General features: G+C 46.1%; 2 protein-coding genes across 2 annotated transcripts; one reads left to right on the top strand and one right to left on the bottom strand.

Annotated features, from left to right (window-relative positions):
- Positions 1 to 45,829: 45,829 nt before the first annotated feature.
- Positions 45,830 to 49,061, top strand: LOC124686533 (putative clathrin assembly protein At5g57200). The gene is made up of 15 exons (XM_047220466.1): positions 45,830 to 45,913; positions 46,033 to 46,102; positions 46,195 to 46,292; positions 46,414 to 46,552; positions 46,628 to 46,755; positions 46,850 to 46,942; positions 47,028 to 47,078; positions 47,174 to 47,239; positions 47,332 to 47,397; positions 47,476 to 47,556; positions 47,687 to 47,758; positions 47,851 to 48,018; positions 48,104 to 48,185; positions 48,391 to 48,509; positions 48,627 to 49,061. Exons 1-15 carry the CDS (start codon positions 45,833 to 45,835, stop codon positions 49,059 to 49,061), a joined length of 1,749 nt encoding a protein of 582 aa, XP_047076422.1. The 5' UTR covers positions 45,830 to 45,832.
- A 647-nt stretch (positions 49,062 to 49,708) lies between these two features.
- LOC124691792 (glycosyltransferase BC10-like) lies at positions 49,709 to 55,477 on the bottom strand. Its single transcript, XM_047225063.1, has 10 exons — positions 54,971 to 55,477; positions 54,761 to 54,859; positions 52,968 to 53,068; positions 52,814 to 52,885; positions 52,374 to 52,464; positions 51,246 to 51,326; positions 50,684 to 50,740; positions 50,477 to 50,599; positions 50,343 to 50,381; positions 49,709 to 50,068 (listed from the first exon to the last, which is right to left on the bottom strand). Exons 1-10 carry the CDS (start codon positions 55,352 to 55,354, stop codon positions 49,940 to 49,942), a joined length of 1,176 nt encoding a protein of 391 aa, XP_047081019.1. The 5' UTR covers positions 55,355 to 55,477; the 3' UTR covers positions 49,709 to 49,939.
- Between the last annotated feature and the right edge of the window lie 16,612 nt (positions 55,478 to 72,089).

The raw sequence follows: 72,089 nt of genomic DNA, 5'->3' as shown, positions 1-72,089 counted from the left end.
GGGATGCCCCGGTGGTTCACCCCTGCATATTTTAAGAAGACTCAAGCGTCTAAGCTTGGGGATGCCCAAGGCATCCCCTTCTTCATCGACAACATTATCAAGTTCCTCCCTTGAAACTATATTTTTATTCGGTCACATCTTATGTACTTTACTTGGAGCGTCTGTGTGCTTTTATTTTTGTTTTGTTATTTTCATTCTCTGAATAAATACATGCTTGTGTGGGAGAGAGACACGCTCCGCTGGTTCGTATGAACACATGTGTTCTTAGCTCATAATATTCATGGCGAAGGTTGAAACTGCTTCGTTAATTGTTATATGGTTGGAAACGGAAAATGCTACATGTAGTAATTGATAAAATGTCTTGGATAATTTGATACTTGGCAATTTTTGTGCTCATGTTTAAGCTCTTGCATCATATACTTTGCACCCATTAATGAAGAAATACATAGAGCTTGCTAAAATTTGGTTTGCATAATTGGTCTCTCTAAGGTCTAGATAACTTCTAGTAAAGAGTTTGAACAACAAGGAAGACGGTGTAGAGTTTTATAATGTTTACAATATGTCTTTTATGTGAGTTTTGCTGCACCGGTTCATCCTTGTGTTTGTTTCAAATAACCTTGCTAGCCTAAACCTTGTATCGAGAGGGAATACTTCTCATGCATCCAAAATCCTTGAGCCAACCACTATGCCATTTGTGTCCACCATACCTACCTACTACATGGTATTTCTCCGCCATTCCAAAGTAAATTTCTTGAGTGCTACCTTTAAATAATTCAAAATTTATCACCTCTTATTTGTGTCAATGTTTTATAGCTCATGAGGAAGTATGTGGTGTTTTATCTTTCGATCTTGTCATTTACTTTTGACAGACTTTCACAATGGACTAGTGGCACATACGCTTATCCAATAATTTTGCAAAAAGAGCTGGCAATGGGGTTCCCAGCCCCAATTAATTAACTTTCATTAATAATTCTCTTCACATGTTTTGCTTTGATTCATCAGTAAGCAACTTAGTTTTGCAAATAGACACTCCTCCATGGTATGTGAATGTCGGAAGGCACCCGAGGATTCGGTTAGCCATGGCTTGTGTAAGCAAAAGGTTGGGAGGAGTGTCATCCATAAATAAAGAAAAACTAAACTAAAGTACATGTGTAAACAAAAGAGAAGAGGGATGATCTACCTTGCCGGTAGAGATAACGTCCTTCATGGGAGCCGCTCTTGAAAGTCCGGTTGATGAGGTAGTTAGAGTGCCCACTACCATTCGTTGACAACAACAAACACCTCTCAAAATTTTACTTTTATGCTCTCTTTATGTTTTCAAAACCAAAGCTCTAGCACAAATATAGCAATCAATGCTTCCCTCTGCGAAGGGCCTTTATTTTACTTTTATGTTGAGTCAGTTCACCTATCTCTCTCCATCTCAAGAAGCAAACACTTGTGTGAACTGTGCATTGATTCCTACATACTTGCATATTGCACTTGTTATATTACTTTACATTGACACTATCCATGAGATATACATGTTATAAGTTGAAAGCAACCGCTGAAACTTAATCTTCCTTTGTGTTGCTTCAATACCTTTACTTTAAATTATTGCTTTATGAGTTAACTCTTATGCAAGACTTATTGATGCTTGTCTTGAAGTGCTATTCATGAAAAGTCTTTGCTTTATGATTCATTTGTTTACTCATGTCATTACCATTGTTTTGATCGCTGCATTCATTACATGTGTTTACAATAGTATGATCAAGGTTATGATGGCATGTCACTCCAGAAATTATCTTTGTTATCGTTTACCTGCTCGGGACGAGCAGAACTAAGCTTGGGGATGCTGATACGTCTCCGACGTATCGATAATTTCTTATGTTCCATGCCACATTATTGATGATATCTACATGTTTTATACATACTTTATGTCATATTTATGCGTTTTCCGGAACTAACCTATTGACGAGATGCCGAAGGGCCAGTTCTTGTTTTCTGCTGTTTTTGGTTTCGAAATCCTAGTAAGGAAATATTCTCGGAATCGGACGAAATCAAGGCCCAGCATCCTATTTTTCCACGAAGCTTCCAGAACACCCGAGAGTCGCCAGAGGGGGGCCCTGTGGGCCCCAGACGATAGCCGGGCGCGGCCTGGGGGTGGCCCGCGCCCCCTAGCGTGTCGTCGCCTCGTTGACCTTCTGACGCCGCCTCTTCGCCTATTTAAAGGTCCCTGACCTAAAACCTCGATACGGAAAAGCCACGGTACGAGAAACCTTCCAGAGCCGCTGCCATCGCAAAGCCAAGATCCGGGGACGGAGTCTCTGTTCCGGCACGTCGCCGGACGGGGAAGTGCCCCCGGAAGGCTCCTCCATCGACACCACCGCCATCTCCATCAACGCTGCTTGTCTCCCATGAGGAGGGAGTAGTTCTCCATCGAGGCTCGGGGCTGTACCGGTAGCTATGTGGTTAATCTCTCTCCTATGTGCTTCAATACAATAATCTCATGAGCTGCCTTACATGATTAAGATTCATATGATGATGCTTGTAATCTAGATGTCATTATGCTAGTCAAGTGGGTTTTACTTATGTGATCTCCGGAGACTCCTTGTCCCACGTGTGTAAAGGTGACAAGTGTGTGCACCGTGTGGGTCTCTTAGGCTATATTTCACGAATACTTATTCGTTGTTATGAATGGCATAGTGAAGTGCTTATTTATATCCCTTTATGATTGCAATGTGTTTTGTATCACAATTTATCCATGTGCTACTCTAGTGATGTTATTAAAGTAGTTTATTCCTCCTGCACGGTGTAATGGTGACAGTGTGTGCATCCGTGTTAGTACTTGGCGTAGGCTATGATTATGATCTCTTGTAGATTATGAAGTTAACTATTGCTATGATGGTATTGATGTGATCTATTCCTCCTACATAGTTTGAAGGTGACAGTGTGCATGCTATGTTAGTACTTGGTTTAGTTGTGTTGATCTGTCATGCACTCTAAGGTTATTTAAATATGAACATTGAATATTGTGGAGCTTGTTAACTACGGCATTGAGGGTTCGTGTAATCCTACGCAATTAGTGGTGTTCATCATCCAACAAGAGAGTGTAGAGTATGCATTTATCTATTACTGTTATGTGATCAAAGTTGAGAGTGTCCACTAGTGAAAGTCTGATCCCTAGGCCTTGTTCCTAAATATCGCTATCGCTGCTTGTTTACTTGTTTTATCGCGTTACTACTGCTGCGTTACTACTGCTGCGTTACTGTCCTGAGCAAAGCACTTTTCTGGTGTCGTTGCCACTGCTCATACTTATTTATACCACCTGTATTTCACTATCTCTTCGACGAACTAGTGCACCTATTATGTGTGATGGGGACACAAGAGACTTCTTGCTTTGTGGTTGCAGGGTTGCATGAGAGGGATATCTTTGACCTCTTCCTCCCTAAGTTCGATAAACCTTGGGTGATCCACTTAAGGGAAACTTGCTGCTGTTCTACAAACCTCTGCTCTTGGAGGCCCAACACTGTCTACAAGAATAGAAGCACCCGTAGACATCAGTGCCACATTACACATACTTGTTATGGAGGTTACCTGGACCGAAAGGACCAATTACAGTCAAAGGAAGCTTCGCGCTAGCCGATAAATGTGACAAGGATTTTCATCGACTATCAGAAACTTTCGGGATGCAAGCAGAATACATGGCGTCAAGGCTTACGACTGATTATGATGTGCTTCCAGATGTAGGGAGGCCTAATAAGGAACCAACCTTCAATAATGCAAAAGATTCCAAGGAGGTGCAGATTCACCCGACAGATCCGAAGAAAACGACGTCCATCGCGACAGACATGGACTTCGCATAGGAAAACGCGCTCGTCGAGTTCCTCCGTGAGTACTGGAAAATCTTCGCATGGTGTCCAGCTGACATGCCAGGAGTACCTAGGGAACTTGCCGAGCACCACCTAAACTTGGATCCAATAGCGAGACCAATCAAGCAACCTCTGAGGCGTTTTTCGGAGCCAAACCGCAAAGCTATGCTGTCAGAGATTGATCGACTAAGAGAAGCTGGTTTCATTAAGGAGCTGCATACAGAGGCCACATGGGTAGCAAACCCAGTGCTGGTCCCGAAGAAAAAACGTACAAGTATACATTGACGATGTCGTCATACCATCAAAAATGGGGGAAACGTTAATCGAGGACTTTAAGGAAACCTTCGACAACCTCGATAAGTTTTGTCTCAAGCTGAATCCGACAAAGTGTTCTTTCGGCGTCCCTGCAGGAGAACTTCTCGGGTTCCTAGTCTCAGCAAGAGGGATTGAAGCTAATCCCGAAAAGATCCAAGCTATCATAACAATGAGGAAGCCAACAAAGTTGAAAGAAATACAACAGTTAACTGGGCGAGTTGCAACTTTAAGCAGATTCGTCGCCAGGCTGGGAGAAAAGGCGTTACCGTTCTACGCCTTAATCAAACAAGGAGAGAAGTTCCAGTGGAACGTAGAGGCAGATAGAGCCTTCGAGGATCTTAAACGCACAATTTCAACACCACCAATCTTGGTGGCGCCAAAAGAGAAGGAACTCCTCCTGTTATACATTGCGTCTACACCCCAAGTGGTCAGCACGGCGCTAGTTGTCGAAAGAGAAGAAGAAGGAAAACTCCATGGAGTGCAGAGACCGGTATATTTCATCAGTGAAGTTTTATCGCCTTCAAAACAGCGGTACCCGCAGTACCGTAAAACCAGCATACGGAGTGTTTACAACCGCAAGAAAATTGCGGCACTATTTTTCGGCGCATCCGATAATAGTGGTCAACGAGGCGCCTCTATCCAATATACTAAACAATCCAGAAACTACAGGTCGTGTCTCCCTTTGGGGAATAGAACTTTCTCCTCAGGACATCACGTATGAAAAAAGAAAAGCAATAAAGTCGCAAATTCTGCCAGATTTCATCGCAGAGTGGATGGAGCTGCAAAATACAGGACCACCGGATTTATCGAGAACCTGGACTATGAACTTCGACGGATCCAAGAGGTTAGAGGGAGCTGGAGCAGGCGTGATACTCATATGTAATGTCCCAGGTTTGGAGACGATCGAGGGGTAGATTTTAGAAAGGGATGTGCATTGCATTGTAAATTCCGGGGAAATTTCGCGTTTTTAAAACAAAACTGCATCAAAGGGGGACAGGTTTCTCTCTCGACATCCTACAGGGTTAGGGTTTCGAGAGTGCGATGAACTTGTTCTTACTTAATTATATTCGGGTTTTGAGAAGAGAGAAGAGAAGATGCATCACAATCTTAAGTTGCATGATTGAATTCAAAATTAAGTGGTATGATTGAATTCAAACCAAATTTGAATTTGACTTTCAAATTCAAACATCAAATGGTTATCACATAATTCAAACTTGAGATGATTTATTAAACAATTATCATTAATCAAGAATATGAATAATAAAACACTTAGACAAAGCTCATTAAGGAAAACTTGAGCTTTACTGATTATCACACATAATACAATGGCATTTACAATATCCAGAATAGTAATATGAATTATTACAACACATTACACAAAATTTGGAAAAATAGAAAATGAAAATAAAAGAAAAGTACAAGTATGATTCTGTCCTAAATACTACAATGTGAATATCATCTGATCTTGGACTTGATGATCTTCATGTTCATCCTGATCAACTTCTTGATCCCTGCACACAAGCAAAACAAGAAGAGCATTAAGCCAAGTGGCAATGCCACTTGGCAGATTAGCAAAAATAATGAATCTGGAATGGATATGAACAAGTCTGCCGAGATGATCCACCAAGTCCCAAGCCCAAGTGCACAACACCAAGCTACACACACACACAGCCTGCTCACAAGGCTGTGTGCATGCAGCACACATACACAGCACCGTGAGGAGTCACCAAATTGGTGCCAGGCAAGCTGTCGACCAGAGGAGCCAACCAGGGTTCATATAAAACCTTTTCACAGCCAGAAACCCTAGCAGCTCATCGGCAGAATCTCCAAAGGGTAAGAACACCAAGAACAGCAAGAACAGGAAGAACAGCCAGAGCTGTTCAACCTGTCTAAATCCCCACAGATTCAAATCAAGCTTCACAAGCTCACCAGGAGGAGCAGGACAAGCACCAGTTCATCACTGGAGTAAATCAACCCAAACAGAAGCTATCCTCTACACCAACAACCAATTACTAGGAGTCTGGAGAGAGGTATACCACAAATCATGAGCAAGCAGGGTTTTGCTCATACACATCCATCTTTTGCATAAGTCACAGAAAGCAAAGTGGGTAGATACCCTATTTTGTGTCATCATCTGGCTACTAAGCCATATGGTGCAAGCAAAGGTAGTACAGGCCATTAGGAAATCATCTTATGGGAACACCAGCTATGAAAATTAATGCATAACTGTAGAAATCCAGCAAGAGATGAAGACACAGCTAGCCTAGCCACATACTTAGCACCTATAGCTACTGATGCCATCAGACAGATAGACACTCTGTGTCTATCCAAATTTGTCAACACCAAAGTCCACTGGGAATCCATCAAGGGATTAGCCAGTGAGCATCTATTCCCCACAGAAAGCCAATATAGGTGGGAGCTACCCTAACAGCAAAGAATTTCTCGTCGGGGCCACCTCAACCACTATACCAAATCCCACAGATAAGCTAAGCACATATATCATTACCCAGGAGGGTTCAAATGAAGCTAGGGTTCCCAATATCTTATTGGCATTCCTCTAGCTCTACTAAATCAACTCATATGATCATCACTGCAAGGCAGTTCACCTCATTTATCTATTTAAACAATCAAAACTATATAGATAAATGAAACAGAGAGGTACACCATGCACCATGTCTTGCAGATGATCCAATGGATCTTTGCAGATAAACACAGGCAATGAACAAGCATGCAAGCAACAAGCAAGTGGTGATCAATTGATCACCAGAGCTTGCTAGAGCCTACCAAAGCATGCTAGAATCAATTACTAGCATCACACAGTACTTGTATGAGTTAACAGCCACAGTTAAGCAAAAGATGCTTCACAGATAATCAATTAATAACCTTATGATTGTATCCAGAAGCACATCAAAGGCTTGATGAACCACTGGATCTTGCTAAACAAATAAAGCACATATCACTATTCACTGAATCATACAGTTAAGCCAACAGCAATGCTCAATTGAGCATGCTCATGAATTTGAGCACAAGGAACAACACACCATTGCTCTGGTACTTGCAAATTTGCAAGTAATACACACAGAACTCAAGCCAGAGCAGCATACATGAATACACTTGATATCTGGCAAGCTTATTAACAAGAACAGAGGCACAAAGATAGAGCTAGACAAGGAATGCAATCATAGCCAACACTAAAACTAGAAATCCTTGCACAGAGGCATGGCAGGGCTGCACACAGCAGTAACATAAGCTTGGCATGGTCCTGGCAGCAATGGCCAAGATCATCGGATACAGCAGCGGCTCATGAACGAGGCAAGCAAGGCACGGCAGCGAGAGCATGAGCACGGCAGGCCTCTCCACGAGGAGGAGAAGCCGTGACCAGAGCTAAGGGAGGAGGAAGAAGAACAGGCACAAGAGAGAGAGGGAAAGGTGGCGAACGTACCCGGGGTCGAGCAGGCAGACACAACCATGGCGGCCACGGCGGCACACGCCAGGGCGCGGCGGCGCCAGGCCAAGCCAAGCCATGGCGGCGCCACAGCACCACCCACACCACGGCGGCGCAGCCACGGCGGCGCCATCACGCCGGGAGCTCGGGAGCAGGCGGGATCACGCGGATCCCGTAACCCTAGCCATGGCGAAGGGGGTCGAGGACGAGCGGGAGCAGCGTCCGCTCCCGGATCGACGCGGATGGAAAGGATCGGCCGTCACATGGCGGTTCGATTGCGCCCCATGGCGAGGGCCATGGCGGCCGGAGACCGCCGAAATCGACCGGCGACGGCGAGGGTGACGCGAGGTCGCCGCAGAGAAAGGGGATTAGGGTTTCGTCGAGGCGGCGCGAGGTGGGGAGTGAGTGAGCGACCGCTCGGGTCGGTTGGACCCGAGCTGGTCTAACCCAACCCGCCGGGCCGCACCGACATGTGGGCCTGGGGGCAAATGTGCCATTTAATAATTCCTTAAAATGCTGAATCTTTGAAAATACATAATAAATGTATAATACCTCTAAAAAAATAATTAAAAATATGAAAACCACTCAGTATAAAAAACTCTATCATAATAAAATATGAAATAGAATTTTTGAAGACAAATAAGAATAAGTCTTAATTTGATGATTTAAATAATCATTTAAATCACACATATTGTTTTCAATAATGAAAATAAGTCCATAAATGTCTTTGGATTTGAAAAACACCTTGACATTATTTCAAGGTTGTATATTACCTAAATAGAGTATCTCCAAATCAATCTTAGTATTAACCTCTTACATGAAATAATAATATCATCGGAAGGGGGGAACAAACCCTAAAACTGGAACCATGCATAATTGCTTCTTTAACCATTGCCCTTATCGGACAATGATGCTATTTTTCAGAACCAGAGGACAAGGGTCAGTCCACACCATCCAACTGCAAAACTTTGCAGTGTTCAGGCAAGTTCATCACTTGCTCATGTCATTTGAGTATCTTTATCAAATTACTTGCAAAGTACTATGATTATCACTATTGCATAAAAAACCAAAACCACTATTTTCATAACTATGAATATGACTATGTGGTTGGCAATGGAACCATGGATTATGTGGATATGGTGGAGGTTCCATTGCAAGGGTTTATATCCATCTAGGATTAAACAACAAATGTCGTCCAGTGATTCTTGTGCCGTAATACCCGTGTTAACCATAAGATCCGGAGTGGGACGGAGTAGTCAAAAGTGTTTCCACCTCTCGTTCATCAACGGATGCGCTTTACCGTAGACACTTGTATCTGTCAGGGCAAGCGGTTGGCTGGGGAAGCCTTAAGTCCCCACGGCATAGTCCGTAGACACTTGTCGCTCGAAGAACAAGCGGTTGGATGGGGAAGCCTTAAGTCCCCACGGTATTGCGGTCTATGATGGGTTGCAGCTGCCGGTGAAGGAGTTTGGTTAACGAGTCCCAAACTGTTGTCGTGGTCGGGGTCCACCCGTGAGTGGGAATAATGGGACCGGCGTGGACCCAGGGTCGGGGCATGCAACAAAGGGTGGGTGTTCGAGGTAGCGGAGGAACATGATTGGCTAGACCTTATACCGGGCCTCACACCATAGGAAGTGTGAACGGGAAAGCTGCCCGGTTGGCACCAAGGTTAAGATCTCTTATGGGTAAAGCAACACACCTCTCGCGAGTGTAAAGAACCGTGACCTGTCACTCCCTGTTCCGGGATATGGAACTACGAACGCGGCCGGAAAGGAGCTCCATGAAGTTCTAGTAAACCGGTGAAGGCTGACGGACATAGCTCTTTGAAATAAAAGCAATCTCTTGAAGAAATGTTTATCAAAACCTGCATTGATACTAGACTTTACGGTCTAATATCGTAGCTAGTGCATTAAACACCTCTTATCTATAATGAGCTTGTTGAGTACGCTCGTACTCATCCCACTCTTAAATCCCTTGCTTAGATTGTCTGAATCGTCTGGAGGAGGACTACGACAACCATGAAGGAGCCGAGATCATCGGCTATGAAGAACCAGACCTCTCTAGAGGTATTGAAGGCGTAGACTACCTCATAGTCTACGGAATCGGGGAGGCTTCCGGAGGAGATCAAGCCTAGAAGCACCAAGTAGTAGTAGTAGCCGAGCAGTGTGAACTCTTAGTATTTAGCTGCTCGAGGTAATAAATGTATAACCTAGTGAAACTTCTATATTGTAAGTTAAGTTGGGTTCGCCTCGAACCCAGGAGTATCCCTCTTAGGACCCAAGAGGAGCTCGGAGACAATATGTGTTTTATGCTTGTAATAATAAATGAATGAGTTATGGACCTGCTATGTTCTGTTGTACTACTCTGAGGGATGTAATATTTGCGGAATGGTAATTCGTGAATGTTATATCAACGACTGACATACTACAACATGCAGTGGTATGCAGGGTCACCACATCATATCACCCGAAGGCGACAAATTAAAGTATGTCTTACGGATGACGTTCCCAAACGCGTCTAACAGTGAGGCAGAATACGAAGCTCTTATACACGGGATGAAGATGGCGAAGGCTTGTGGCGCAACTCGACTAAAAATCTTTGGCTACTCACAACTGGTGGCTCAACAAGTCATGAACCAATGTGATGCAGTCAATGATAGCATGGTGGCATACAAAGAAGTGTACAATGAGCTCGAGAAGTTATTTGATGGATGCGAGGTAAATCACATCAGCAGGCTGAGAAACGATGAAGCCGATGTTCTTGCAAATATCGGGTCGCAGTGTCTCGCGATTCCACCAGGTGTGTTCTGGGAAGAGATAACCGAGAGATCTACAAAGCCGAAGAAAGCACAAAAGAAGCAAAAGGATGAGAAAACCCCGGCAACTCCTAAAGAAGCACTAGAAGAAGAAGAGGAACATGAGCTAGTAATGATGGTGCAGGTTCCATGGATGGAAGCTTACATATCATACATCTTAAGGAAAGAGATACCTGACGACCCAGTTGAAGCAAGGCGAGTTATTAGACGATCCAAAGCTTTTATGGTGGTCAAAGGGGAGCTGTACAAGCGAAGTACTTCGGGTGTATTACAAAGGTGCGTTACACCCAAAGAAGGAAGGATAATCCTGAAGGACGTGCACGAAGGAATATGTGGTCATCACACAAGTAGTCGAGCTATTGCAGCCAAGGTTTTCCGAGCTGGATTTTACTGGTTGACAGCAATCGAGGACGCGAAGGAGATAGTACGAACTTGTGACGCGTGCCAGAGATTTGCCGCGAAGCCTCACTCTCTGGCGGCGGGGCTGATGCCACTACCATTGTCTTGGCCCTTTGCTCAATGGGGCCTCGATATGGTGGGAAAGTTACACAACGCCTCGCCAGGAGGATACGAGTATATGCTCGTCGCTATCGACAAATTCACCAAGTGGATAGAAGCAAAACCGATAAATTCACAAGACGCAGCATCAGCAATAAAGTTCGTGAAAAGCATTGTTTTTCGATTTGGAGTACCTCATAGCATCGTCACGGACAATGGCAGTAACTTCACATCCAAGGAATTCAAGGCATACTGTGCAGAGGTGGGCATCAAATTGCACTTCCCGTCAGTTGCGCATCCACAAACCAACGGCCAAGTCGAGAAAGCCAATGGTATCATCTGCAATGGTACCAAGAAGCGCTTGTTAGGACCATTGGAAAAAGCTCGACATACTTGGCCAGAGGAGCTGCCAAGGGTGTTGTGGAGTATCCGAACAACACCAAACACGGCGACACAGGAGACTCCGTTTTTTCTGGTCCATGGAGCTGAGGCAGTATTGCCAATAGAGATAGAGCATGATTCTCCAAGATTCATGGAGTATGATGAAGAAGCTTCTAGAAAAGCATTGGAAGACGATGTCGACGCATTGGACAAAGCCAGAGATGAAGTATTGTCACGGGTCACTAAGTACCAGCAAGACTTGAAAAATTACCACAGTCGACGTTTGCGACCAAGATCCTTTCAGGTTGGAGACTTAGTTCTGCGACTCAATCAAAATAATACCGAAAAACTCGAGTCGACATGGCTTGGCCCTTACATCGTCACAGAAGTAATCGAAGGAGGAGCGTACAGGATAAAGGACAAGAAGACGGGGGCTCCCGAGAAAAACCCCTGGAACGTGGCACAGCTAAGGCGTTTTTACGCCTAGAGTCGAAATATAGTCCTCCTTGTAAAAATACAATGTACTGAAACGCCCGCGAGTTTTCAGACGCACTCTTTTCCTTTTTCAGGGCACCGAGTGGGGCTGGAAAAAGTTTTTAATGAGGCGGGCTCGCGGTGCTGCAGTATAATAAAGATAGTGGAGATATATATCTTTTTCTTCGACAGGCTCGGGGGCTTGTGCCCAAGAGTTACAATATATATTACCGAAAATAATTCGCTTTGGTGCAAAACACCTCGCAAAATAAACAAAGATACAAAATAGCGATCAGCAAAAAAGACCCGGGGGCTTGTACCCGCAAATATAGTATACTCAATATAATTTAGTTGCCTTGGTTTAAACCTCGCATACACAATAAAAAAATTCACCACCGAAACACTCGGGGGCTTGACAAAAAATCAAGGAAAACATATCTAGTGGCTTTACAATATAGATTATGTTTACAATATACAAGGTGCAATCATTAAGAAAAATCGACAAGACAAAGGAAAATTATTAACGGCCGCCTAGTATGTTATATATGGTCAGTCGTTCACTATTGGAAGTACGAGTACTATGTTCAGCATAGCTACCCTTCACGAAGAATTCAGCATCCATCCGAAGCAATTCATCCATCATATCTTCTGCTACAGGCTTCACCACATCATCAATTTTGTCAATATTCCTTTTCCTCTTCGCCATCTTGGCTAGGCACTTGGCAACAATTCGACTCATGTCTAACTTCGGATAGCAGATTTGTATCATAATCATAGCAAATCTCGCGCCAGCAGACATTTGAGCCCGTACAAATCCATGGATTCGAGGTGCATCTCGGAACTTATCCATCGAAGCGAGCGGGGTTTCGGCATCTTGTTGCGCGGGAACAAGGCGCTGTAAACTAAGGACAATGTCCTTGCACAGAAGTCGATAAATTCATGGACCTGACCCGCACGATCTTGAAATCTGACGATTTGGCCGGTACGTTCAGGTGTAACCCAAAAGTTAGAACCATGTTCTGATGCAAGCCTGAGAAGCACACTGGATCGAGCTTCAACACGCTGATCTTCGGCAGCAGTATCCAAAAAAGAACCTGCTTTCAGCGGAGGAATAAGAGAGGAAAGAGAAACATGGGGAATAAAGATAAGTATGGTCAAGTGAACGAAGTATACCCGCCATATCCAAGCTGGAATCAGTCATTAGCTCAAGCATGTAATTCTCTCGTCGAGAAGCTTCGGCAGCTGCGGCAACTGCGTCTTCTTTTTCAGCTATAGCATCCTGGGCTTGTTGAAGCGCAATCTTTTCCTTCTCCGAGGATTTTCAAGATTGCTCCATTATTATAAGTGCCTGCTTCTTCATAGACTGGAGTTGCCGACGAAGTTCTGCCAAGTCTTGTGTTGAACCCCTACTCGAAGAATCTTCGGCAAATTCATCGTCGACAGGCGCTTTCTTCGAGTAGGATGAGGTGCGAAAAGCATTGGCAGGACGAGTTGAAGTATAGTTGTAAAAAATCAACTGAAAATAAAAATTTTGACATCAATCATCAAGCAAAATAGATTTCCATTGATATTCGAAGTATTTACATAGCTATTACAAAAGGATGGTTCCTAATGAACCAAGGGGACGGTTGTCGCCAAATCTACAACGGTGACAGCACCAAAAGAGAAAACAAAAGAGAAGGCAAAGGTGGTCTACTTGACCTCCGGCTTTGATGAACCTGGAGCGGGAGTTGGCTTGCATCCTAGGTAGGCGAGGATTTTCTTCGAATTTGGCTTGGCAGCCTTGATCAACGATTGCCATTTCTTCGTCTCCATCTCCGTCGTGTCGCCAACTCTCGTCCAGTCGACATCTTGTTGGCTATCAGCGACCAAGGCAATAGTTCCTTCGACGCCAACCTTCAAACCTTCTTGGCGAAGTTTGAGGCCAAGGTCTTCTTGAGAATTGAAGTGTTTGGCGAGAGCAACAAAAGGCGTGGGTTCTTCCTTCTTCGGGAAGAAACAAGGAAAAAGCCGTGACAGACCAGATCTGGCTTCAGTAAGACCTTCGCGCGCTTCATCCCCATGGATCTCAAGGAGAGAAAGCGCGTCGAGAAGACAATCACCTTCAGGATTATCCAGTTCATAATCCTGTTGCGTCCTCCCTAAAAGAATAACAAGAAGCGTGTCAAGAAAAAGCAAGCAAGGACAAAGATGAGGACCCGAAGACATAGCAAGGATCTAAGTACTTACTAACAAAACGTCGACTCTACGACTCCAGGCGAGTAAGGATTTCTTTCTCGCGAGCAGCCTGCTGAGCCATATTGTCGCTCAATGAAGTTTCCGCGTCATGAAGTCTTTTTCGAAGACCTTCAACAGCGGTAGCGTCTGCTTCGGCTTTCTTGCGAGCCTTTTCACTTTGCTCCAGTTTACGAGCAAGAGAATCAGCACGCTTGTTGGCCTTTACGAGATTTTCTGACAAAATAGTCGACAACAATCAAAGTCGTGATACGAAAATGATGGAAAGGGCATGCACCAGAAGAAGTAGCAAAATAGTACCTTCGGATTTTTTCGCATGATCACGGTACCCGATGAATTGGGTACCGAGATGGATGAGTTCCTTCATCAAGGGCTGACAAAGAAAAATAGAGAAAGGAAGCATCAATAAGGTAAAAAGTTCGACAGCAAAAAGTAAAAGAGACGCGAAAAACAAAAAGAGTCAACAACATTGAAATATTTGGCACGGAAGAGAAGAAGTGCACAACTTACATCATCCAAGGAAGGAGTCGTGGAGCTACCAGGTAGTAATTAAGGTAGGCTCCTTGGCTGGCTCGATCCTTGCCCTCTTTGGCGAAGGGGCACGGGGGCTTGCAGGTGGAGTAGGATGCTCGATATTTTGCCGAGGAGGCGAGGTTTCATCTCCATCAGGCTGAGCTTCAGAGACAACTAAAGTACGCGACGTACTCGTTGGAGCAGTCGCGTCAATAGGATGATCTTGATCCTCGTCATCTCTACAGCACAAGGCGACAATATAAGAATCAACAAACACAAAAACATCGAGAGCAAACAACAACGAGCAATAGAGAACTTACGAGCTGACAAGGGCATCCTCGTAAGGATTGAAAGTTGTCTTCTTTTCAGGAGCACCAACTTCTTCGGCAGGAGGTGCGCCGGCCTTGGAGGTGCCAGAATCGGCACCTTCGTCCCTTCTCCTCTTGTTCCTTGGAGAAACAGCGGAAGGAAGGGAGTGTGTCGAGGCAGTGGCCTCAGACTCGGCTTCTTTTTCAGAGGAAGCCGCAGATTTTTGAGAAACAGCAACTTCACTCTCAGGGCGAGAAGTACCTTGGTTGTCATCATCGACAACGGTACGTTCTTCGACTTCTCCACCTTCAGGAAGAGGAGGAAGAGAAGCCAGAACAAGGTGGTTCTGCGAAAAACAAAGAGTGTTGACAAAAAGTTATGCAAAAAGACGCTAGCAAAATAGTAGTCGACATATACCAAAAACTCGAGAAGACAATATAGTAGTCAAGAGGAAAAATTACCTCGGGAAGGGGATTGGCGCCACTATATGGCGTAATACGGCAAGAGGACGGAATAGTATCCTTCTTGCTGAGCGATGAGATTCTTCGGATCAGTTTCTCCAAATCCTTCACAGGAAGGTCTTTGGAGAGCCTATCGACGTCTTCTTCACCAGCGTACATCCAAAGGGGATTTTTGCGAGCCTGGAGAGGCTGCACTCTAATCCTAAGGAAATAGGCTGTGATCTGAATACCCGACAACTCCTTGCCATGGGTGTTCTGCAGCTCGTGGATGCGAGTCACCAGCGCCTCTGTCGCCAATTTCTCATCTTCCGTGGCTTCAACATCCCAGGAGCAGCGGCGAAGGATTTTGGCTTCTCCGTCGAAAGGGGCGATATTGTTCTCCACTGAATCAGAGCTCTCTTCGTGCACATAGAGCCATCTCTTGCGCCACCCTTGGACGGAGTCGGGAAATTTGACGTCGAAGTACTCGACGTCAGAACGAACACAGATAACAACGCCGCCGATGTTATAGGCGACACTGTGGGAGCCATTACGGCGGAGGCAGAAGATGCGCTTCCACAAAGCCTAATTAGGTTGGACTCTAAGGAAGCATTCACACAATGTGATAAAAATCGACACGTGCAGGATAGAATTGGGCGTCAGCTGATGCAGCTGAAGCCCATAGACAAAAAGAAGACCTCGAAGAAACTCGTGGATAGGGGGAGAAAGGCCGCGTATGAGATGGTCAACGAAACTGACCCGGTACTCGATTGGAGGCGATGGATAGCTCTCCTCCTTGGGGAAGCGCAGCGCGTTCTCCTTCTTGGTGAACCCCAGCTTCTTTAGCAGGTTCATATCCTGGTTGGAGATCTTGGATCTCTCCCACTCCAGATCTTCGGTGGCCATCTTGGATTCCGGAGTGCTATGCCTGGTGAGCCGCGCACGTGGTGGCATCAAATAGAGTGGAGGAGAAAGGTGCGAGCGTGGTTGAGCGCAAGAGGCAATGGGAGCAGTGGAGGATTTTGCAAAGGAGAAGCAGAGGTGCGGCGCAAGTGAAAGTTTGCAAGGAGGAAGACGATGACCTTAAATAGAGGTGCGGTGAATCGACGCACCGTTGGATGAAGAGATTGCGGGATAGATGGTGTACACGTGGACAAGGGGTAAAAAGTAATTTCATTCAGACGAGAAAGCACAGGAGCTACAGTACGTGCGCCAGGAAAAGTGGAGGACGTGTGTCCCCCACTTGCACGACGTGTCAACTTGATGAGAAATTTGGGCCCGCAAGGCAGAGAGAGCAGTTCTCGCATTTTCCCGATACAGCGGTCGTGGCTATCATCAGCAATGATGTCACCTTGGTAAGAGAAAAATTCGGCTAAGCAACTTCATAATAATGGCGACAGTAGAAGAATGTTGATTATTTCGAGAGCCTTTGGTCAAATACAAGTTTTTGATCAAATGCTCGGGGGCTACTTTGGAACAATAAAAAGCTTGGGAAAGACAAAATAGAAATGGCGAGAGCCTATGATCAAATACAAGCATTTGCTCATAGCCTCGGGGGCTACTCCCATCGGGAGCGCTGTTCGCGCACCCGACAGATATGAAAACTTCGAGAAAGAAGGAAAATATAGCAACGTAAGGCGTTGAGCCTACACCCAAGCACAAGTCCTTGGATGTAGCCTCGGGGGCTACTCCCATCGGGAACGCTGTTCGCGTGCCCGATGAAATTATAAAAAAGAGGATAAGAAAAAAAAAGGTGAGCATATTTCGAGTTACGTAAATAACTCTACATATACTCCCATCGGGAAAGCAATATAAGTCATCCGTTGACTCAATAAAATGTGCTATTCCATCAGCCGAAAAAGCACTCGACAATATATTCTCAGAGCGCCAAAGTTGCGAACAATCTCCGAATGCCGCGAAATTTTGCGAAGGTAAGACCCCAGATCCGTTCTGAGTGGCGTGGCGCCGTCTCTGACGTCGGTTTGCTACTTTTTTCCGTATCAATAGATACGAAGAAAAATCCTAACGGACGCGTTAGGTACCCGATAAAATATGACTGGGACTCGACAGAATGGTAAGACCTTAAGCGGCACCTGTCGAAGTTTACACCAGTATCCCAAGATCATGTCCAGGGACGTGATCTTGAAGTAGGTTTTTGCGGATTGCCACTAGAGCAGTTAACTAGTACCTGATCCGTCAGATGAACTAGCCCCAACTACCATTATCCCTGTACAATATATAATTTCGTATCCGAAGATATGTGATAAAGTTCAGAGCTATTAAACGAATATAAAGTTGGAGATTTTCTCTGACTCTGCGATTCAAGCAAAATCTCGGGGGCTACTGACATAGGCATCCCCAATGGGCCTGCCGAAGATGGTACCCGGGGTTTACTGAAGGCCCACGACCCGAAGGATAAGAAGAATCGGAAGCCCAAATTATTATTAAGGAAAGCTAGAGTTGTATTAGGAAGCAATACTTGTAATCTTGCGGGATGAGTTGGAAACCCTCCCGGACTCTGTAACTTGTGTATTACGAATCCCTCGGCTCCGCCTCCTATATAACGGGGAGTCGAGGGACAAAGAAAGCATCGAATCATTGTCTCACAAACCCTAGTTTTCATATCGTCGAGTACTTTTCGGCTGAAACCTTCGAGATCTACTTGCCCTCTACTTCCGACTAAAACCCTAGTCTACAACTCGTAGGCATTGACAAGTTAATCCCTTGTCAGTGACTCCGGCTCCTAAGCCTTGATGCTTCTTGGATCCATCGAAGTGCATAACCCATGTCTCTGGTTCCGGCTTCAGACTTGTATCCGGAGCGTCTGTCCAATCTGCAACAAAATCCGCCAAGACCTGGGATTTAACCGCAGTCCTGGCTTTGTAGTTGATGTCGAAGGCGGATAATTCAATGCCCCATTTTGCTGTGCGTCCTGTTGCGTCAGCATTGTTGAGAATCGTTGACAGCGGAGCTTTGCTCACGACTGTTACTGGATGCTCCTGGAAGTAGTGTCTCAGCTTGCTGCTACCCCGGAATACTCCATAGGCTAGCTTTTGAAAGTGGGGGTATCTTTGTTTGGATTCCGTAAGCACTTCGCTAATGTAGTAGACTGGCCTTTGGACTCCATACTTGTGACCTTCTTCCTGTCGCTCCACCACGATGACGAGGCTGATGAATCTGTTGGTAGCTGCCAGGTAAAGGAGCATAGGCTCTGACTCCCCTGGTGCTGCTAGGATAGGTGGGGAAGTAAGTATCTCCTTCAACCCTTGAAGTGCTGCATCTGCTGCCTCGTCCCAGACAAATTTGTCTGTTTTCTTCAATAGCTTGTACAGGGGTAGCGCCTTCTCGCCAAGACGGCTAACAAACCTGGCTGATTGCTGCAACACAACCAGTTAGTCGTTGCACATCTTTGAGACAAGTTGGCCTTTTGATGCACAGGATTGCCTTGATTTTCTCCGGGTTAACTTCAATGCCCCTGTTAGAGACGATGAAGCCAAGGAGTTTTTTGGCCGGAACGCCAAAGATGCACTTCAGCGGATTCAACATCATCTTGTACCGTCGGAGATTCTCAAAGGTTTCTGTGAGGTCGCTGATCAAGTCGGATCCTTTCCGGGTCATGACCGCGATGTCGTCGACGTAGGCGTGTACGTTCCGGCCGATTTGGTCCTTCAGGCACCGCTGCATCGTACGTTGGTAGGTGGCACATGCGTTTTCAAGCCAAAGGGCATAGTAACATAGCAGTAAGTGCCAAATGGGGTGATGAACGAGGTCGCCTTTTGGTCGGACTTCTTCATCCGGATCTGGTGATACCCGGAATATGCATCAAGAAAACACAGAAGTTCCACCCTGCCGTCGAATCAATGACTTGGTCAATGCGCGGCAGGGGAAACGGATCCTTCGGACAATGCTTGTTCAAGCCGGAGTAATCGATGCACATTCTTAGTATTTCAGAATTCTTTTTGGGTACAAGGACGGGATTTGCGACCCAATCAGTATGGATAACTTCTATTACAAAACCTGACTCTAGTAACTTTGCTAGTTCCGTTCCTATGGCGCGGTGCTTCTTATCTCCAAAGCGTCGCATAGCTTGCTTCACCGGTTTAGCCCCCGGGTTTATGTTGAGATAGTGCTCGGGGAGTTCCCTTGGTACTCCGGACATGTTAGAAGATTGCCATGCGAAGATATCCATGTTAGCGCGGAGGAACTCGACGAGCGCGTCTTCCTATTTGGGGTCCATGTTGGCTCCGACCGAGACCTGCTTGGTTTCGTCCCCTTCCTTGAAGTTGACTTTCTTGGTCTCTATCGTGGCCTTGAAGGAGTTTTTCTGTTCGGAGATCTGTTTCTTGGTGGTCTGCATTTCAGTCGGATCCACCGTGGCTCTGTAGACTTTCAGCTCCTCTCTAGATATCACAGACTCTGCGAAGGCGGCTTCGCCCAACTCGCATTCATGAGCCTCATGAGCCTTTTTGTAGTCTCCGGATACGGTAATCATACCATTGGGACCTGGAATCTTGAGCTTATTGTAGATGTAGCACACTCTTGCGTGGAACTTGTGGTAGGTGGGCCTGCCGAAGATGACGTGGTAGGAGCTCTTGAAGGGCACGACCTCAAACGTGGGCCTGCCGAAGTCTGATGCTGCCGAGGGAATTTGCCTTTTTACCCGGAACCACACCATGAAATTCAGTGGTGCTATGTTTAAGCTGTTCATTGGTAAGGTTCATCCGCTCCAGAGTCTCCAGGTACATGATGTTCAAGCTGGCCCCGCCATCCATGAGGCACTTGGAGAAGTCGTAGTCGTCGATGCGGGGACTTACAACCAAGGCGTAACATTCTTTTGGCACAATGGTAGGATGATCCTGCCTATCAAATGTGCACGGGACTTCCGACCACCTGACATACTGCGGCACAGCCGGAACTGTGGCGTTCAGGATCCGGAAAGCTGACTTGATTGCTCGGACTGTTGGGGTTCCGAGGAATGTGTGGTATGCACCTACACTCTTTTTGCCAAAGGGGTTGGATTTAGCCGCGGATCCGTCTTTGAGGTCCGGCGAAGCGTCATCCTCATCCATTGCCTCGGAACTGTCTTCCTCTTTGTCCTTGTTCTTGCCCTTGCCTCCTTTGCCGTGTGGGCGGTGCTTTCGGGCTCGCTTGTATCCTACTTCTGGGTCAGCTTTAAGATCGTTGAACCACTTGCAATTGCGATTAGTGAGTGGACTTCCCCGTAGCCGGATCCAGGTGGGCCAGGCAGGGCATGTCTTTGTACTCCTCGTATGTTTGGGGGGCGCGGGTTCCGGCAGCGGTGACCTCGTCACCACGCTGCTGGCCCCTGCCGGCTCCGCCTCCGCGGCCTCTTCCGCCACCCTGACCTCCGCGCTGGAAAGCCATGGCGACCATCTCGGATCCGCCACTCTTCTGGTCATCAGGTGGATTCTTCCGCTTAGTGCCGCTGGTGTTACCGTTATCACGGTTCTTCTTTTGCTGATGCAGGGGAATTGTTGTGGCTGCGAGATCTCCGCCTGCGTCATCATCGGCGGCAGTATGATCGCTGGCAATGGAGATCATGTCATCCAAAGTCAGTTTGTTTGCATTAGCCAAGCAAGTGAGCTTGTGCCGCAGCAATCCTCCCCTCTGCAGTCCTCCTATAAAGGCGTGCATAGATGTGGTGTGATCGACATTTTCACACTCGTTTCTGCATGCCAACCATCGGGTGAGGAAGTTCCTTGATGTTTCACCCTTCTTCTGGATACACGCCTGTAAGTCGCTTGTCGTGGCAGGTCTTTTGTAGGTGCCCCTGAAGTGCTTTTCGAAGGCGGTCTTCAGGTCAAACCAGCAAAAGATGGAATTCTTCTCGAGGTCACTAAGCCAGATCCGGGCTGGACCCACAAGGTACAGCTGAAGCATGCGGCAGGCAATATTAGGGGTTCCTCCCGCAAAGGTTACTGCATTATAGTAATCCTCAATCCAGGTATCCGGCCTTTCCGTGCCATCATATGTCTTCAGGTTTCCGGGTAGCTTGAGGTTCATCCTTGGCGTTGGTTCCTCTCGAATCATCCGGCCAAAGCACTTTGGGCCTATGTAGTCAGTTCTGTATTCATTGAGACGTTCCCGCGCGTCACGCGAGCCGTGGCAGGGGGATTTTGAGCGAGAGCGAGATCTCCGGCCGCCGCCTCCACCTCCGCCTCCACCGTTAGGTGGTGGTGAGGGAGATCTGCGAGGGGGCCAATGCGACCTCTTGCTTCCGCCTTCGGACTCTCCCCGTCCTTCGTGATGTTGACTCCGGCTTCGATGGCTGCCTTCACCATGGTGCTGGTTGCCTTCGTCGTTCCGGCTTCGGCGCAGCTCCGGCTCACGGTCCTCGTTCCGACTCCTCCTGGGCTCGGGTTCTCGATCGTTGTTCCGGCTTCGGCGGGGTTCCGGCGTACGCTCTCTGTTCCTCGGAGGTGGCACGTTGTCGCGGATGTTGATTCCACCTGGACCATGAGGCCTGGTGTTTCCGACTGGACTTCGGCGGCGAGGAGGTGGAGGACGCGGGTATCCATTGGGCGGAGGTGAGGGATTCCGGTACTTGTTTCTTCCAGTATACATCGCATCCTTTCCCTTCCTCGGATCTGACGGAGGTGTCTTTGATGGTACAGGGATTGGATTTGGGTGTTCTCTGGTTTTCCTTCTGCGTTCCGAGGATCCGGTTCGCGATTCGTCATCGCGATGGCGATTGTCGTAGACGTCCTTCTGCGCGGTAGAGATGCAATGATCCGGGTTGGATTCTAGCTTGCGCGAAGTGTCTGCCTTGCTCTGCTGCTTCATTGCTGAGGCAACGAGCGTGCGGACATAATTGATATCGATTTCCTCGTCCTTTTTCTTTAAGATCTCCGCATCCTTCTTCATGTTATCCTTTGGAGTTGCGAGTGGCTGTTGCTCAGTGGGGGTCGCGAATGTGATCTTACGGGGAGGTATGGCATCTCGCCTGATTTGATCGGCCTCCCGCTGAAGCTCGGTGACCTTGTCTTTCCAGTGTTGCTGGAGCTCCTTGACCTTTACTAGTTGTTCGTCAACTCCAAGCTCTCGCTGGTGGAAATTATCCACGAAGTGCGCAGCTTCTTTCCTCTCGTCAAGCATTGCTGCTGCGGTGGAAGCAAACTTTTTGGCCGTGGCCAGCATCTCCTGCCTTTTGGCTTCTAGGGCCTCTGCATTTGTTGCGTCTTCGGGGGTGATTGGTTTGTTGAGGACGTCTGAACGTGCGATTGCATCCATGCCTGCTTGCTCAACCAGTTCTTCTAGGGACAAGATTTCCTTGTGCGGACGTTCTCGCGAGAGCGGAGATCCTGAACGGGATGGCTGTGGATGGGAATAGGTGTTGTCATCCTCTGATTCCCGTTGATCCAGCGCCGCCAAGGTTGCGAGAACCTGCTTAGGCTGGGCGGATTCAACTTCAGGCTGATCACCGTATCCGTATTCTTTCACCTTGCGATCGAACTCTTCAGTGTCCATGGAGGGGGTATCCCCGGAAATTGGGCTTAGGTTGCCCAGGATCGACTCTTCAACCGGAGTACCGTTTTCTCCGACAGCCTCCTGCTGATCCGGAGCAGCGTTGTTTTCCGGTGCTTCGACCTGCTCGGGACCAGCTCCGTTTTCTTGAGGGGCGGTTCCGGCGGTATGGGCCAAGAAGTGTACGAAGTGACACCTTTGCTTCTCTAACACCTGGGAGACCCAGGCGGATCTGCATTGGTCTTCCACCTTTGTTTCCTGCTCAGGGGCGGATTGGGTGGGTTTTGATTTTTTCAGATCTAAGGCGGAATCTTCCTTGGGAAGTTCCTACGTCTCAGATTGGATCTTCGCGACTGCGTCCTGCTCAGCGGCGGTCGCGTCAGCATTACTTACCAGTGCGTTCCCGTCGGAATCGACGGTTTCCCCGATGAAGATGTGTATGCCGCCAACTGGGACGATGGAGAGCTTGACGGGGTCAGTCTTAGCCGGAATCCAGCACTCATCTGGAGGGACGATCGGAAGGTTTCCGGCGTAAAGGACGCGCCCCACAGCGATGGTGTCCTCGTAGCTTCCCATGGCGGAACCCTCCCGGTTCCGACCTCCAGACGCCGCTGGCCCAACGGTGGGCGCCAACTGTCGTTGCCTAATCGACGGTACCTCGGAGGAGGGATCCTCACGAGGGGGAGAAGAAGTAGGGGCCATTGGGCAGAGTGCACACGGGACGGTGGTACGCGATTTACCCAGCTTCGGAACACCTGCACGATGGCAAGGCCTACTGCTGCTTGTCTGGAATTATCTGGGCGCTTTCGCGTTGTTACAATGAGTTGTGGTTGTGCTCCTAGGGCTCCCAAGATCCGGCTTATAAAGGCGCACGGATCTAGGGTTTACATGGAGAGACCTAGCCGGATCACAGGTTGCCTAACTACGGTACAATGTCTTGCCGTGTACGTTAAGGATCCGCCTTCCCTTATACGTCGTACTGGATCTGGGTTCCACATGGGCCTCCATGGATCCGACTTCCTCCGAAGGTCGGTTGGGATCCGGCTTCCCTCTCCTGGGCTGGACTTCATCCCTCAGAATCAACAGCAACTAGGCCGCCCGATGGGCCACATGCCACACCACCATCTATGGGCCACCCGGGCTTGCCGGATCTAGGCACTGTCGATGGTACACCCATGAAGTATACCCACAACACGTAGTCTCATTAGATGAGGCCCAAAACACACGCACACGATGTTTGTAAAAAGGGAACACCCCATACCATGGGGTTGACAAGATGGGAAAACACACACCACATTTCTGAAAATAGTCTATTTAGGGGCGTTGAGCCACGATGTGGCCAAGTGGGGGTGGGTGGGGGGTGACCATGCACATTCTATAAGATATCAATATATGCGCCAGGAGTCGAATCTATGAAGACCCATGAAGGAAGCCGGATCCATGATGACAAATTAGGAATAGGTGGATCCTTGACGTGCACGACAATGTAATGTTTCGTAGTTAGGTAACTTGTATGCGGATAGGACTCCCCGTAGAAACCCTAGATCCGGGAGCCCTAGAGGCACGACCACAACTCATTATAACGCGCGCAAGCGCCCAGATAATTCCAGACAAGCAGCAGTAGGCCCTACCCTCGTGCAGCGTGATCCGAAAAGCTGGGTAAATCGCGTACCACGGTCCCGATGGCTCTCCGCCCTTTAGCCCCATCTTCTCCCCTTTTCGTGAGGATACCTCCTCTTGGGTATTGTCGAATAGGCAATGACAAGTATCTTGGAACATATCAGAGACATGTGTGCAACATAAAAAATCTCAAATCACCGACTTTTGCTTAAAGCCCTGACGTTACCATCCTGGGTCAACCCCGACGTATTCGATGGCCATAGACCCGTTCCCCACAATCCCATTATCTTATGAGATCTCTAGCTCAAGATCCATGGAGCTGACTGATTCTCATCCAGGGTGCGGGAGTGGAACAACACAAATAAACCTCAGAGGAGGAATGTCGGAGAAAACCCAGCAGAGGACATAAAGAGAAGAGGTCGAGGATGGACAACATGGAAGAGCAAATGACGAGAGAGGCGCGACATGGGGAGTATGCGGGAAGGGTGTAGTGTGAGTTCCTATGCTAGCAGGAAGCAGTGTGAGAGGTGTGAATGACCCAACATATATCAGGGAGCGATCGATCCAACCCGAATGTATGTGTCAGTTTCGATAATTAAGGCACCTAACAAATACATACATGAATATAACCACGAAGAGGGTTTGGCATGTTGGTTGAAGAAAAGTTTCTAGAGGCATGAAAATCACCAAAGTTAAGTAACTTCATCTAAATTTTGGCATTTTTTTTGTCAACTCTAGTCATCATTTTTTTTTCAAATATAGTATGCAAGTTTCAAGATAAAAATATTTGAGCTCCCATAGAAATTACATAGATTTCGAATATTTGGATCATTGTGCATGAATACTTTAGTTTCTCTTGGTCAAGCTTCTATTCTCTATAGTTCCGAACAAGATGAGTTAGCATAGATTTAGATCGTACAATTCAGCTGAACTTGCACAAATTTATCTTTTTTTTTTTTTTGGAATAAGCAACGCGCATGCTGTGGGAATTCGGTCAAACAAGATGACTTAGCATACATTTAGATCACGCAATTCATTTTTTGGGAATCAAGAACGCTTATGTTGTGGGAATTCGGCCGAATCAGATGAGTTAGCAACTTAGCACACATATAGATCGCGTAATTTATCTTCTTTTAGGAATGGGGCCTGCTGAGCGTCCCCCGGGGGATCAAAATCCCGGATCCCCCGGGTCCCCAACCGTACGATGCTGATCCATCTGTGGTCAACGCTTCAAGGAAAACAAAGAAAACAAAAGTAAATGTAACCAACGAGGGATTATGCCAGGGCCATCTCCGCACGCCCCGCCCCGCCCCTCCCTGACAGCACAGACGCACTTGCGAGCATCACCTTGGTAGCGCCGCCCGCTCATAGCATCACCAGCTGCTGACGGGGAGTAGCAACGGTGCCGACGGGGAGCAGCAACGGCGACTCCGGCTTGTAGCAATGGCAGCGACTCCATGTAGCACGGCGGCGACCTGATGTAGCAACGGCGCCGACGGGAAGCAGCAACGGCTACTCCGACATGTAGCAACGGCGGCGGATCCATGTAGCACGCCGGCGACCTGACGTAGCAAAGGCGGCGCTGGCATGTAGCAGCGGCGGCGGCCGCATGTAGCACGCCGGCAGCCTTATGTAGCGACAATGGCGGCTTGATGTAGCTACGCCGGCAGTCGCGTGTAGCAGCGACGGCGGCCTGATGTAGCACAGCGACGGCTTCCTGTACCAACGGCCATGGACGACAGTCCTTGTAGCATCGGCGGTGACCGGTTGCAGCTATGGCGTCTGCCCTTTGCAGCTCCGGCGCCGGCCCCTTGCAGCAACCCCATTCCGGCCTTGAAGCATTCGCGGGTGACAAGGTCTGACACGACGACCTCGCGCGTAAGGTCTGGGCGAGCTCGTCGTGGTGCCTCCCTCCGCCTCATCAGCGCCGCCCTCCGGAGCCGCGACCTCCGCCGCTGCCGCTTTGCCGGACCAGGCCTGGGCGCGCAAGGAATGGTTTGGGTCGCCAGAACGGGAGCGGCCGGCACCAGCGGACCAGGTACACTGTGCTCTCCACGGCCATGGATGGGGAGTGGGGAGGATTTGTGCCGGCGTGGTGGGCAACAGAACCGAAAGGGGAAAAGAGATGAGCGGAGAAGAGATGTCCCGGAGGAGATAAGGTGTTGTGGGACCACGCGTGGAAGGACACGCGTCGCCCGTAGGAGGCGGACGATGCTAGCGAGCCCATCGTCCGGGTGATCCACAGCATTTTCCTTTAGGAATTAATAACAACACTCGGATGTTGTGGTTGGGGTGCACTCTCGCCTGCACATCCAAATGAGTTTGAATGGAGATCAGATTCCCGCTGTGGAGGTTGTGGAGGATCCGGGGAATATTCCACTGGAGGGGCCGCAGTTGTTGACTGGTCAGGTGGGGCGGTCTCTGCTTTGGCAGGATGCCCTGGAAACCCTGCCGCCAGCAGAGGTGGATCCCGAGGTCGAGGTCGATCGCGCGGGCATGGCGTTGGAGGGCGAGCCTGTCGGTGGGGCTGGAGTGGGCCCGGATAAGGAGGCGCGCAGTTTGTCTGATCCGTGCGCTGCTGCGTCTGGTGGTGCCAAGGTGGGGGCCACAAGGGTGTCCGTTGAGGATCTGGAGGTGGAGTCGCGCGCCTACAGCGTGTCCTCCAAGCCTAGCCAGGCGCGCTGCACGCCACTGGTAGCCGGGCGCACGCCTCTAGTCTCCCATTCAGCCTCGGCGTCCTGTTCTCCAAAGGATGGGAGCAGCCATGGTGAGTACTTCCTGGTGTCCTTGTCAGATCAGGACTGGTCCCCAGGGAAGTGTGTTGGGCCCAGTGAGGTGTCGGCCGAGGTTGGTATGGAGAGTGTGGAGAGCGATCCGCTAGGCTCTCCATGCACATCCTTTACGGGGCCTAACAGCGACATGCAGTTGGTGCCGCGTCGAGTTGCTGATGGACCAGTTCTGGAGGAGCCCGTATTTGAGGACAGAGGGAACAATGACCCGGAGTTGTTGAAGTTGCAGCAGGAGAGGCTCGCGCTTTGTCGTATCAGGACGTTTTGCTCCTCCATCCTCAAGAAGTTGGCGCCACCGCTGCTTCGTGAGGTGGAGAGCTCGTCGGGCTTGCGTGCGGAGGCGCAGCCGTTCACGCCCAGGCGTTTGACTAGGAGCGCAGCGTTAAAGGCTCAGGAGAGGGGGAAGAAGGCGTCCAAGGCATCGGCGGCTGAGACGGTGCTGCTTAAGGCGTTAGGAATCTGCCCCGAGGAGTTGTCAGTACAGGACGAGCACCTGGCCAGCTTCAACGAGATCTTTGACTCACCTCTTGGAGAACGGCATGTGAGGGTCATGGCATCGATCTTTGGCAAGATGGTGCCCCAGAGCTTCGACCAGCAGGAGGGTTGTAGAGTAGTGGTAGCGGCACATTAGGTGTCAGTTGGAGTGGAGTTTGTATCAGTACGTTTTATGGATTGTAATCTAGAGATGTTATTCTGGAATGTTCGCGGTACGAACGATCCAGCTAAAAGGAGTGCGGTTCGGGAGTTCATTGCTAGTCTTCATGTTTGTATTGTGTGTATCTCGGAGTCTAAGGTTGCAGAGGTGGATGAGTCTTACATCGCACAGTGTTTAGGGCCGTCTTTTGACGGCTTTGTGTTCTTGCCAGCTGACGAGACGAGAGGAGGTGTGGTGATGGCTTGGGACACCTCGGTGATCCAGATTAACCATGTGAGTTTTGATACTTACGCCATAACCGGAGAGGTCACAGCTAGAGATGATTCCAAATGGTGGCTTACTACGGTTTACGGGCCCCAGGCGGCGGAGGAGAAAATCATGTTTCTGGAGGAGCTATCGGAGAGGAGGTCGCTGTGCCCCGGCCCCTGGGTTGTTGCGGGAGATTTTAACATGATCCTTAATGCCTCGGAGAAAAACAATGCGAACCTGGATAGGAACATGATGCAGCGCTTTAGGGCCTTTGTGCACGAGCATGAGCTGAAGGACCTATACATGCAAGGTAGAACCTTCACTTGGAGTAATGAGAGGGAGAGCGCTACCCTTACACGCATTGACAGGGTGCTGGTCTCTGTGGACTGGGATCTGCAACACTTTGACTCAGTTCTGCAGGGTCTATCTTCATCAGTATCAGACCATGCACCACTCCACCTCGCCCTGAATGCGGCGTTTCGGCCGAAGAGAAGATTTAAATTTGAGAACTTTTGGCTCAAGTTGGAGGGTTTCGATGAGGCGGTGAGGGATGCCTGGGTCTGTGACCCTGCTATTGTGGACCCCTTCCGGAAGTTGGATGCGTTATTCAGGAATGCTGCTGAACATCTGCAGTCTTGGGGGCAAAAGAGAGTGGGGAACATTAAGCTAAACATTGCGATCGCCAATACCCTGATTCTACGCTTTGATGTGGCTCAGGAGAGGCGCATCTTAACCCCCAGGGAGTTTTGGTTAAGGAGGATGCTCAAGCAGGCCGTTCTTGGGCTCGCTTCGTTGGAACGGACCATGGCAAGGCAAAGATCGAGGATCCGCTGGTTGAGAGACGGAGATGCCAACACAGCACTCTTTCATGCAGTCGCCAATGGGAGGAGAGTGAAGAATCATATTGCTGCGGTTAAGGTCGGCGACGAGCTGGTTACGGACCAGGGCTTGAAAGTGGTGGCCTTCACAGAGGCATACTCCCAGTTGCTAGGACAGGTTCAGACTAGAGAACATTCTATTAACCTAGACGAGTTGGATATCCCCACCGCCGAGCTTCAGGACTTGGATGCCATGTTTACGGAGGAGGAGGTTTGGGGGGTGGTCAAGGACCTCCCCCGGACGAGGCACCGAGGACCGGATGGGTTCACCGGAGCCTTTTATCAGAGAGCGTGGCCTATCATCAAGAGGGATATTCTTGCGGGATTGTTCAAACTGTGCGTTGGAGATGGACGTGGCTTTGCACGTCTGAATAGAGGCCTGATCACGCTCATCCCCAAGAAGCCGGACACCATGGAGGTCAAAGATTATCGCCCTATTAGTTTGGTGCACAGCTTCTCTAAGTTGTTCTCCAAAGTGATGGCGAATAGGCTAAGGCGAAGGCTAGGCGATGTGGTTAGTTCCAACCAGTCGGCGTTTGTGAAGGGACGGTCCCTTCATGATAATTTCATGTCTGGTGAGACAAGTGGCGAGGAGGATTAATCAGCGCGGACATCCGGGAGTGCTCCTCAAGTTAGACCTCACAAGGGCGTTCGACTCGATTTCTTGGAGTTTTTTGTTTGAGGTGCTCCGGCGCATGGGTTTTGGAGAGAGATTCCTAAAGTGGGTTGCCTTGTTGCTCAACACGGCGAACACTAGAGTGCTGGTGAACGGAGTGCCCGGAGATAGATTTGTGCATGCCAGAGGTCTTAGACAGGGGGACCCCACCTCGCCCATGCTGTTCGTGGCTGCTATGGAGGTGTTGACGGCGGTGATCAGGAAAGCCGTGGATAGGAACTTGTTCACTGGGCTTGCGGGGATATCGGAGCTGCAGAGGATCTCGGTCTACGCTGATGATGTGGTTATCTTCTGCAAGCCGCTGGACACTGAGCTCGAGGCGGTGAAGGCAATTCTACAGGTGTTTGGAGAGGCCTCCGGGCTGCGCGTCAACTTCAGGAAAACCTCAGCCACGTTGATTAGGGAGCATGACGGAGACGTTGAGAGAGTTGCAGAGACGCTGGGGTGCGAGGTGGTGGGTTTCCCTATCAAGTACCTTGGCATGCAGCTCGCGCTGAGACCCCTGACTAAGGCGGAGTGGCAACCGCTGATTGACCAGGTCATACACTGTGCCCCGGCTTGGCAGAGAAGCATGATTCAGAAATCAGGAAGGCTCATTCTCATCAAATCGGTGATAAGCGCGCGGCCTATTCATCAGCTCATGGTCGCCGAGGCACCAGCTTGGGTGCTGGAGGAGTTGGTCAAGTGGATGAGAGCTTTTTTCTGGACCGGGAAAAAAGAGATTAATGGTGGGCAATGTCTGGTAGCATGGGATGCGATCTGCAAGCCGACCCAGTTCGGTGGCTTGGGAGTGAAGGATTTGAGACTACAGGGTCTGGCCCTTAGAGTGAGGTGGTGTTGGCTCCGCCGTACGGATCAGTCGAGGCCTTGGCAAGGGCTGCCAGCCTTTAATGATGTGGAAGCCAATGAGGTGTTCCAAAGCCTGGCGGGCTTTGAGGTGGGCGATGGGGAGAGTATTCTATTTTGGAGAGATAGATGGATTAATGGGCGGAGTGTGGATGAGTTTGCGCCTGAGGTTGCGGCGCTAGTCCCAACGAGGAGGAAGAATGTGAGGAAGGTCAGTGATGCTTTGCATGAGGACGCTTGGCTGTCGGATGTTTCTGGAGACCTGTCCATTGAGGGTTGGATGCAATGCACACTGCTTTGGGAACAAATAGGAAGAGTGCCGCGCGATGAGAGTAGGCCGGACCAGATCTTTTGGAAAGGCTCAGCGTCTAGGCGGTATTCCGCCAGGGAGACTTATAACATGCTCTGCATGGGGAGGATTACTTGGAGTATGGCCAAACCGATTTGGAGTTCCTTTGCCCCCCTGAAGTGCAAGATCTTCGGTTGGTTGGCGATGAAGGGGAGGCTTTGGACCTCGGATAGGAGGACCCGGCATGGCCTGCAGGACCGCCCAGATCCCTGCGCCACCTGTCTCCAAGAGGAGGACAATGTCGATCATATTCTGTCACAGTGCCCATATGCAAAGATGGTTTGGTTCGGCTGCTTGAGGAGGATGGGTTCGCAACTCCAGGAGCCGCAGGAGAACACCAACCTGGAGAGATGGTGGACTGAGACGAGGAAGAGATTGCGGAGGGAGGACAGGCGAGGTTTTGATACGTTTGTCCTGCTGATCGCCTGGACGTTGTGGAAGCAAAGGAATGCCCGGGTTTTCGGAAACTTAGACAGGCAGCTTTCCACGGAGCAAATCATCGATAGTGTGTTGGAGGAGTTTGGCCTTTGGGGGGCTGCGAGGGGAGGGGAGCGGAGAGTCATGTTGCGAGAGTAGGCGTTGAGTTGAGTGGTGTGTGTGGGTTGACCAAGGGCAGATGTTCGCATCCCCCTCTGGTTTCTTGTAATTGTTGTTGCTCTCTTCTATAAAGATATGGCACGCCTTTCGCGTGCCCGCGAAAAAAAAAAGAATGGAGAAGTAAATAGCCGGGGATCGAACCCGGGTCACCCGCGTGACAGGCGGGAATACTTACCACTATACTACAACGACCTTTGTTGACATAATTTCAATTTGTTTTATATTATTAATTCCTTACGGCTGCACATTTAATCAAGATCAACCTGTGGGAATAACCAAGCAGGCGGGATTATTTATGCCAGCCTGAACCAAAGCTATCATCCATCGGTCAATCAGGGCAATGCCACCTCTAAAAGTTCAACCAAAAGCACATATACTCAGTTTATTTATCCTACTCCTTCCGATTCATATTAGTTGTTGCGGAACTAACACCAAAAAAATATGTCTAGAAATATCTATATTAGTGGCAACTAATATGGATCGAAGGGGGTAAAAAAAAATCTCAACTGTGTCTAAACTTGAATGTACATCTAAGTTTAGAAAACTTGAGACATATTTTGTCCGTGAAGTTTCGTTTCTGTGAAGTTCCGAACAAGAAGGGTATTGAGATCGCATAATTCAAATAAGCCAACACCAATTCATCACTTCTTTGAGGAAATAACACAGCACGAGTTGAACTTTAATTCGACAAAAATATGTGAGTATAAAATAGGGCCTCTGACGTGTACGTGACAGTACTAGGTAGTACGTACAAAATATGCGAATGCAAATACCCTTCTCTTTCAGGGCTTTAGGCAAGGCAGGCATCAAACAGCAGCGATGATCGTGTTAAGAATATCACCGCCACAACCTGGTCTTAGAGGGATGGTTGGGAAATGCGGCAGGCCGACGGCAGGGGGCTAGTCGAGGGCGTGGCGACCACGGAGAAACGTGCCGGCGCCGGCGGGAGGTTGCGGCAACTGGCAGGTCGGAGCGGCGAACAGGTCGCCACCGAGGTGCACGAGGCAGCGGGAAGTCCCACAGCGGCGGTGGAGGCGGCTGTGGATCCGGTGAGGCCGGCATCGGAGACGACGACCCTGTAGTCGTGCAACAGCAGCGGATCCTTTCTTCTTCCACCAGCGAAGTACGGCTCATGGCGGCGGCTGTCCTCCATCTCGCAACCTTGCGATCAATGCAGCTCGAGTCGTAGCGGCCTCCGCCGTCGATGTCGACCTCTTCGAGAACCAAGGCGTTTTGGGCCAGGAACTTGATGAGTCGGACCTGGAAGCAGGAGAGCGCGTCCACGTCGAACTGCACGACCACCCTCCGCAAGGAAGTCCGTAAGCAATCCAACATGCAGCCGCAGTTGAACAGTCCGGCGACGTCGAGAACCTCGCAGCAATCGCCATCGTCGTCGTCGCCTTTCATGGATGATTTGCAGGCCGTCGAATCCAACAGAGCAGCCATCTGATCTGATATTTCATTGAGATATTTCCGCCAGCTGAATTTAAGCCGGAGCTCGCGGACCGCCGGGCAGCTACGCAGCAGGTTCACCACCGCGGCGGCCGCGGACATGTGGTTGCCGAGACACAGCCCGCCGCACAGCTCCTCAATTTCGAGGAGCTCGAGGTTGGGGAACACAGGCAAGTTGTCGACGCCAACGTCGGCAATGGAGTAGACCGTCAGTTTGAGGGACCTCGCGTGGAACAAACTGCCGCCGAGGTCGATGGAGCGCATGGCCGCCGCAGAGTGCACCTTGAGGTGGACCCGTTCCAGGTCAGGTGCGGGTGACACGAAGGAGACAAGATGCGTCGAAGGGCATGATCTGGGTGTAGCGGAAGCGACGCAGGTGTGGCGCGTCGAGCTCTCGAGGCTGCACGCGTCGATATCATTGGTGGCCATGTTGGTCACGACGATGAAGGTTGCCGCCGGGCAGCGGAGACGGAGCCACCGCGCCGCCGGAGTGTCCGAAGGCGATCCATCCCAGAACTTCGATATTCCTTTCCGCAGACAGTTGAGAGGTGAGTTACTGGATCATTGGCAACATATTTTGAATACCTTACTTTTGATCCCTTCTCATGATGAAAATGATAAGATTACGTGGTCTTTGAATAAGAATGCTATCTTCTCGACTAGATCCATCTACACCCTCCTGGAAAAGAATCTGGCTGGTTCGCACTATAATTGGATATGGAAGTCCAAGATACCCTTGAAAATTAAGATTTTCATGTGGCAAATGTGTCAAGATGCTATCCTTACCCGAGAGAATATGAGAAAAAGGAAGTGGCCTGGTGCTCCAACTTGCTCCTTTTACAGACAAATTGAATCAAACAACCACTTCTTCTTCACTTGTAACACTTCAAAGGTAGCCTGGGGAGTCTTGGCTGCGGCCATGCGAGTAAATTGTGTTCCTACTTCTTTTTGGCAAGCTATGTCTTGGTTTTATTCCTTTTCTCCTGGTTTTGAGAAATTCTATGTCATTATCATCGCGGCTGTTTGCTAGGCCATATGGAATGTGAGAAATAAAATCACCTTTGAAAAGCATGTCATGAAATCGCCGAGTGAAATTTCATATTTTACGGTGGCTTTGATTTTATACTGGGCAGGTCTTCAGAAGATGGAGGACAAGGAGTGCTTGGTCGGCGGCGCGGACAAGATGGTGCAAGCGGCGGCTTTTGTCTACTCCAGGTCCAGACGGCCAGCAACGACGGCCGGGCATGGGCAGTTGTTGATGATCACATGCCCCTGAACCCCCCTCCACCATCACTCGCTGCTGTCCCAGGATGTTTGAAGTGTTGCTGATACTGTTGAGCTTTTGCTGTGGGCACTGCTGCTTCCTTAGTTGTTTAGTCGTCTGTTTTTGCTCCCTAGTTGCTTGTGATGTTTAAAACCCTGTTATGGCTAGAACTTTGATGTAGTGGTACCAGGTTTTCGTTCCATAGCGGGTACTCGACGGCGAGTACTCGCAGTGGGTTTCCTGGTACTGCTCCAGCTCGCTTCCTCTCTCCCTAACCCCTCCCTGTTGTAAATATAACTTGAACCTGTTCTTTCCGTTTATTGCAATGGAAAGGGGTGGAAGCCCGGTTGGAAAAATCCCAGAACTTCAGCGACTCGAGCCGTAGATCGTCGAGGTTGGGTGCGGCGCGGACTATGTCCTGGTCTCCTGGAGCGTGCAGAGGTCCATGGCACACAGCCGCAGTTGCAGTGCCTGCAGGCATGGGAACGCCACGGAGGAGGAAGGCTCGAGCATGCAGCCCTTGAGATCGACGACTCGGAGAGCTACGAACGGCAGCTTATCCGGCGGCAGAGACCACATGTCGAGGAAGAAGTCGCACGGCCAGGGGCCCTCTTGGCAGAGCTCCTCCGCGCCCTCGAAGCCATCCGAGAGAGGGATGTCTCCGAAGTCGCACCGAGCGAATGGCCGCCAGGGGCCGTCTTGGCAGTCGAGGTGGAGCTCCTCCAATCCCACCAAGGCATCCGCACACGCCGAGAGCAAGATATCTTCTTCGATGGATAGGTCACGCGTGACGAGGGTGAACTTCCTGGGGAAGCGGCCGTGGGCGTGGTGGTGCAAGGCAAGCGCGTGGCCGGCATCCTGCAGCGCTCGGTAGTGATGAAGAAGAGGAGATATGCCGCCGCGGCCGGTGGTGTAGGAGCTGTTATAATTGAGATGCACAATAAACGAAGAACGAAAAGTAAAACACTGCAGGGGACACGAGATTTTAACGTGGAAAACCCTTGCAACACACAAGGGAAAAACCACGGGCGCCGACCCGACAAAACTTCACTATTTCGGTGGTGTTTACAAACGCCGTGGGTGTACAATGATGCGATGATAACCCTAGCGGCGGCTTACGGGGAATATAAATAGGCGGTGGCAACGATCCAGTACCGCGGGGGCTGCCGCCCCCGCACCCCCGCAGGCGTCCCCGTAGGGCACGACATATGGGCTAACTCGACTACGCTACGCTTCGGCCCAAGCCTCCGGCGACGGGCCTCGCTCCGCTCGTCGGAGTTAGCCTCCTTTAGTATATGAATTTGGATCACAAAATAACAAACTCCACCTTGAGACAAATTCCTTGTAGCATGAACTTCAACAATCACCTGAATCAACAAAGAAAACACTTGCTTGGCGCCAATAGCCACTTGGGCTAAACGAGTTATACCAACCAAGCTTGAGCAAAGCTCAAACTTGGACACGAGGACAGAGCTTAGTCATCATATCAGCAGGATTATCATGAGTACTAATCTTGCATACCTTCACTTTACCTTTTGCAACCACATCTCCGATTGCGTGGTACTTAATATCAATGTGCTTTGTCCTATCATGGAACATCTGATCTTTAGTAAGATAAATAGCACTTTGACTATCACTCGAACAACTTAATGCAAGAATTATCTCCACAAAGCTCAGCATATAACCCTTTCAGCCAAACAGCCTCTTTACTGCCTCGGCAATAGCCATGTACTCAGCCTCGGTAGTAGATTGTGCAACGGCATCCCTGCAAAGTAGCCTTCCAGCTAACAGACACATCCACCAACGAGTAAACACATAACCTGTGAGGGACCTTCTCCGATCCAAATCGCCGGCATAATCTGAATCCACATATCCGGCGAGCCCCTCACCAATCCTCGCCAAACCTCAAGCAAGCTTTTGATGTGCCGCGAAGGTACCCGAAAATCCACCGAACAGACTTTCCAATGTTCTTTACCAGGATTAGCCATGTATCGACCGACCAAACTCATAGCATATGATAGATCGGGACGTGAACAAACCATGGCATACATCAAGGAACCAACAGCACTAGAATAGGGAACTCGAGACATGTACTCAATATCATCTTTAGAGCTAGGACATTGCAAAGCTGACAACTTGAAATGAGAAGCAATAGGAGTAGTAACCTGACTTTGCATCATGCATATTAAAACGATGAAGAACTTTCTCAATGTACTTTTCCCGACTAAGAAACAACAAACTAGACTTTCTGTCCCTTTTGATTTCCATGCCTAGTATTTTCTTAGCAGGACCAAGATCCTTCATCTCAAACTCACTACTTAATTGATTCTTTAAAGTAGTGATCTCTTTCATGCTCTTGGCAGCAATCAACATATCATCAACATATAGCAGCAAATAAATAGGTGATCCATTAACAAACTTGATATACACACAACTATCATACTGAGATCTCTCAAAACCATGTGTAAGCATAAATGAATCAAACCTTTTATACCACTGTCGTGGCGACTGTTTCAGACCATAAAGGGACCTCTTTAATTTGCAAACAAGATCCTCCTTACCAGGCACAACATAACCTTCAGGTTGGTCCATATATATATCCTCCTCCAACTCACCATGCAGAAAAGCAGTCTTTACATCTAGCTGCTCAAGCTCAAGATCATGCATAGCAACAATACCAAAGAAAGCACGAATAGAACTATGCTTCACAACCGGGGAGAATACATCATTATAATCAACACCTGGAATTTGACTCGAAACCTTTTGCTACTAACCTTGCCTTAAACCGTGGAGGCTCATTAGGAGACAAACCTTCCTTTCTTTTGAATATCCACTTGCAGCGGACAGCCTTCTTTTGTTTAGGCAAGTGCACAACATCCCATGTGCCATTCTTCTCAAGCGATTGCATCTCTTCTTGCATCGCACCTACCCACTTCTCTTTATCAACCGAAGCAATGGCTTCGAGTATATGTAGCTGGTTCAATATCATGCTCCACCTGTTCAGCACAACTCAAAGCATAAACAACAATATCACATTCTTGAATTAATCGGGTAGGAGGTGTAATATTTCTCTTAGGGCGGTCAGCAGCAATAGACCGTCCTTGTCGCTGAACAAAAGGTGGTGAAGGTGGAACATCATTATCATCATTGTTGGTTTCAGGAAACACATTTTCATTCTCCTTTGCGTGCTCCACCTGCACGCCAATTCTGTGCTGCTCATCATCAGAAACATCGGGAGAATCAATAGCATCGAAATATCGGTAGACGGACTATCATTAAACATAACCGCCTCATTAAAAACGACATTCCTGCTCAACACAATTTTCTTAGTTTCAGGATTCCATAATCTATATGCCTTAACTCCTGAACCATAACCAAGGAAGATGCACTTAACAGCCCTTGGCTCCAACTTTCCATTATCAACATGAGCGTAAGCGAGTCAACCGAAAACTCTCAAATCTGAATAATCAGCGAGCGAACCGGACCATACCTCAATTGGAGTTTTCTTATCAAGTGGAACAGAAGGTGACCTGTTGATGAGATAACATGCGGTGGAGGCTGCTTCAGCCCAAAAACCTCTATGCATCTTTGCATTAGACAACATGCAGCGAGCCCTCGAAATAATGGTCCTGTTCATGCGTTCAGCCACGCCATTCTGTTGAGGGGTGTACGGAATGGTATGATGTCTTACCATCCCATCATTGCTGCAAAACTCATCAAATTCATTTGAACAAAATTCCATACCATTGTCGGTACGGAGTATCTTAACCTTCTTTTCAGTTTGGGTTTCTACCATAACTTTCCACTTCTTAAAAGCATTAAAAACATCAGATTTATGTTTCGGGAAATATGGCCACACTTTTCTTGAGTAATCATCAATAATTGTAAGCATGTAATTAGCACCACCATTAGAAGTTCTACGGGACGGACCCCAAACATCAGCGTGTACATAATCTAAAATGCCTTTGGTGGTATGAACGGAAGCATTAAATTTTACTCTTTTATGCTTACCAAAGATGCGGTGCTCACGAGAACTCAAGATTACCTAAATCGCAGCCATCAATTAGCTCTCTCTTTGCCAATTCTGCCATGCCAAGCTCACTCATATGTCCAAGACGCTTGTGCCAAAGGTTAGTCTTACTAGTTTCATCGGAACTAACAGATGAGCAGCAATACCGGGCAAAGTGCTACCTCTAAGGACATATAATTTCGCAGAATTCATATCACCAATCATAATAATGAGAGAACCTGATGATACCTTCAAAAGTTTGTTCCCACCTTTGTACTTGTACCCGTCACAATCAAGGGTACTCAAAGAGATCAAATTCCTCGCCATGGAGGGTATGTGTTTCACTCCTGTCAACGTGCGTGTCATCCCATCATGGGTCTTGATCCGAACAGTAACCAATGCCAACAATGCTGCACCTGGTTGTCATTCCCCACACGCACAAAATCTCCACTCTGCACGAGACTCATAAGAACTGAACCAATCTTTGTTACAGCAAATATGAAACGAACATGCGAGTATCAAGAATCCATTCATCATCACGTGAAACACATGCAGCCAAAACAGCTAAGCAATCTCCATCGGAACTATCACTACCAGCAACAACAGCGAGCCTCACCCTTACCGGTGACAACGGCAGCCTTACCATTACCATCATTAGTTTTCGGTTGGTAAGTTCCGTTCCTTTTCTCCTTGTTCTGCAGCTTCCAACAATCATCAATATTGTGGCTAGATTTCTTACAATACCTGCAGAACTTGTCACGTCCTTTGGACTTTGAGCGACCTCTATCGCCCTTGCTCTTATCTCTGTTGTTGTGGTAGTAGTTATCTCGCTGCTCGATCCTGCCACGGACCTCTAACGCCTCCGCCTTGGAGGACGAACTTTCAGCCTGCACCATAAATTTCATTTTCTCCTTTTGTTGGAGAGCATCATAAACTTCCGCGAGAGTTAGTTTGTCGCGGCTCAATAATATGGTGTCACGAAAATTACTGAAAGAATTAGGCAGCGAGCATAAAAGAAGAAGACCTAAATCCTCATCCTCATACTTAACTTCTATAGACTGCAAATCGAAACAATCTCTTTCCAGGAAGATAGGTGATTCATTACCGAACCTCCCTCTTGCAACTTATGCGAGAACAGCTTCATCTTCACGTGCAATCTGCCCGTGAGATCCTTGGACAAACAGATCTCCTCTAGTTTGACCCATAACTCGGCGGTGGTTTTCTCCCGCAGCACTTCCTGCAGAATATTATTGGACAGATGGAGTTGAATCAACGATAAAGCCTTACGGTCTTTCCGCTTCTCCGCATCGGTCCAGGTATCCTTCGCTTTCTCGCCGAAAGCATCGATCGCTTCATCCGGATCCGAAGATTGGGCGAGAATCGCCCTCATCTTCACTTGCCACAAAGCAAATCTCGTGGTGTAGTCCAGCTGCGGTAGATCGAACTTCGGTGACGACATCTCGTAAACCCTAGATCCAAAGAACACGGGCTCGATACCACTTGTTATAATTGAGATGCACAATAAACGAAGAACGAAAAGTAAAACACCTGCAGGGGACACGAGATTTTAACGTGGAAAACCCTTGCAACACACAAGGGAAAAACCACGGGCGCCAGCCAACAAAACTTCACTATTTCGGTGGTGTTTACAAACGCCGTGGGTGTACAATGATGCGATGATAACCCTAGCGGCGGCTTACAGGGAATATAAATAGGCGGTGGCAACGATCCGTACCGCGGGGCTGCCGCCCCGCACCCCCGCGAGCGTCCACGTAGGGCACGACATATGGGCTAACTTCTGACTACGCTACGCTTCGGCCCAAGCCTCCGGCGACGGGCCTCGCTCCGCTCGTCAGAAGTTAGCCTCCCTTTAGTATATGAATTTGGATCACAAAATAACAGGAGCGATAGTCGAGGTTGACGGCGGTCGTGCAGAGGAAGAGTGGGCAGCGCCATCTGCGCGAGAGGGCTGTGGTGCTGGCGGCCTCCCTGGCGGGGGTGAGGGATAGAATGCGGACGAGCAGGTTGTTGGAGAGATTGGACAGGCGGTCCGAGGCGGCGGCAGCGGCGGCCGCCATGTGTCAAGATCTTACAGCTTGTTTGGCAACTTGAGGGAAGGGGCATGGGAATTCACCAATAATCCTAAACCTACGGATGTTTCATACGGAATTGGCTTACGGACGTACGTGGAAGTTGCTGGCTGGTGAAAATTTGTTTTGCTCCCGTGATTTCAGGGCTAGAATGGCTCCACGCTTCTCCACGTCAGTCCGTAACCAGAATTTCGTAAAAATCTGTCTCTAGTTCTAGCATTACTGGCAATTCACAGATGAGAGTTAACCGAGGGATTAGGTTTGGGAAATTGATTAGCAGTCTCATTCTCATTCCCACGTTTGGTATGCTGTGAGATGTGCTAATGGGAATTTCCCTGCCTTTACGTGCGCAACTAGCGGAAGCAGTTCCGATTCTCTTTCGCGGGCCCACTACCTTCGATCGATGTTACAGAGATACACAAGGAACGGAAGATTTGTTGTTTCAATTTCCTTTCCCTACTCTAATTAATTCCCAGGCCCCCCATGGGAAGAGATTCGTGGGAGTTAAGGGCATTTTCAACGGGGCGACCCATTCCGCGCCCGCGCGTCCGGATGGGTCCAATCGGACAAAAACGCGGTCCAGCGCGCGGACCCATCCCAAAAACGGATGACCGCGGCGTCCGGGACGACCTAAATCCGGCCCAAATCTGGGACGAGTTTGCGTGGCCGCGGACGCCGAAGGCTGGTCGCTCGCGTCCTCCCCTTGTCCGCCCCTGGCCCGCCTGTCTGTCTCCAAAAACACAAACCCCTCGCACATATCTCCCGCCGCTCCGCCGCCAGCCAAGGACCGGCGATTTGGGAGCTTTGTCGACGCCGGCCACCGTCGTCGAGACGCCGGCAAGCGGGGCGAAAGCATAGTTCGCGGCTCCACGCCGCTTTCACCGTGTCGTAGTAGAGTCGGCGGACGCCGTCGCCGTCGCTGTTGTTCTCTCGCCGTCGCGAGACCTCCCGCCGTTCGCAGCTGCGCCGTTGCCGCCGGAGGTGAGCTCTCGTGCACCGTGTTTCCAGACCGCAAGTTGGCCGAGACGGCCATGGCCTGCAGGTCCCTACGGACGCATTGGATGGCCTTCGCCTGCGAGGTGTTCGATGAAATGGGCATACTAAAATTTATCTCTTTTCATATGTAGATCATGGTGGACAGCGACGACGACTACTTCTTCAAGAACTTCATCGACACGTCGTCAGACGAGGAGTCTGAGGACGAATTTTTCACAGACGCTGCGCTCATCATCCACGAGCACATTGTCTCGCAGATTCCCGTGCACCGGGGGTCCTTGCTGGGGTGCGCGGCCGCCTTGGACCGCAAAAAAGAACACGGCCACGACCAGCTCTTCACGTACTAAAATTTATCCCTTTTCGCCGTCGTTTTCGGATGTCCGCTTGTGTAATCATGCATAACATGATTGTTGAGGTAGAGCGGGATGATTCACTCTTTGATAATGACTGGGAGGGCCAGGGAGAGTTAGCTACTCCTCAAGGTGGCCCGACATCATTTCAGGACATTCTTCATGCACACCATGAAATTCGAGATCTAGCTGTACACAACCAGCTGCAGGCTGATTTAATCGAGCACGTGTGGCAGCATGTAGGCAACAATGTTGCAAACAACAATGATGAAGGAAATCCCGAAGCCTAAAGCATTTGTAACGTTTTTACATTTTATTTGAATAATCATTTATCATTGATTACGTGGACAACCGTACTGTGTAATAAATTTTAAGCATTTGAACTATTTTCTATAATTTATTTGACGTTTATAGTGAATTTACAAGCAAAAACATACCATACGGCGCCGCGACCCAATTCTGCCGCGATGGGCGCACCGCGCGCCCAAACGGACGCGCGGACGCAGGGCTCCGTCCGCGCGTCCACTCGGCCACCCAAACGGCTCGGTCCAGCGCGTTCGTTTAGGTCGCTCGGTTGGAAATGCCCTAACCTCATTAATTCCCTGTCCCATTACAAGTCCCATTCCCTCCAGCCAAACGGGGGAGCCGGGGAGGGCAAGTCACCGACCCCTGAAACTCCCATTCCCTGCGACCCATTCCCATGAAACAAACACGCTGTAGAGGAAATCGAATTTACTTTGGGCTTCTCCGGACCTTTTCGCGTTCTGTTTGGCAAAAATAGAGGGTCAGAGAGAGCCGGCCATGCTATATATATTATTTACAATATTTGGTAAAATCAAAATTTGCTACGTTTGACCAGTATAATATGTAAAAAAGTACATTATCTAGAAAATAAAAATAAAATGATTCAATATACTATCACATTGTTTATATTTAACTATAAAGGCCAACTTCTACTAGCAGAGTGATGCCCGTCACCGAAAGGCTTGCACCGAGTGGAGCGGAAAGTGGACCGACAACTTGAGAATTGTTTTGAAAGTAACTTTGCATCACAACTCATGGAGAAGAAATTTTGTAATATAAACTTGCTTTGCTCTCACAAGTCAATAAGGAATTTAGAAGGCACTAGCGGGAACATTTGAGAAAAAGAAACGGTGCCATGATAAACAAGTTTGTACTAAAAATAAGCTTTAACCTGGAAAGTCGACCAGCTTTTCACGAGCCGGTAAGTTTTCGAAAACCAACTAAGTAGGATGAAAACCATGTTTACATAGCAAACGTGCCTTTTTGTTACAAAAGTTGCTTTACATAAACATGTGTTAAAACGTGTGTATCTAGGATGTAGTTTTGAAGATCTCAACATGACGAACGCAATGGTGAAACAAATTTTTAGTTTGATGCTTTGTTTGAAATCAATACTGCCGGGTTCATGAGATACCTGGTAACATTGGCCTAGGAACCTCAGAGCCAGTGGATGGTCGGATACAAATATATATGTTGACACGATATTTTGATAGAGTAGTACTAGATAGGTTTTCATAATGACGTGAAACAAAAAAAGAATTCATACTTGTTGGCACCTAGCAGGTATCCATCTTAACAATAAGAACATGTATTTTACATGTGTAGATATTTGTTCACATCATTCTATGAAGGCTGGGACATGTTAGTCTCCAAAGTTAATTTTTTCCTTTCAAACATGAATATGTCCAAAAAAGAAAAAAGAAAGGCCTATTTTATGTTTCTATATATTGATCAATAACAAAGTTTTAGAAGTTTTACTTCAAAATTTCTTGAACATCATTGATTTGGATCATGGTTAATATTATATTTTTATACGTTTTCTTTAACTGTCCTATTCCTATCCACCGTACAATGGTGCTAATTATATGCCCATATACAGTGATTTCATATATACTTACTCTACGCTTCGGTGATAAAAGGATCGCGAGCCAGTATTAGGGACGTGTACACATATCTAGACTCTAGAGACAACATTGGACTTATTTACCCATAACTTGGATGGCAGACGGCATAGCCTTCACATCGCGCCCTGGAATTTTTGTATCTCTTTCTCTTAGGAATATTGTTTGCTAAGCATGACTTTTTACCTGTATGATTTTTTTGTATTATTTTGACCGTGTGAATCGTAGATGCAGATGGTGGGAGTTGAACTCTTCTACATATGTGTCATGTACTCATGTCATATTTTCATGGTCTAAAGAATCTAGAAAATCTCTCATTTTGATGAAAAGTAAAATACTCATACATATCGAACCGCCATCAAAGATTATATTGTGTTATAGACAAATTATAGTTTTTTTCCACTTGTGATGGTCAATAGTTAGCCAAGCACTCCCTGGACAATGCAGAAATCAAGGCGCGGACAATGTTGGTAAAATAAATTGCCCGCCGTCTCCTCCCCTAGAAACCCTAGCCACCGCACTCTATATCCTCTATCCATCGGTCCCCTCTGGCCCTACCGGCGTCAGGAGGGGTGGGGAACTTGAACTATGGGGGTGGAGTTTTTCAATAATAAATAATTCTTTCGGCACTTTAGTTTCGAGTTGGGTGGTCCTATTTTTCTTGGCCTTTGTGTCGACGGAGAAGGCAACTTCTTTAATAAGTGTTTTTAAGGCCTTTTGTTTGGCGACAAGAGTTCCTTCCCATACTCAATGGTAATGTTAGAAGATCAAAATTTTCTAGGTGTGGCCTTGCTTCATCGGATCGATTTTGGATGGTTTCTGATGGTTGTCATGAGGAGGTTTGTCCTCGCAATATCCATCCCGGCTGATATGTCCTGGACAATGGTGATTCGCATTGTCAGCTCCACAACAACATGGGCCAGGCTGTTCAGTTCATCTTCCCTACAATACTTGTGTTGATACAATTTCCGATGTTGGTTGATTGTTTTAAAGGCTGCATCGTTGGAATTACGGCACAAAATCAAAATTATAGGAGAATCCTCGCTGGTATTTATAGGTATGTGGTTTGGTATCTATATCTTTTTCTATGGATGACTTCGGAATAGTACAAGATTATGTCATGAAAGAAGAAATAGTTTAAAGGCCTTGATGATTTGCTCTTTTTGGACTTTATTTTGTAATTTCTAAAGATGCCACATGTTTACGGTGTACTATTCGCTCCCTTTTCCGATAAAGGGAGCTTTATTACTCAAAAAATTTAAGCATTACACCTGGCCTCTGCATAACCAGGATGCACACAGCCGTTGAGGATCCACAAACATATCAAAGTAAAAATTACATAAGAGTGGAATGTCGTACTATTCGTTCCTATAAATATCATGTATTGAATGTCAAAAAGAAGGTGTGGTCAAAGAGGGCAAGGAGAGAGACATGCGATCATAAAAACTCATCTAGAGTTTTGTCCTCTTTGCCGGTGATACTGTCGTTCTGCCTCCGGTGGCCTTGGAGTCTTGGAGGTGTGACGGTCCATGGCCCCTTGCTAGTGGGAGGGTCTCGTTCTTTGTTTACTTTGTTTTTCAGTGTCTTCTTCGAGATGGTGAGGCAAAGATAAATACTATCTTGAAATCAGAATAAGGTGCTCCTCGTCCTATCCTCGCACTAGACGTCTAGCGTTTGCGGAAGGCGCGTGAAGTTGTGTCCCGCGGATCTCGTGTGGTCTAGTCGGTACAAGAATCCAAAATGTAATAAAAAAATTACAAGAAGGTTTAATGTCAGGTTCTTCCAATTCCAATCTTAAGCACGATGGCTTTTTTTTTAATCTACTATACGACAAGTTTTGTTCGGTTTCAGTGATGGAGGGATGAAGACGGCGGCGCGCTTTCTGCTCGCGCCAGTATCAACAGTCGTGCTAGGGGGTCTACGGATTTATTTTTAATTTTTATAACCATTTATAAATAATTATCTATATCAGTGGAACTTTTCCAAAAAAAAAAAAAGTTCAAAGAGAGCGCGCTTCTTCATTCATCCTTGTCGTCCTCCCTGGGCAGAGCTTGGCGGTAACTGTGCACATGCGAAATTGCGAACACCACCCACAATTCCCCCTCTCCTTCCCTGCCATGGTGCTCAAGTTCGCAACCACGTGGCCGTATGGACGAACGGACGCCAGCGGGCTAGCTCCCGCACCGCCACCGATGGAGCTAGCTTGCTAAAATTAGCGCGAGGGGTCGAGCAGCGCCCGCCAGCTAGGGTAGGTGGCCATTGCCATCGTCCGGCGATTGAGCACAGAGAGAGGCAGCGAGGCGCGGGCCGGGGTGATCAGGGGAGCCTGATGGGGTCGTGGCGCAAGGCCTACGGCGCCCTCAAGGACTCCACCAGGGTCGGCCTCGCCAAGGTCAACAGCGACTTCAAGGTGAATGCACGCATGCGCCGGAGATGGCGATGGTTCCCTGTTCTTGCGTGATTAGCTCCCAAATCGCAATTTTGGATGGATGAATTTGTCTCGCGGATGATCACTTTTGGGAATGGCAGGATTTGGATATTGCGATTGTGAAGGCGACCAACCACGTAGAATGCCCTCCCAAGGAACGGCACGTCAGAAGTCAGCAATCCGTTTCCTCCATCGCCTAGCTAAGGACGAAATAGCTCATCAGTTCATCATCTGTAATCTTGTAATTTCGCCTCACGTTGCAGAAATATTCTATGCAACCTCGGTGAGCCGCCCTCGAGCCGATGTCGCATACTGCATATACACCTTGTCGAGAAGGTTGTCTAAGACAAAGAATTGGACAGTGGGTGCTCTTCCTCTTGGCCTCCTGTCGATTCCTTTGTCTCCCATTCTCATGTCTAGAAGAATGCCATTTTCCAGCCTTCTTTTCAGTAACTGCATCGGTTCATGGCATCTCATGTTAGGTCGCTTTGAAGACATTGATAGTGATACACAGGCTTCTGCGAGAAGGCGATCCTACGTTCAAAGAGGAGTTCATGGCCTACTCATACAGAGGAAACATCTTGCACATGGCGAACTTCAAGGATGACTCGAGCCCATTGGGTTTGGTTCCTTGCATCCTACTCAACAATTTGTTTTTCCAAGGACACGTAAAAAGATTTGTGTCATCTTTGGCAGCTTGGGATTGCTCTGCATGGGTTCGCACCTACGCGCTTTTCCTGGAGGAACGGCTCGAGTGCTTTAGGGTTCTGAAATACGACATCGAAACGGAGCGTCTCACGAAATCTTCCCAGTGTTCTACCAAGGTGGGAATTAGGTCTTTTCCGGCAATGCCATGGCTAATTTTGTTTCCTTGCATTGCGCCGACTGATTAAAATATTATCCACCTCACAAATGCAGGCACATAGTAGAACCCGGACACTGCCTTGCCTTGATCTTATGGAGCATTTGCCTGCATTGCAGCAGCTGCTTTTCAGGCTTATGGGCTGCCAGGTTTGGAACTCCCATGTTCTGCTACTTAAATCCTATAATTTTTATGGATTATTTACTAGCTGAATTTATATTTTCACCATTGCAGCCTGAAGGTGCAGCGTGCTCAAATTACCTTATTCAGTATGCATTAGCCTTGGTAACCTGCAAACCTTTTTTTTACAGACGATTGTTTTCATTATCCAAGAACTATTTGGTGTTATATATGTTATGGTGGTGTTTTGCGTGTGTTAGGCTTTGAAGGAGAGTTTCAAGATATACTGTGCAATCAATGATGGAATCATCAATCTTGTTGATATGGTAAAGTGATCTTTTCATGGCATTCTAATACTTGACTTAACATTGTAAATAGTGCTAACCATGGATTTCTGGATCCATTTGATCTGATGCAGTTCTTTGACATGCCAAAGTATGATGCTATCAAGGCTCTTGCTATCTATAAAAGAGCCGGCATGCAGGTTTGTCAACATCTTTTTACCTTTTGTGTACCCTGGTACTGCTTTGAGCTCAAGCTTAGCAGCTTATTTAATCCGCAGGCAGAAAATCTTGCCGATTTTTACGACTTCTGCAAAGATCTTGAGCTTGCCAGGACGTTCCAGTTTCCTACCCTCAGACAGGTCTGTTCCACAATAGCCTGCTGCACCTCTGGTATCTTGATCATGCGACGGTGGAAGGGTAAACAAACTGACTGTTGCATCTCATGATCATGGTGTTTTAATGTGCTTTCCATCGTGCAATGCTCTACAGCCACCCCCATCATTTCTTGCAACAATGGAGGAGTACATCAGAGAAGCGCCACGTCCCTCAGTCAAGAGTATTGTGAGTGCAGTCCTGTTTTACAGAGAAGTGCTAGTGCCACAGCGGTTCTTTTGCCATATTCTGGCTGGTAAATATTCCTGTTCACAATGCAGGAGAGTGGGGAGAGGAAGCTGCTAACCTACAATGAAGAAGAAGCTCCAAAGGAACCCGAAAAGCTGGTGGAAGAGCAGAAAGAAGAGCCCGTAGAGCCTGAACAGGAACCTGAGCCTGAGCCTGAACAACAACAATTGCAGCCACTGCAAACTACTGGAGATTTACTCGTAGTCTTCTCTATGAGCTTTTATCTGGCCCATTTCTGTTCATCTCCTCTCAATCTGTCCTTTCTTGCTTGTATGATCTATGCAGATCAACCTGGATGAAGAGGTGAATCCCTTGGTCATGGACCTCGAAGAACACAATGCGCTTGCACTTGCTATTGTGGCACCAGGTAGAGAAGATAGCCGTAAACCTCTGTTGTCAAGCTCTCTCAAATAGTACCATAATTCATTCTGCCATGATTGCCAAACCATTGATCACCTAATGTCCAATGAACTTTTTTTCTGATAAAGATGTCCAATGAACTTACTTTGCACTGTTGCTCTGAAATGTTCTACCAAGACAGAAGTGTCATCAGATGTTTTGGTTACTTGTAGGTGATCAAAACAACGCGCCAACTTGTCTAGACTTGTTTTCTGGCAGCACATCTGGGTGGGAGCTGGCCCTCGTCACTGCTCCGAGCAACCTCACCAGCCAACCAATTGAGACCAAATTGGTCAGTATATTACCCTTACTGGTTAGCTAGTTTCGGATAGCTTAAAAGTCAGAACTTGTAAGTCCATGGTTCGAAAACTGATCTGAATCACTTGCACATTTTCCATCCGATTAACAGGCTGGGGGCTTTGACAAGTTGCTACTCGACAGCCTCTACGAAGATGAGGCGAGGAGGCAGCAGATAGCCAGCATGACCTACCACGGCAGCTCTGGACAAGCCAACCCGTTCGAAACCAATGACCCTTTCGCCATGTCCAATAGCTTCACGCCACCATCCAACGTCCAGCTGGCAATGGTGACTCAGCAGCAGCACTACTTCCAGGCTCAGCAACATCAGCAGCAATATTACCAGCCTCAACTACAGGAGCAGTATTTCCAGGCTCAGCATCATCAGCACCAGTATTTCCAGGCTCAGCAGCATCAGCACCAATATTTCCAGCAGCAGCCTATGTCTTCCGCGCACTCGTCCGGAGCTTACAATCCCTTTGGTGATCCTTTCAGTGACCTTGTAACATTGGCTTCTCCAAAACAAGGCAATTCAAGTTTGCTCTGAATTTCCTGGTCTGTTTCTGATGTCAGTCAATATAGATGGGTACTCCCCTTCTCACTCGAGTAGAGCAACCTGTACAACATTAATTCCGTGGAATTAAGATTGATGTACATACACCGGTGACCTTTGCAATATCCACATTCGGAGCTAACATGACTACTAACACATCATTTTGTTATATTCCCTAGTGTTATATTCCCTAGTGACTCAGATTTGTTTAGATTCGCCTGTATCAACATACTAAAACACGCAAATGTGAGTCACTTATTTGTGGACGGAAGGAGTACTAAGTACTCTAGATATATTTTATGCAGGAACAAATAGTTTGGTGAATAATGAAACATTGCTATCATACAGGTAAGGAATTGCACAAATGTCACATTAACTCACCATAAGCCTAAATTACTGCATACGTTATTTAAGGATCAACACTTCTGCGATAGAGTACAAAGAAACGTGCGGATCAGAAATGTAAACATGTCGGCAAAACTAAGCAAGATAAACTATAAGGTGGTTCTCATTTCATAATCTTTATACAAAAAAGAGTGGGTATAATAACTGCTCAACTTGACAAAACCCCTGTTCCTCAAGAGATGGGAGCTAGGAAACTAAAAAGGGAAAAGGAAGAGACACAAGAATGAGAGAAAAGGTGAAACGGATAGCTAATAGAAGCATATAAATTGCACAGTGGATTACAATGTGGGCACTATCACCTCAGCCCTACCTAGGGTCCCAGAATGACAGGGCGTCGCTATTATTGCAGCAACGACATGTCTCTGGCCCTGTATCTGTGTTAAGAAGCTAAGTATCAATTTCACAATTTACATACAAAAAAAAATCCTAGGGAAATCCTAGGCCAATGGCAAAGAATTGTGTATAATTCAAGCAGATGTGTCACTGGAAAATAGCTCCAGTAGATTGTTGAGAGTATCTGGGTAAAATTTTCTTGCAAAAAGGAAGCACGGTCTCTTTGTTCCGTCCAATATACATGGGGTCGATGTCACAGTTTTCTGCAATAGAGACACAGAAACATGTCAGATCCTTTCACATCAATGCTACACCACAGCTATATGCAACTTGAAATTATGCTGAACTACTGAAATGAAAAATCTTCTGAATGCCATCTGACGACATGGTCTCAATATCTAAACATTCCATCCATTAATAGTGATCACATGCAAGATATGTTCCCAAACACATAAATGCAAACATTCAAAACAAAAAAATATCTTCAGTTGTTCAACACCAATTCCTACTAATAGAAACATCATATCTTATACTTACAGCATCATCGCTTGCAATGTGCACATTCTCATTGAAAGACTGCAGAACAATGAAGTAAACGAGTCAGTGTACAACATATAGAGGACATGTTAACTGGCAACAATTTATTCTCATTTTCCAAGATAAAAGCATACCGTTAAGTTCTTTAGGAGTGCATAGGTAATATCCGCCGCTCTATAGGACCTAGGATGCCATTTACCCTCAGACCAGTCAACATGTGTCACTGACCAATTAGAGATTCCACCAGGATCTACTATCTGAACAATAATGTGGAAGTAAAAAAAAAAAACGACCAGCACAAAAAGAAAGCAAGGTATCGGTTAAAATGATTTGTTACTGACATTGAACAAGGTTGGCAAGTAATGCTCATCAGCAATACAGTTCCGTCCCACTGCTGGCTGCAAAATACAAAAGCAAAAAAAACATGGCTTATCTAGAATCAACTTCTAAAGAAAGGCATTCTAACAAGGTGAAATACAAGAGCACTTGTTCTAGAAAAAGCTAATATATAGCATGGAAAAAAAAAGGCAGTGCATGTGATCATCTGTGCCTGATTTTATACAGTTCACAAAACATGGAACAGAAGGCACTTCTCTGAAGGTTTGTGAGCATTCGTTTTAACCAGTAACCCCATGATTTCCTGTGGTTTTTTAGCCGAACCAGTCGAAACTAAGTGGCACTGTGGCACAAGTCTTCTCCCAGTTTCAGGTCATTCCATTTATCCACCTTGAGGTTTTAACGTAAACTAGACTCATAGCATTGTTACCAACTGTACTTTACGAAACCTACATATGTTCTCATAGAAAAAGAGCTATCAGTTATCACTATATGCATGTAACAAGCAATTGCATAACTGGCATCTAGTTTCTTTCAAAGAAGAACTACCAAAGGAGGGAAAGATACCTTGCAATATAGCTTGAACTTTCTGTAGTAAAGAGTGTCTGCCATAATCAGTATAGCATGCCTTCTTGTTACAGCAAACCACTACATGAAGCACAAAAGTTACTCAGCAAAGCATGAAGAAATGCAAGCAGTTGATTCCTACTACCAACAGTCATGTGGGGCCACCATATACCCATCAGAGGAAGGATAAGGACAGCCGGTGCCTCGATCTCCAAGTCACCTTGAAACTAAAGTTAGGATAGTAAATGCATTTGGTTTATTTTAAAAGGTTAGCTAGAGCTTGCCATGCTCTGCAGATTTGGCTTAAGCTTTTCTTTCTCAATCCTTTTATATGAAGAGAAGCTGGAGGAGGCAAATAGAAAGTTGAGCAATAATCTCGTCACGTACGCATGAGTATGGTCACCGCCCACCAGTGGAATAAGGGTAGATTTTGATCCACGGTCGATCGATTGATCATGTTTCCACTTACATACAAAATTTGATGCATGTTTTCAGGAGCTATGTAATCTTGATCAAGTTATAGGTAAAACTAATTGGAGAAGGCAAAGATTGTACAACCTTACTCCCTCGACTAGAAACCCACTAGATTGGACTAGCTTCTCCTAAATTCCAAAAAACACCCTCAACTACAAAGCCATAAAGTTCACAACCTAAACACTCGAGTGGTGAAAACTCAAAACATCCTCCTCTCACTAAACACCATAGTTTTGGTTGATGTGACATCTGTTTACATGTTCCTATGATATGGTGGTGACGTCAAGATCGATACAAACATCCACATTATCATTCTTCTCCTTAGGATTCTACTCAATATAGAGTTGCCTGCTGGGATACAAGATAAGCCTGATGCAGTTGATAACATGGCAAAGTCCACTCATGAAGAGCCAGCCTAGGGGAAAGACTCAAAGTTGGACAGTTTCAGTAGTTGGAGAGTGAAGAGTTGAGGGTGTGATACGGAATTGCTCATTTATGATACCAGGTAATTATTTAGATGAAACACATTATGAGTATACGAGTGCGCATAAATCAATGAACTTCATTTCACCAAAAGGAAAAGAAAGAATGTACTTTCGAACAGTAAATATTCTAAAGTAAGGTAGTCGATTAGTAGTACAACGAAACATGTACCTGGTGACCCTTCCTGAAGTCCCTTCGTTCTATTTCAGGGAACATTTCTATAAAATACCTTCCAGTTCCATGTACACCAGGATCCAGGTAGCTGACAACATGGAGTATGGATAAACAATCAACACAACGCTAAAGAGCTGAAAACTAGGACAGGTTTTACTCTGTCAAATTAAATGGGCAGCGAACATATCCCCATGCTAAATTCTTTTAAATAGGAAGTCATAGCTTGTATTGTAGACTGTCTTTTTTATGTCATGTGTGTTTTGTGCTCCTTTGATATAAGAAATACAAGTGGAAACTGATGGTGAGATAAAATGTACACGCTGGAGTTATTCCCAATTTCCATATCTCCAACTGTTTCTACCTAGAGAATAAGAAGCAAAATTAAACTGTAGAAGTATATAGGTATTATCATCAACACAGAGCTCTTACGGTCTGACCTATCAACGAAGCTAACATTTGCTCTCATCAGATAATTGTAGATGTGATCAAATGTATGTAGTGGAATGCAGCTGTCATACAAAGAAAAGGGATATTAACGTACTGAAAGAAAATTGTCAAAGGAAAACTTTTGCAAGAAGAATCATTCAAAACCTGTCAGAAAGCAAGACAAAGAACTGATTATCAATATCTTGCAATGCATTTGCCAACAGCCTCTTCTCTGCATCAACCATTGAAACCCTCCCCCATACTACCTGCATTCCAAGGATATAACAATGTTTAGTTTTGTAACGACAAACATCTAGATTAAACTAATACTCCCTCCGTTCCTTGACATAAGCCATATGGTTTTTGGCACAAAAATTAAAGAACAAACATGGAGGGGAAATTACACAGGTTTGGGCGGGATTATCCGTGGACAATTGACGTGCGAAAATAGAGGACTTTGCATAAGAAACGGAAACGGAAACGGAAACTAATCCCTAAAAAAATTGTCCAGGGAAGTGGGTAAACTGCAATACACTCTATATTATGGAATTTTCCACAAAAAAATATACGGCTTATATCTCGGAATGGAGAGACTAATGCGACATGTTGCTCCACAAAAATGACAGGAAACACTCATTGCTGTGAAATTCTAGAAGGCAGGACATAGTTCTTTGCTGAAAAGTAGTACTATGGTCTTCTCCCATATAAAACACAGCAAGTTACCCCAGACAAAAAAATGTTTCAGATGCATGACTACAAAAGAAAGCACGTTACAGCCAGACAAAAAGCTCATGTCACATGCATGACTGATCCAGTTGCTTCCAGATCTCCCTATGTCAACTGTAATAACTAATAAATTCTAAAAATAGCCCATTTACTCAGTTTACCTCTGGACATTAATATTTTCTATCTCAGTGCATTCTAACATCCAATCTTCATGATAGTACAATACCATATGTTATATTTTGATACACTAGCTAAATACTCATGTACGAAAAATATCTACATAACTGATAATGTTAAACCACTGTCAATGAGTCAGCCTGCCTTACACCTCAGTTGTGTTGTCGTGCTCATTCGAGTTTAGCCAAAATAGGCATCATAGCTCGACCTACAGCCTCACACCTACACAGCCATGCCTAGTCGTTTGTTGGAGGTTTTAGGAAGTGTTAAATTCATTTGTTAGAGGGAGCTTAGCAATATTTTGGTGAGTTAGTTCTTTTTGGTTAGAGATTTTTTGCCAAGGTGACAAACTCTCAGCAGTAGAAACATCATAAATATTTTATTATATAGAGCCATATCATGGTTTGTGGTCAGATTATGAGGCCTGTGTATCTCGTAAGATGAACAACATATAGTTATCTCCGCTCAAATATTTGAATGAGCAATCCGGTTATCCTTCATCTCTTTGAAAGGAAATGCAGCAGGTGAGGCCCCTACATCAGTTTTGTTTTGAAATGATAAGAACCCAGATTCATGTTCGTGTCATCGTGAGGACTTGACCTTGGTGGCTGGGTCGTACAACCACTCCCCTAACCAAGTGAGATAGGCTCACTTCTTCTGGTTATCTTCCATTGGTGTGGTTTAGGTTTACATGATCATTCGCCATTTTTAAATAGACAATTTATTAACATCTCGTACAATCTAATCTAGAGATTTTCATCAGTGTGCCTTTGTCACCGTATCCACGCTCAATCCAATGGCACCCTAAGGCGCTTGTGCATATTTCTGACCACACTGTGATCTATATTTATTACTGTTTTGGCAGTTTTGCATATGCAATGAAGAATGCAGTGAAAACACAAGCAACACATGATTTTCTTCTTGCCCAACAACCCCATAATCTCTTAAAGTTTGATCATCTATTCTTCCTTATTTGGATTCAGTCGCCTGATTAAATGATGAGGTTAAGATAAACGAAGAAAAGAAGCATACAAAGCAGGAGTGGGAGTTAGTACCTTTTCACTACGAATTTCACGGTTCAAAAACAGAGAGCTATTATGCACAGGTTTTTCACGCGATGCATGGATATAAATCGAATATCGTCCCTCCTGGTCCTGTGTACACAAGTTCAAGAAAAATCATTTCTCATTCTACATTAAGATGTCGCTACATGCAGATATAATAAAAACTCTATAGTCGTTTAAAAAGACAGATGATGAGTGAACCTGTAAGAACTTCTCCCACAATCTCTCAAAGGGCAATGAATCAGGTGTCAAGAACATAAAAGCGATCTTTGGATTCTTTGACACGGGCATAGGCATTGATAGCAGATCCCTGATAACCACAGCCGAAGCAATCTCTTCATCGGTCGGCTCCCGCAGTGTCACAGCAGGGAGCCAATCCTTAAATGGGGTGCAAACACTTGAAGCAAAGAAGTAACAGGCGGAGTAGCGCCGTGGAGGATACACGTAGGCCCCAATCAAGGAAACAATAACAATTGACAGTAGCACAATTATCCACATGGGCTTCTTGGCAGCGCCTCGGTGGCGTGGAGGTGGCATGGCTGTCATGTCCTTGCTGCCCCGCCGCCACACTCGCGATACTTTCATCTCCTTGGCATTGCTAAATCAAGAGCAGAACATTCGTAGCATACCCTCTGCGTACACTTCAGAATGCCAAAACTGCATGCCACGTTATCAGAAAGAGTGAATAGCACTATGTCCCCGATGCCGCCACCTTTCTGCAATAGCACAAGATTCCACAGGATTAATCCATGGACTACATTCCTATACCAGAAACAAAGCAGCAACGACTATGACGCCATATGTCATGTACGGAGGGAATTCAGCAAGACGCACGCAACAACGGAATCGTCCTGAACTTTTTAAAGGCTATTCTATGAGATCTGCTACTTATATTTTTTGACGAAACATCTGCTACAAAATTTTCCCTAATAGCTTCGGTTTTTTCTTTTTTGAGGAACACTTGCTTTGCTTGTTACTAGTAATGCAGTTTGGCGAGTAGTTCGAGGTTTCAAACAAACGTTTCAAATCAGTGACATTGTCTAAACGATTGAAACAACAACAACAGCGTGAGATGGCGATCCCCCTGTTCAAAACGGAACATGTGGAATAGTCAAAAATGGTTGCTCCCTAAAGTCAACTCGTAGCCAAATACCCAAATCCCATGATCCCATCTTAAATCTACAGCATATTACCAATCTAAACCCGATCGTCATCTGAAAAAAAAACGCAGTATCCCGCGCCAAATCACGCGCACCACGAACGCCCAACCCAAATCACCTGACAAAACCCACGCGGAAACAGGGACTCCGCAACCCGAAACAGCACGGGAAAGCGTCGGAACGCGCGCGGCAGGCCGTGCTCATTCCCGGGCCAACCCGCCGAAATGCTAGGGAACCGAGCAGAGCAGGAGCGCGGGACCGAGCTCGAAACGGCGGGAGGAGAACCTCACCCACGAGGCGGAGCGCGAGGAGGGCAGCGCCGTGCCCAGGAAACAGAGGCGCGTCTCTTCGCGGGGCGGGCGGGGCGGGATCTGGGCCCTGGCTCCGGCGAAATCGGAGCTAGGGCTCGCGCGGCGCGGTGGCGGAGGTGGTGGTGGGCGACGAGGTGGTGGAAGTGGGGAGGAAGGGGACGAGGGGACTTGTGTGAAACAAAATGGGGGATTCATTAATGGCCAAGTGGCGTTAATCATTTGTTAAGACCCGCCCGGTTTTTATTGCTTCTTGTGTTCCGCCTGCAGACTCGGGAAATAAAAGGCCAAAGGCTTCAATGTTAAATTAATAACGCTTTCAACATTGAAAAGATATAAGGTGCTAACCTATCTTACTAGATCTCCCTAAAAAATCTATCTTACTAAATCGAACAACACACCCACGCAAACTATTAAAGAAACTACAATCGAGACTGCGAACTACTAAAGAAGCTACAATCGAGAGCGCAAACTATTAAGAAGCTACAATCGTAAGCGCTAACAGTAGACACCACTATTACGAAGACTTCCGCATAATCAAATCAGAAACTAGGCACCAACAATGTCAGGCCGGAGCTCACCCAACGAACACGTACACCATCGACATACCTCCCCCGTCGCAGGCAACGCCACCAAAGACCGAACACCACTAGGAACCGACCAACACTGACCATAAACCAGCAAGCAGCACCAAGATAGCTCAACGAAGGAGCATAGCACGAAGCAAACTTTGTCAAAGATTGCCAAATGAAGGGACAATGCCATCCAAAGAAGCACCACACCTCCACCACACAACAATAGGAGAGCCCCACGGTGTGAGCTCCAAAGACGATGTCTTTAATAAAAGCACGACGCAGGATGCTGCCACCGCCCGATACGAGGATCTTAGGTTTTCACCTGGAGCATGAAGGAGGACCAAGAGAACCACATCGACACCTTCAATAAGGGAACGACGTCCACGGACGCCGTCGTCGCGGCACAAGGATTGGGCGAGGGTTTCCCCTCGGCATGAACTCTCCACCTCCAACACAGGGAACAGGCCACCGCCGAGACGACACCCACGCTGCTCGCTAAACGCCACGCCGCCCTCACGACCGTGGCACCGGCTAGCACCGGAGCCATTGGCTCGTCCCCAACCAACATGGGCCCCACCTTTCAGGGTGATAACTGCAAGAACACAGATTAATTGTAGCTAGTTTCGAAATAAGCGTATCGATCGAACCACGAGGAGCTACTAGTTAGGATCTTAATGTCACTTGCTACTACCTATAAAAGATTACGTAAAAGTTGTTTCTGATCTCGAAATGTTTTAAGGGGATGGTTGTAATTGGTTGTAATAAAGTAAATAAAGCAACAAAAAGCGTTACAAGAAATGGGTTTAAACTTAATAAGACAAAGTGTTCATTATTGGATACACCTCTAGCGTTAGGATTCATGTTCATCAAGATAAAGTATACTTTTAATCATATCGTGTGTGGGAGAGCTCCATAATAAGATGCGCCCAGAAAACGATTGGTCATCGCATCTCTAAAATAACCACATCAGCTAGTCTTCTTCAAGCCACATATTGACTATTTCTATTAAGGGTTTTACCCCGTGGTTATCAATATGATCTTAGTGAGTCCCTCTTTATCCCCTCATCCATGTGTTAAAGTACCGATACGGTAATGTCACATCTCGCCGTTCACTTTAGTACACTTCATAAGGTAGTTCCCTCTCGAGACCATAAGGTAAATATTACATTATGCACAAAACATAATATCAACAGAGAGCACTAACACACATTAATACTTACAACCATAAATCATCTTAGATTTATCTCATATTTATGTTAGGGTTTCTCCATCTCCCCAAGAACTAAAAGATCTACTCACACATGGAAGCAATCAAGAACATCATCATAATCTTATGGAGGGGTGAAAGGAATGGAATGAATTCGAACACAAATCCACAATAGCAATCAAGATTACAACTATGGTTGGAGGTGAATGGTATTGGTGATGTAGCGGTTGATGATGATGAGAAGGGGATGATGCCTTGTCCTCCGAGGATTCACGTAGCAGCCCGAATGTTGTCTTCTCCAAAGTTCCTTCTCTAGATCTGATCTGGGGAGGTGTTTCTCTGTTTTGCGGAGTTGTGTGTCTCAAATCTATGTGTCGTCTGCGCGAGATGAAAGTATTTGAAGAGGCGGTGCTCCTGACACACCGTACGGACGGACGGTACAGGCCGGTGGGCTCCCCCCGTACCGATGCCCGCTAAACCTACTGGAAGTTGTCCCTCGCATCCTCCTTTCGCCTAGGTGCATAATTAAGTGCTAAAATGATTTTTGTCATATCAAAATACTATAAAATGATAGTTTTTATTGATATTTCATCATTGTCTTATTATTTTGAGATCCTGCGTAGACAAGCATAAAAGGGCGCGGTAGCGCGGTGAAATACAAAAATCCTATTGCTACTCAATCACATCTTAATGAAATAACGGTGTAAAAACATGCTAAAAATACACCCATCACACGGATGCCGCCCCAGCTTCCAAACTCCCTGCGCCGCCGAACCGACCAGAAAAACGCAGACCACCAAGGCAGTAAGGGACCCGGCCGAACAAACATGACCTCGACGGCTTCAGCATCCACACCACCACGCAGGTCCCACAGACCCCTCCGTATTGGTGCACTGCAATCACCGCGGTTGCCACCAACGCTAAAAATGGACCTCCCACTAGATTGACGCCAAGTAGCCCATATGGCTGCCGACAACGTCAGATCAGGGGAGGGACGAGATGGGCTCCCTGGGCCTGGGCCCCTTCCTTAACCCAAGAACCCAAGACGATCGGGAAGAGGGTGCCACCTGGCGTCCCCCCCGGATCCTGCCCGCAGGAGCAGCCCGCCGAAGCACCTTACCAGGCCGAGCCGCCGCCATCAGAGTTGCCACCGCGCTTGACCACCTACCTGCACCTAGGGGTTATGAGCTTGGGCTGTGAACAGAACATGAGGAGGGGACCTCGCCGTCGCTGTCAATCGCGCGGGGGAAGCCCAGCGACGCCCACCGGCAGCAGCGAGGGAGGGGGAGGGCGGGGAGGAAGTTTTGGTTAGGGTTTTTTCACCTTCGAAGTTGCCTTTTTAATCTATATAGTCTGTGCCCAAATCTATGTTTTTAGATAATAGACAATGGTCTGATGCTAAATTAATAACGCCCTTAACGGTGAAGAAGATATATGACGCTGAAACTAGCTTGTAAGATACAACTGCACACAGAAATATAAGCGTACCGACGAGACTATAAACGGAAACGCAAAATAACACGACTATTACGAAGACTATGCGGAAAATAGAGCAAATGTTGGACGAGCTACATTGTCGGGCGGTGCTCACCTAACACGGGCGAGCCAAGAAACACTTCATTCGACTGTCGACCGTCGTAGGCAGCGTCACCAAAAACCGACCACCACCAAGAAAACCATCACTTTTCACAACCGGCGTTGTAGAACCAGGGTAGCAAAAAGCAAGCCTTGCCAAGATTGGCAGAATGCAGAGCCAACCCAGAAACATCACCACTCCGCCACACCACCGCCGAAGAGCTACCAGCCGTGAGCTCCAAGATGGTGTCTTCAAGACGAGAACGATACCGGGGTGCCGCCACCGCTCGATCCGAGGATCTTGGGTTTTCACCCGGAGAATGTAGAAGGACCGGGAGAAGCCCCAACGACGCCATCAGGAAGAGGACGGCGTCCACGGACGTCACGGCCATGGCCCAAACGGGCAAGGGTTCCCCTCGGCATAGTCTTCCCTCCTTCTACATAGGGTATCGACCGCCAAATGACAGTCGAACCGCCGCCACCGCACGCTTCTCGCTAGCCACCACGTCGTCCCCATGGTTGTGGTCTCCGACTAGCACATGAGTTACCGGTACGCTCTGCCAACTAACATGACCCCAACCCCATCAGGGATATCGCCCCGGCGTCCAAACTCTATGCACCACAAAACTGAGGGAAAACGAGAACCACCACCACGAGGACCTCCGACCTGCGAGCACGCGACACCTAGCAACTGCACCACGCCCCTAGAGATGACCAGGATGATGACCTACAAGTTACAACCCCCATGGCTGTCGGAACCACCAGATCTAGGGACGAAGGCCTTAGGGCTCAGGGCCCCTGCCTCGGCCCAAGCGCGAGGCATGCGTACATGGTCACTGTTATAAAAGCGACAAGCAAATAACAAAGAACGAAACAAGAACACACGCAGGGGACACAAGATTTAACGTAGAAAATCCCTTCCAACACAGAAGGGGAAAAAACCACGGGCGCCAGCCAGCAAAACTTCACTATATCGGGAGGTGTTTACAAACGCCGTGGGTTATCTTATAATCTGATAAACCCTAGCCGGCGGCTTACAAGATGTATATATAGGCGGTGCCAACGATCCGTACCGTACCGTACGCTTCGGCCCAAGCCTCCGGCGACGGGCCTCGCTCCGCTCGTCAGAAGTTAGCCTCCCTTTAGTATATGAATTTGGATCACAATATAACAGTCACGCTCCCCGTTTAACTCCCTGGAAATCCTCCTCAAAGAAGCTGCACCGCTGCCAGCCCGCCATGCCACCATGGACGACCACCCTTGTAACATGGCTCCCGCCTCCTTCAGAGATCGCATCGCCCGCCACTTCTTAAGCTCCCAAGGGAGCCATCGCTGCCCCGAGCACGCCTAGACCGCAGAGCCATCACGCTGCCGCAGAGCGGTCGCGCCGCCATGGCCCCTTCTTAGCGTCACACCCCCAAGGGCCGATGTCACCTGCGTCGTCATCACCGCGAGGAGGGGAGAAGTCGCCCTGCCAGCAGCAGCACCCGGGCACCGCCAGGCGACGCCCTCTGTCAACGGCGAGGCAGGGGAGGAGGAGGGAGGACGCTGGTGACTAGCTCTATATGAAGTGTATCTTCAACTTCTCTGCTTACCCTAGTATTAGTGCCAATCCAACTCTATCTCGTAGTGTCCCAATTACTCCTTTTCGACACATAGACTAGAATGTGCTTTGATGTTTGAATCTTGCGAGTTTCGGCGATGCTTGATAAACCCGATTGTACGAGGACTTTTCTTCATTGCATTGGACACAAAGTGCTCCAATATAATTGCATTAGTGAATCTTACAAGGTGTATCGATGTCGTAATTCCTTCACGGGCCTTTAGAAAATTTCCAGTGCTCTATCTTGGGGTCGCATCTTAGTTCTGCAAAAAAAAAATCTATTTACAAACTAGGATTGTAGTAACATACGCTAAGAGGCGGCGTTAAGAGGCTTGAAAATATGCACAAATTAGTGAATATAAATACTCTTTGTGGCTCAAATTAATTGATGCAACTCAGGAGTCAAGTATATTGAACATGCTAGTAGATTTTGTAGACTAAAATTTCTCTTGCATGATGAGAAACAGAACTTGGTGTGAGCGCTGACCTTTTTAAAATTTAAAAGGACGTTTCGAGTCTGGTGGCTCTTAGTGAATGCTCGTCAAACTGGCAATTGAATTATATATACTTTTAACGAGCTAGGAGCATTTTAGATTTTGTTCAATTACAACATGACAGTAGCTGTTTTAAATAATTGACATAGTTTTATCTAGATTTACATGTATCTAGATTCTAGGCGAAATTAAGTCAGTTAAATTAGAGAGTAGATCAAAACGATGTTATCCTTCTTGCCCTGTACCAATTCATGGTTGAATCACTAACGTGAGACGTGATCATGATGATGAATGGCTACGGCGGATCGGGTGTATGATGTGACAAATGGGAGCAAGCAACAAAAGGGTGATTTTGGCTGTCACACTCACGCCGCACACAAAACTACAACATCTGAACATCTGATCCCACCAGAACAGAGGTAGGAACGTATGTGTAGACCGCAGAGGGGCGACCGAGGCGATGTTGGATACAGAAAAAACAAAAGGGATCCTGCTATCTTGTGTGAAAGAATCATTTGCACGCTGGCTCACATGGGACTATTGGGATCTAGTCAAATGACAGCCTGCTGATCCAAATAGGAAGGGAGAAGAACATGTCCATCTCCTTTACACTCCGTGCTACGTATCTATTACTAGTAGTGGTGCACATGCAGACTAATACACATAATTCAGTTTAATATTTTATATTTAAGTTTCATAATGTTTACAAATAATTTTAAGTATGTTACACGATAGTAAACGACAAATACCCACTATCAAAATCTGTTGCTCCGCACAAGAACTTCACAATAGGATCATAGTTAAAGTATTTATCCTGTAATTTATGTTGCGGGGAAAGCAAATAAGTGGGTAAGATGTTGTTTATGTGTCTTTGAGGGATAATATAAAGAATTAAGAATTCCATTCTTCACGTCGCCGTTCATATTTTAGTATATACTTATTCAACTAAAATAACAAAATCAACTACGTAGGACAAGATTTTACATGAAGAACTAGTCAGAAAAGCAGGAATATGAAGGCCACATTCAAACTGAATTAATGGAAAAGCTGAATGCTCTAATACTTCCAGCTGTCGATTTTTAGGCTAATCCAACAGATAATTTATCCAATTGCTTACCCCAGGTTGATATGAGACTAAAGTTATATATGCATTGTGCTCCAGCGAATACAACAATGCGATAGTCCTAAATCAGCTACTACCAAGATATTGGATTCAAATAACTACAAAGTATGACAATTCAATGATGTAAATTCACTTTGCCACAAATATCCATGTTAGCAAGTGTAACATCCTAGGACTTAGGGCAAACACGGGGTAGATTTAGAAAAGGGTTGTGCATTGCATCGCAAAACGGGGGAAATTTTCGCGCTTAATTGCATAAAATCTAAGAGGGATCTAGGTTTCTCTCTCGTTGCAGCTAGGGTTTAGTGTAATGAGAGTGCGATGAATTTCGACATGATCTCTTTTGAACCTAGGGTTTTGGAAGGAATTTAAATTTGAATTGATATTCAAATGTGAGTCATAAATCATAATTGAATGTAAGAAACCATCATATATTTGAAATATTATTTCATAACTCAAATTCAAACAACACAAATTCAAAATTGAATAATCACATTTATATAAAGCTCATAAGGAAAACTTTGAGCTTTATTGATAATTTAACACATATACATTGTCTTTACAATATTCCAGAATATTACAATAAAAGTATTCTCAAATGAACTAGAAATCAAAAAGAAATGAAAATTACAAAGGGATAACTTTGATTCTAGTCTAAAACTTCACAGGACACTTCTGGTCTTCTCAACCCTTGTACCAAATTTGAATTCCTGCAAAAAAGAAACAAGTAATAGACAGAATAGAATGCCAAGTGGCAATGCCACTTGTGCATCAAATAAAATGATCATAGTAAGGATAAAGGTCACCATGTCGAGCTGATCCACAGGGATCAGTAGACAACCAAGCAAGCATCACACTAGGCAGGGAACAAGTTCCAAGCCCAAAATAGACCAGCGCCAGGATATGCTGAAGCCTGTCTACCAAAGAGACAAGTTTCAGGAGTTGTGCATGCTCCACAACACACTTAGTGACTCATTGCTTGAGGTGTCAAGCAAGGGTGAAACCTAGACATGCAATATATACAACATTCATCTCACAGCCATCGACACAAAGCATTAGGAAATCAGCAAGAACCAACAGTAGTTGTTCATCACAACTCAGAGCTGCTCATCCCCAATCCAGTCAAATAAACACAACCACAGAAATAGAAAATGGTGGACTAGAGCAAGAAAAGCATCATGAGCAAGGAGGAGAAGGACAAGCTTAAACCACAAGCTCAAGCAATCCATCACAACCAAATAACACTTTATCTAGGAGTTGGAGCAAGGTATACTGAATACCTGAAAAGGATCTAGAGGATCCAATCCATATTTATGCATGCTCAAACCACAACACGGAGCAGAAGCTCATAAAGGGTTGATCATCACTTGGTATAGACCAAGTGATGCTGGCAATATATGAAGCAAATAAGGGCTAATCCTATCCAGTAGATGTTGATATGCAAGATATGAAGCAAATAGAGCATATCCAGTGATGAACTAGATAGATATTGAGCCTCAAGAGCCACATGCACCACCTAGCATCACTAGCCTATTTAAACCATCAGAGTTAATGTTTTCTTCACAAAACAAATCACAGTGGCATTCATATGAATGATACCCTATTGTGAAGCATTTCGTTTAATCAAAACCACCATTTTATCCATCAAGGTGAGCAACCAGTAGCAGTAGCTAATACTACTGAGGTCACATCAAACCACCAGTAAGCCACATAAAAGAGACTAGTCATCATTACCCACTAGGGGTTCATACTTTAATTAATGGATGATATCCAACAATAGTTGGTATCCATTCATACATTCCAACAAAGTGAATCATCATTGCTTAAGCAATTCATCAAACAAATCAATTCACTTAAGCTAAGTAAAGCTTCCAGAGCAACATATGATAGTTATCAAATTGACAGGCATCTCATAAACAGACAAGAAGTCATATATTCCTTTATCTGAATCATACGAAGCTTCCAGAAGCATTGATGGCCTACAAGAACAACAGGGTCGTTCATGTATATTTTCGCAGAAGTATTATTTTCAGATTTTTATATCGTATCCCAACAAGAAGCGTAGGAGGATGTTTATCAGCTGTGTTTCTGTCGCACCCAAGGTGTCACAAGTCTTAGCTGAATTGACTACAAGAATTGAAATGGAAAGCGGTGAGTGTGATTGATAAGATTTTTGAGTATTGATAGTGCAATAAAGTGAAGTGCATAAAAGTAAAAAAGCTAATAGTAAATAAATGAGTTTCTGCAGATGGAAAAGTAGGCGTGGGGTGACTCGGTTCATGTTGGTAGTGAATGTGTGATGTTGTGCAAAGCACACAGTTGGAAAACCCCAAGAGGAAGGTATGATGAGCACAGTAGCAAGTTTTCCCTCAGTAAGAAACCAAGGTTTAATCGACCAATAGGGGAAAGAAATCACTTCTGGAGGTGTTGCTAGCTGATTTTGGAAGGACACACTACTGGTGTCAGCAACAATCTGGAACCTGCACACAACACAACCAAAATACTTTGCCCCAACTTACAATGAGGTTGTCAATCTCACCGGTTTTGCTGAAAACAATGGATTAAACGTATAGTGTGGAAAGAGATGTTTGTTTGAAGTGAAATAAAAAGAGTTGTTGCCGTGGGAATTGACAATAAAATAACATGTATTTTCAGTGTAAAAGAAAGGACCAGGGTCCACAGTTCACTAGAGGTGTCTCTCCATAAAGATAAATAATATGTTGGGTGAACAAATTAGAGCTAGGCAATTGACAGAATAAAGACCATACACGACAAGATAATTACTATGAGATTTATTTGGGCATTACAACAAGATACATAGACCGTAATCCAACTGCGTCTATGACTAATAATACACCTTCCGGTTAGCATCTGCACCCCTTTCAGTATAAAATTGCAAGCAACATATTATTGCATTAAGTAAAGTGTGTAAAGTAAACAATAGAATTAACCTTGGATAAAGCATTGTTGTTTTCTCCCTAGTAGCAACAACACATCTACAACCTTAGTAGTTATTGTCACTCTCCCAGATTACTAGAGGCATGAACCCACTATCGAGCATAAATACTCCCTCTTGGAGTCACAAGCACATATACTTGGTCAGAGCATCTACTAGCAACGGAGAGCATGCAAGATCACGAATAACATATGACAAGTATACAATCAATCTCAACCATAGTATTCAATATTCATCGGATCCCAACAAACACAATATATAACATTACATAAAGATGATCTTGAGCATGATAGGAGCTCACAAAATCTGAACATGAAGCATAAAGTGGAGAAGACAACCATCTAGCTACTGCTATAGACCCGTATTCCAAAGATGAAGTACTCACGCATCACTTCGGAGGCGGGCATGGCGATGTGGAGGCCTCCGATGATGATCTCCCTCTCCGGCTGGGTACCGAGAAGAGCTTCAGAACCCTCCCGAGCTAGGGTCAACGACGGCGGAGGCGACGGAACTTTTCGTGGATGGAGGCTCGGGTATTTAGGTTTTTCCGGAACATATGAATTTATAGGCGGAAGGGCGAGGTCGGTGGACGCCCAAGGGGCCCACACCACCTAGGCGTGGCCAGGGGCTAGGCCGCGCCTAGGGGTGGTGTGGCCACCTCCTAGCTTGGCTCCGTCTCTCCTATGGACTCCGTCGTCGTTACAGTAAAATAGGAACTTCAGCTTTTGTTTCGTTCAATTCCGAGAATATTTCCTGTACAGCTTTTTTTGAAATACAAAAACAGTAGAAAACACGAACTGGCACCGTGGCATCTTGTCAATAGGTTAGTTCCAGAAAATGCATAAAAGTGCCAGGAAGTGTAAACAAAACATATAGTAATTGGTGTAAAATAAGCATGGAGCATCAAAAATTATAGATAAGTTTGCAACGTATCAGCATCCCCAAGCTTAACTCATGCTCGTCCTCGAGTAGGTAAGTGATAACAAAAAAATTGAGGTGACATGAAGCCAACACAATCTTGATCAAGTTATTGTAAAAGCATTGTGAGCTGGAATCAAAGTACTATAAACATAGGCATGATAGATATAATTCTAACAATAGAACTTAGCAACTATGTTACAATATGATAGGTAACTCCAACAAAAGATCATGAATAATAGTGCACTGAAAGCAACTGTTTGTTTTTGAGCATAGAGAAAACATATCAAAGTGGTACTTAGCTTGTCCTTTATGGAATAGAAAAACATAAAGGCTAGGACCCTTTAAAATTCAAAGGGTGGCTAGATACAAATAATTTGAGAAAAAGCAATAACATAATCATGAATCAATCAACAATAAATTTTGGGACTATGCACATTATACTCAGAATGACAACTATGCTCTCTTAATTGGTGCATAAAGTAAGAAGATGAAGACTCAATATAAAAGTAAAAGAAAGACCCTGCGCAGAGGGAAGGAAGATTACTCATGTGCTAGAGCTTTTTATTTTGAATACAATAGAGGTGTTGAAAATATATTTTGAGAGGTATGTATGTCTATGTCAACAAATGGCATCAAATGATCTATCATCCTTTCATGTTTAATGGCTTCAAGAGCGGCTCTCATAGAGAGAACAATAAAGTTCCTCTTCTCCTTTGTTTGAACAAGCTAAGTTCATGATTTCTGAAGTACATAGTGTTAGGAGATTTTGGGTATTGGTTCATTTTATATTTTATTGGGCTGGGCACCCGCTTGCCTGCTCTTTTTGCAATATTAGTGACTAGCACATTATGCATGCTAGTCAAGGTGTGATGCCAAAATAAACATGAAATAGACAATAAAGCATTCAACACTTCCTCATGAGCTAAAACAAGAGAACACAAAACAGGTAATAATTTTTGAAGGTTTAAAGGTAGCACACAAGCAATTCACTTTGGAGTGGCGGTGAAATACCACATATAGGTAGGTATGGTGGTCTCAATTGGAAACTTTGGTTTTTGGGAGTTGGATGCATGAGTAGAGCTCATACTCGGTACGGGCGAAGGCTAGCAAAAGATTGGGAACGACCAACTAAGAGAGCAATAATGGCCATAATCATGCATAGCGACAAAATATTATTAATCAAAGCATAAAGTGATACTACAAATCAAAAACTAAATGATCATAGAGGCTTTAGGTGACTGGTTTGTAGTCATAACATGGTGTAAGCATGTGCCAAGTCAACCCAATAAAGCATCAAAGGAGAATACCACAATATTATGCTTTTGTATGATGGAAACAACACATGACACATTAAGCACTCTCATCTATTTGAGACAAGACATGCTACAACAATAACTACTAAGCATATAATTAAAATAACATCTAACATGACATGCTAAAATCTAAGCCATAGTCTAAACAAGCTTCCTTTTGCATCACTATAAGCATGAAACATTTTACTGCGGCGGCGATGCGAGTAGCCAGGAGAGTCGCGAGAGGTTAAGGTTAGGGTTCATCGTGTGAGAGAGGGGAAAGTGGCGACTGACTCGGTCGGTTGGGCCAGGCCAGTTTGGTTCAACCACTAATTGGACTGACCAGTGGAACCAGGGGCATTTCTGTCTTTTCACATTTAATTTTAACCCTTTAAACTTTAAAAATTACAAATAGGCCCTAAATGAACTCTAAAAAATCAAGAAAAATAACAACAATACATTAAAAATATTCCTTAACCAAAATATAACTTAAAGTAAAATATTCAATATAATTTTGGTTAAAAAATTTCATTAAACTTTAAATTCGAAGTTTAAATCTTTAAATAGAAGTATTTTCTTGGAAATAAAATCTAGGAAAATTTAAATCTTTCTTAAACTATTTGTTAACTCAAATATTTTCAAATATTAATTCTCTTATCTTAAATATTTCTTTTTATATATAAGGAAAATTCCTTTTTGGAATATTAAATCACCAAAAATCACTTGTAAAGGATTTAATATTCAAATAAAACTTAAATATTTAATAAACCTCAGAATTAACACTAATACTCCGGGAAAGGGATTCAACCAAAATAAATCCACCAAGCATGCATCATTTGAATCTTTATAATATTGTCCTTACAGGACAATGATGTTTTTTTTTCAGAACCCGAGGTCTAGGTTCCATCCAAGCCCTCGAACTGCACTATCTCGCACTCACCAGGCAAATTCATCACTTGCTCATGCCATGTTGATTACTTTCTATCAATTTACTCGCAAAACAATATACTTATCACTCTTGCATTGAAAATGAAATGTTACTTTTCCAATTATGAATATGACTATGTGGTGAGCAATGGACCCATATGGTATATGTGTTGATGGTGGAGGTTCCATTGCAAGGGTTCTATTCATCTAGGACTAATCACCAGTGTCGGCTAGTGATTCTAGCACCGTACATATCGCGTTAACGGACTTGATAGAGCATGGCTGTTTGTTGGTGAACACTCAGTAGTTTGGGATGGACTTACTATGCCCATCCGTGTGGATGAAGGGCGCTCTACCGTCTATGATGGATTGTCCATAACATATTGGGGGTAAAGCCGTATGAATAGGAGATGTCTACCGGGGATATATGAGTGGACAAAATGGTGGGTATGCAGGTTTGCGGAGAAGGCAGTGATTGGCTTGGTTCTTATACTAGGCCTCGCACCAAGGAATTGTCGACGGGAAGGTACGCCCGGTTGGCAACAAGGATAAGTTCTCTTATGGGAAAAGTAACGCACCTCTGCAGAGTGTATCAAATTATGGCTTGTCACTCCCTGTTCCGGGAAGGGAACTACGAATGCGGCAGGAAAGGAACTCCATGAAGTTCTAGTCAACCTGTGAAGACTGGCGGGCATAGTTTTCAGAATAAAATTAACCTTTTAAATAAATGTTTGCGAAACATGCATTGACCTGAAATCTTCTGATCAATGGTCGTAGCTATTGCATCAAACACCTCTTATTTTGAACTTGTTGAGTACCTCTGTACTCACTTTCCTTCTAAACCCTTGCTAGACTATGAGACCGAAGAGGAGTGATACGTCTCAAACGTATCTATAATTTCTTATGTTCCATGCTACTTTTATGATGATACTCACATGTTTTATACACACTTTCTGTCATTATTATGCATTTTCCGGCACTAACCTATTGACGAGATGCCGAAGAGCCGATTCGTTGTTTTCTGCTGTTTTTGGTTTCAGAAATCCTACAGAGGAAATATTCTCGGAATTGGACGAAATCAACACCCAGGGTCTTATTTTTCCACGGAGCTTCCAGAAGACCGAAGGGGTTACGAAGTGGGCGACGAGGCGGCCAGACCATAGGCCAGCGCAGCCAGGGAGGGGCCCGCGCCGCCCTATGGTGTGGGCCCCTCGTCAGCCCTCCAACGCTGCCCTTCCGCCTACTTATAGCCTTCGTCGCGAAAACCCCTGTACCGAGAGCCACGATACGGAAAACCTTCCAGAGACGCCGCCGCCGCCAATCCCATCTCGGGGGATTCAGGAGATCGCCTCCGGCACCCATCCGGAGAGTGGAATCATCTCCCGGAGGACTCTTCATCACCATGATCGCCTCCGGATTGATGTGTGAGTAGTTCACCCCTGGACTATGGGTCCATAGCAGTAGCTAGATGGTTGTCTTCTCCTCATTGTGCTATCATGTTAGATCTTGTGAGCTGCCTATCATGATCAAGATCATCTATTTGTAATGCTACATGTTGTGTTTGTTGGGATCCGATGAATATGGAATACTATGTCAAGTTGATTATCAATCTATCATATATATGTTGTTTATGTTCTTGCATGCTCTCCGTTGCTAGTAGAGGCTCCGGCCAAGTTGATACTTGTAACTCCAAGAGGGAGTATTTATGCTCGATAGTGGGTTCATGCCTCCATTGAATGCGGGACGATGACAGAAAGTTCTAAGGTTGTGGGTGTGATGTTGCCACTAGGGATAAAACATCAATGCTTTGTCTAAGGATATTTGTGTTGATTACATTACGCACCATACTTAATGCAATTGTCTGTTGTTTGCAACTTAATACTGGAAGGGGTGCGGATGCTAACCCGAAGGTGGACTTTTTAGGCATAGATGCATGCTGGATAGCGGTCTATGTACTTTGTCGAAATGCCCTGATTAAATCTCATAGTAGTCATCGTGATATGTATGTGCATTGTTATGCCCTCTCTATTTGTCAATTGCCCAACTGTAATTTGTTCACCCAACATACTATTTATCTTATGGGAGAGACACCACTAGTGAACTGTGGACCCCAGTCCATTCTTTTACATCTAAAATATAATCTACTGCAAACTTTGTTCTTTACTGTTCTTCGCAAACAAACATCATTTTCCACACCATACGTTTAATCCTTTGTTTACAGCAAGCCAGTGAGATTGAAAACCTCACTGTTAAGTTCGGGCAAAGTATTGTGATTGTGTTGTGCATGTTCCTGATGACCCACAAGTATAGGGGGTGTATCGTAGTACTTTCGATAAATAAGAGTGTCGAACCCAACGAGGAGCAGAAGGTGTTGACAAGCAGTTTCGATGAAGGATTCACTGTAAATGCTCACGGACAAGTATTCGGGGGTTTTGATGTAACGGATGAATAAAGTACAAGTAAGTAAAATGCGAGAGAAATAATTGCAGCGAGTGGCCCAATCCTTTTTAGCACAAAGGACAAGCCGGTTTGTTTACTTATAATGACCAAACGTTCTTGAGGACACACGGGAATTTAGTCTAGTGCTTTCGCTTCATGTGGCTAAATAATCTCCATTGTTTTGATAAGTGTTGTGTGGGTGAACCTATGCTAATGCACCGCCCTTCCTAGGACTAATACATACTTGTGATTATACCCCTTGCAAGCATCCGCAACTACAAGAAAGTAATTAAGATAAATCTAACCACAGCCTTAAACTCTAAGATCCTGCAATCCCTCCTGCATCGATATACCAACGGGGGCTCAGGTTTCTGTCACTTTGGCAACCCCGCAATTGGCAAACGAGTACAAGATGTATTCCCCTAGGCCCATAAATGGTGAAGTATTGTGTAGTCGACGTTCACACGACACCACTAGAAGAATGACACCACAACTTAAATATCATAACATTGAATATTACTCAACCATAATTCACTACTAACATTTAGACTTCACCCATGTCCTCAAGAACTAAACGAACTACTCACGAGACATCATATGGAACATGATCGGAGGTGATATGATGATGAATAACAATCTGAACATAAACCTTGGTTCAACGGTTTCACTCAATAGCATCAATAACAAGTAGAAATCAACACCGGGAGAGTTTCCCCTATCAAACAAACAAGATCAAACCC

This window comes from Lolium rigidum, chromosome 2 (assembly GCF_022539505.1).
Source record: "Lolium rigidum isolate FL_2022 chromosome 2, APGP_CSIRO_Lrig_0.1, whole genome shotgun sequence".
In the NCBI taxonomy this organism is placed as follows: Eukaryota; Viridiplantae; Streptophyta; class Magnoliopsida; order Poales; family Poaceae; genus Lolium; species Lolium rigidum.
Note: the sequence above shows the minus strand (reverse complement) of the source record. Positions and strands in the feature narration are given on the sequence as shown.

Excerpts from the sequence above, each read along its gene's own strand:
- LOC124686533 (XM_047220466.1), top strand. The coding sequence starts at position 45,833 with ATGGGGTCGTGGCGCAAGGCCTACGGCGCCCTCAAGGACTCCACCAGG. Across the intron at positions 46,553-46,627 it reads GGATGACTCGAGCCCATTGG|CTTGGGATTGCTCTGCATGG; the intron begins GTTTGGTTCCTT and ends CATCTTTGGCAG. Across the intron at positions 48,510-48,626 it reads AACCAATTGAGACCAAATTG|GCTGGGGGCTTTGACAAGTT; the intron begins GTCAGTATATTA and ends TCCGATTAACAG.
- LOC124691792 (XM_047225063.1), bottom strand. The coding sequence starts at position 55,354 with ATGAAAGTATCGCGAGTGTGGCGGCGGGGCAGCAAGGACATGACAGCC. Across the intron at positions 50,600-50,683 it reads ACTTGCCAACCTTGTTCAAT|ATAGTAGATCCTGGTGGAAT; the intron begins GTCAGTAACAAA and ends ATTATTGTTCAG. Across the intron at positions 50,069-50,342 it reads ACATTGCAAGCGATGATGCT|AAAACTGTGACATCGACCCC; the intron begins GTAAGTATAAGA and ends TCTCTATTGCAG.